Source organism: Anolis sagrei, chromosome 5, assembly GCF_037176765.1.
Source record: "Anolis sagrei isolate rAnoSag1 chromosome 5, rAnoSag1.mat, whole genome shotgun sequence".
NCBI classification, from domain to species: Eukaryota; Metazoa; Chordata; class Lepidosauria; order Squamata; family Dactyloidae; genus Anolis; species Anolis sagrei.
This window is the reverse complement of record NC_090025.1, coordinates 160,049,586-160,108,724: the sequence shown is the minus strand read 5'-3', so window position 1 is coordinate 160,108,724 and position 59,139 is coordinate 160,049,586. Positions and strand designations below refer to the sequence as shown.

Here is a 59,139-nt window from a genome sequence, read left to right as displayed (position 1 = left end):
GATTAGCATTTAATGGTCTTGTAGCTTCGAAGTCTGGCTGATTGCCTTTGTTGGGAGGTGTTAGCTGGCCCTGATTGATTCTTGACAAAATACAAGTTGCAAACTGTTATCCAAACAGAACTGTGTTAACATAAACCGTGTAAATACACTGCGTATAAACCACACAAAGAAATTGCAAATCTGAGTGCTACTTGGTTATCTCGTAGTCCTTGAGAACTGTCTTCAAAATACAATCCAAATAAAGTCTCCATTTGGATAACAGTTTGCAACTTGTGTTTTGTCATTGTTATAGATATCTATGTTTCTTTGACCCGATTGGGTTGTAGGTTTTTTCGGGCTATATGGCCATTTTCTAGAGGCATTCTCTCCTGATGTTTCGCCTGCATCTATGGCAAGCATCCTCAGAGGTAAACGTCAGGAGAGAATGCCTCTAGACCATGGCCATATAGCCCGAAAAAACCTACAAGAACCCAGTGATTCCGGCCATGAAAGCCTTCGACAATACTTTGACCTGACTGATTCTTGTCTGGAATTCCCCTGCTTTTTGAGTATTATTCTTTGCTTAATGTCCTTTTAGATATTTGTTTTAAAAAAACCAAAACCTGGTAGCCAGATATATAAACCTCATTTGCCTAGTTTCCAACAGACCTCACAACCTCTGGGGATGCCTGCAATAGATGAGGTCAAAACATCAGGAGAGAATACTTCTCAAACATGGCCATACAGCCGGAAAACTCACAGCAGCAACCCAGTGATTCAGGCCATGGAAATCTCCGACAACACAATGTATGTGTCACTTTGCCTGCAGAAAAATCACGTGGAAACACTTTGCTGTCCAGGTTTTGTCAAGGTTGGTGTGGCAAGGTGAAAACAGGTAGATCTTGCCAAGCACAGCTCGGTTTTGTGTGCTTTTATTCGTTTTTTAAATGAACAAAAAAAGAAATTTATGTATCCATAAGGATAGTTATTCATACCTTTCTAACATCAACGCAATTTATCTTCTTTTCATAATCGAACCTTTCCAATGATCAAAATTACATATTGACAAGACATTAGCTGGTTCATTCTTTAAGAAATATCACCAATGACTTTAATCAACCACGGCATGCCTATTGTTGCTAAATTGGTCAAGTTCACCAACCATCTTTGTGCATTTATATTGTTTTTTAATCTTATGTATTTTATGGTTTGTAGTTTATGTTCATGTTTAGACTTTGTTGTACCCTGCTTTGAGCCATCAGGAGAAGCGGGTAATAAAATTTATTTACTTAACACTCTTGTTGCTGTTATTACACACAGGTTGACCCCCCCCCCCTATCAGAAATGCTTTTGGATTTTTAGTCCTTTCAGGTTTTGGAATACCTGTATTTGCATATAGATATATAATGAGATATATGGGAGATGTGATCTGAATCTAAACATGAAATTAATTTCTTTCATCTGCACTTCATCACCTTATAGCCTGAAGGTTATTTTATAAGATACTAGCCGTCCCCTACCACGCGTTGCTGTGGCCCACATGGGCGTTCTGTGTGGGAGGTTTGGCCCAATTCTATCGTTGGTGGGGTTCAGAATGCTCTGTGATTGTAGGTGAACTACAAATCCCAGCAACTACAACTCCCAAATGTCAAGATTCTATTTTCCCCAAACTCCACCAGTGTTCCCATTTGGGCATATTGAGTATTTGTGTAGAGTTTTGTCCAGATCCATCATTGTTTGAGTCCACAATGATCTCTGGATGTAGGTGAACTACAACTCCCAAACCAAATGACACTGCCCACCAAACCCTTCCAGGATTTTCTGTTGGTCATGGGAGAACTGTGTGCCAAGTTTGGTTCAATTCCATCGTTGGTGGGGTTCAGAATGTTCTTTGATTGTAGGTGAACTATAAATCCCAGCAACTACAACTCCCAAATGACAAAATCATATTTTTTAAGTGAAGGACATACATTGGGTTGTTAGGTGTCTTGTGTCCAAATTTGGTGTCAATTCGTCCAGTGGTTTTTGAGTTCTGTTAATCCCACAAACGAACATTACATTTTTATTTATATACGATTGTCTCTCCAATCTCTGAAAAGGTGCAGCTTTAGAGACACGGCCAGCAAAGTAATCAGGCGTTTCTGGCTCTCAGAAAGTTTCATTCTGAAAAACTCAGAAGATGTAGGGAAAAAAATACAGAAAACTGAAACTCCAGTGGAGCCACCAAAATGGACAAACCCTGAGCAGTGACAGTACATTTGCTTTCATAGTTTCACAGTGCTGTGCCACCTTCTTGGTGCCACTCAATCATTGTCAGGCTCACTTCCTTAAGGGACAATCAGGCAATTTCACACCATGCTTCATGTTCCAACCCTCTCTTTCTCCAGTTTTTATCGATAGGAACCCTTTGTCCCATCCTACTATGAACAAGGCAAGTGCTAATCCAAATGGGCAGGCTAGGGTCTGGTAAGCCTCCGCCTTATCAATAATAATATATCAATACTTTATTTATAACCCACCTTATCTCCCTAAGGGGATTCAGGGTGGTTTCCAGCAAAATAACACAGTGCCAATAACAACTAATAGCAAGTAAACTACTGGGTAAAACAATCTCAATAAAAATTATACAAATAACAACTTAAACAAACAACATAATATATCACAAACAAGTTCTTAAAAACTTAAAATTAGATGAAAAATATTTAAACTAAGATGGTATACAGCTTCGGAGGGGTTTTGTATGTGTGTGTGTCAGGAGCGACTTGAGAAACTGCAAGTCGCTTCTGGTGTGGGAGAATTGGCCATCTGCAAGGATGTTACTCAGGAGACACCTGGGTGTTTTATCATCTTTGTGGGAGGCTTCTCTCATGTCCCTGCATGGGGAGCTGGAGTTGACAGAGGGAGCTCATCTCCCCAGATTTGAATCTGCAACCTGTTGGTCTTCAGTCCTGCCGACACAAGGGTTTAACCCATTGCACCACCAGGGGTTCCTAGGTGAGGGTTTATATAAAGATTTGTTAGTCCTCCTCCTCTCTATAAGCTAGAGACCATAGGTGGGTTTTTAAAGCTTTTTAAAGGAAAATAGAGGGGGTCATTTTTAGTTAAGGAGGGAGTTCCAGAGGCAGGGGAAGTCCCCCTTTATCGTTCCCACCAACCATGTTTGAGACAGGGATGGGACAGAGAGCAGGGACTCTTCTGCAGACCGCAGACCACAGTGCTCGTGCTGTATTCAAAGATGCAGATTTTCAAAGTCAGAGCCTGAACATTAATTAATTAATTATTGACTCTTGTAGGATCAATAAACACAAGCGCATGAGACAGCCAAAAAGTAAATATCAGTAAGTTTTAATCTTCTTGCTCCATCTCCCTGCTCAGGACATTCAGCTGGGTCACCGGAGGCCAGGGTCTGCCCAAAACCTGGTCAAACAGACTCAGTTTCAAGGGTCCACTTGGAGTCAGGTGGATTGTCACCAGTGCAAGTAGGAATGCGTGGGGCCACTTAAGGGAAGTCTTCTGAGTGATGTTCATTAAATTCAGTTTGATGGACTGATTCATCCGTTTTACCATCCCACTGGCCTGAGGATGATATGGAGAATGGAGCTTCCAGTTGATGCCTGAGACTGTAAGTACCTTCTGGAGAATCTTTGAAGTAAAGTGGGGTCCTTGGTCACTGTCTAGTCCACGCGGGAGCCCCCATCGGGGAAGGATCTATTCTAATAATGCCTTTGCCGATTCTCGGGTCTTGTTGGCACCACAGGGAAAGGCTTCTAGCCTTCCTGAGAATTTACAGACCAGAACTAGGAGGTATTGGTGTGCTGTGAAACTCAATAAATTAAATTTGCCATTCAGTCCCAAGAAAGAATGTATCTGTTTTGGGGCAGTCACAGTTGGGAGGTGGGTAAATGCTTTTACCCTCTTGGCAGCCAGGATACAGATCCCATTTTTTGGGTCATGTCCCGGGAATTGGATCTTTGTGGATGCCAGCTGTGCCTTCTTTTGGGATACTTAGTATCTTCACTTAATGAGGAAGTTGAGGAGATCCACTGTTGCTTTAATGCATGTTGGTGATATACTTTTTTTGGCATGCATCATTTCATTATACAGTCACTGAGTTTACTAGCAAACCAGAAGTTAAACCAACTCCTTATGAGACATATGGACAAATACATGTATTTTAGTAATGAAATGTATGGGGACACAACATTTTGTCAGGAAAACCTTTCATTTATAATTTTAAAATATATATGATTTGTAAGTTAATAACACACATTTTTAAGATTTCTGTAATTTCTTACATTTGCGTAGCACACCAACATACTGCAGCCAGCATATTAAAGTGTCATGATGCAGAGTTTGGAAAGCTCTGCTCTAGTCTGTAAACTATGTGGGAGGTATCACTCAGTGCTACAATGTACCTCTTGATGCCACGACAATGTTAAAATTAGTAAGCTTTCAATTCTCCACTAGTTTTTACTTCGTGATCACTGTTATTGATGTGAAAAACAGAGAGTGCAATCAAGCAGCTTCAACAAAAAGAATAAATACCAAACATATGATTGAAATAAATTAATGGAGCTGTTGAAAAATAATTAATTAAACTAGCCTGGTATTGTTGACCAAATGCTATCAATAGCACTCCAAGATTTCTGGTAGAATATCCAGCTGTGTTGATTTTGTGTCAAAGCTAGATCTCTATATACAATTTTGGACCTTACTGCATGAGGCTCTCACTGTCTTGAAGTGGGTTCCAGAAGTGTATAAATTCTGGTTTTATATTGCTTATTTTCAGTGACTACGTTATGATTTCTTGTTTTGAATCCTTTTACTTTATTATGAGTCATCCTGCACGCAAAAATGTCTTTTTAAAAGGTAAGTATCCCCTACAATTATGCAAGAGATCACTGTCATTTTAAAGAATTGAGAAGTTGCCAAGCGGGTGAGGTTTGGAATCTAATTCTCAAGACAAGAATCACAGGTCTATGCATATTTATTTCTAAATAAATATAGTTCTATTCAGCACTAATTTGAGGTCAGTGTGACTTTGGTTATTTATTACTCAAGGGGTTTGGAAAGATCCTGCTGGGACAGACAATACAGTACTAATGAGAGACTTGTCTAATTGTCTGCATTATTCCATGACTATGATGATGCTATCAAGTTAAAAACAAACACTGAGTAGGCATCAAAGTAACTTTTTGCAAGCAATTATTCTAATTATATTTTAAACTATGGTAACATAAATATCTAGTTGGAAATCCTGTATTGCATGCAAACATTTTATTTAAATAAACAGGGCTGAAAAATATCAATTATCAATTTTTGAGAAGTAAGATTTAGAAGTTTTATAATGGTCACTCCCATCCTTTCCCTCCAGGCTGCTGTGGTAGTTTAAGGCCAACAAGTCCAGCCACTTGTTCAGCCGTCCGATCTCCTTTTCCATGATATTCTTTGTGTAGTGTTAAGTGCTCCCTGACACTACGGAGAAGACAGAGATAGGTGGCAGCCTGGAAATGGAGGTCGTGCTGGGCTCGGCACAATTTTTCACTGGTTACCTAGAAGTAAAAGCAGAATACAAGCATAAGAGACTGGGCAGATGTTCAGTGAAAGATCACCATCAAGTCATGTCAGATTGTATAGCAGGCAATGGCAAAATATGGCCCTCCAAACTTCAACCTGGAGGGCCGTAGTTTCCCCATACCTGTTGTATAAGCACATTCTACCTTATGATGAAGGGGCTGCAGAGATCTGTCAGAGCAACCATCATCTACACACAGCCATAAAATATTCTGGTCCTGAATGTTAAAATTTGGGTCTTTGAAATCTGTAATGGTTTATGCCAGTGGTTCCAACTGTTGGTCCTCCATGTGTTTTGGACTTCAGCCCCCAGAAATCTTAGCCATCTTTCTAGTTAGGAATTGTGAGTGCTGGAGTCCAAAACACCTGGAGGATCAACGGTTGGGAATCAGTGGTCTAAACACTCGAGTCACAGCAAATTTCTACATTTCAAAAACCAATTTTGACTGTGGTCTGAAAATGGACTAAAACCAGTGCCTTGGGCAAAGGCACGGGTATAATATGATCATAGTTTGAAATCTGAATGTTGCATCCCATGTTTTTATTGTTGGAATTCAACCCCACACTAGGCAAGTGAGGTTTATAATGGCCTTGCAGCTTCGAAGCCTGCTGATTGCTGCCTGGAGGAATCCTTTGTTGGCCCTGATTGATTCTTGTCTGGAACTCCACTGCTTTTTCAGTGTTGCTCTTTGTTTACTGTCCTGATTTTACAGGTTTTAGTATTCCAGGATTTCTGGTAGAATATCCTAGCTGTGTTAATTTTGTGTCAAAGTTAGATCTCTATATACAATTTTGGATCTTACTGCATGAGGCTCTAAAAACAAGCATATTTATAATAATAATATTATAATAATTTTATTTTTATACCCTGCCAACCATCTCCCCTAGGAGACATTTCACTGTCTTGAAGCGTGCTCCAGATGTGTATAAATTTTGGTTTTATAGTGCCTATTTTCAGAGGCTACTTTATGATTTCTTGCTTTTGATCCTTTTACTTTATTATGAGTCATCCTCCATGCAAAAACATCTTTTTGAAAGTTAAGTATCCGCTACAATTATGCAAGAGATCACTAGAATTTTAAAGAATTGAGAAGCTGCCAAGTGGGTGAGGTTTGGAATCGAATTCTCAAGACAAACATGAACCACAACTCAATGCATATTTATTTCCCGGGTCATAGATTGAGGACCCCTGCTCTACTGTGTGTGTTTGAAGGCTTTTCCTCTTGTTTTGGAACTTAGAAGTTATAGAGTCAGAGAGAAGCTTAAACCCAATTCTTTCGTTATTTTGTAGTTCTTCTTTTGTAAATAAACCTTTTTGGTAACTTTAAAGATTGAACTCTGCATTTTTGCCTGCTGAGCTCAAAAATTCTTTTGCAGCCACACAACACTTCACCTTTCTACTTGAAGTGAGCTGACTGATCAATGAAGTATCCTGTTGGTATTTTTGGATGTTCTGCTATTTTGGGAGAATTCCCTAAAATGTGTTACGTTTATAAGAAGATATAACTGTAAAACCCATCCTCCCCACTTCCCCCTCGCCTGTAGCTCCCAGACAATACAAAGGAAATAAACACAAAACATGAGCAGTACCCGGTGGGCGCGGAAGGCCTCCCTCAAATACCGATACGCAGCGGCGTCCCGGAAGGAGAGCCCGGGCCCTCCTTGCGCCAACCGGAACTCGCGCGCCAGGCCACAGAAAGTGCGGAGCGGAGATCCCAGCGCCGCCATCCGCCTTCGCCCGCTTCGAGCTTCCGGGACTTCTGGTGCAGCAGCGCCTGCCAATAAGAACGCAGTTCTTTCCCGTAACGGCCAATAAGCAACCACCGTTTCTACCCACCTCTCTTTGCTCGCGCCCAACCTTCAGAACACCAGCCAATAAGAACGCAGCTCTTTCTCGTAACGGCCAATAAGCAACGGCCCTCTCTTTGCTCGCTCCCAACCTTCAGAACGGCAGCCGCAGCAGCGCCAGCCAATAGGAACACAGCTCTTTCCCATAACGGCCAATAAAAAACGGCTTTTTCCACCTGCCTCTCTGTCTTTGCTCGCGCCCAACCTTCAGAACGCCAGCCGCAGCAGCGCCAGCCAATAGAAACACAGCTCTTTCTCATGATGGCCAATAAGAACGGCCTTTTCTTCCTGCTTCTCTCTTTGCTCGCACCCCTTCAGAACGCCAGCCGCAGCAGCGCCAGCCAATAGAAACACAGCTCTTTCTCATGATGGCCAATAAGAACGGCCTTTTCTTCCTGCTTCTCTCTTTGCTCGCACCCCTTCAGAACGCCAGCCGCAGCAGCGCCAGCCAATAAGAACTCAGCTCTTTCCCGTAACGGCCAATAAACAACCGCCCTTTCAATAAACAACGGCGCTCTGCTTGCTCGCTCTCACACTTTCCGAACGCCAGCCTCAAACAGCGCCAGCCAATAAGAACGCGGCTCTTTCCCGTAACGGCCAATAAGCAACGGCCCTTTCGATCCGCCTGTTCGCTTCCAGCCCTCGGAATCTCGGCCGCAGCAGCGTCAACCAATAGGAACTCGGCTTTTCCCTTAACGACCAATAAGCAACGGCTCTTACTCCCAGATCTGCAGAGCTGGAATCAGACTTGGTCTCGCGCCTAATTTCAGGGCGATCTACGGAGTACCGAAGCATAATTTTTCAGGAGCGATCGAGCGAATCGATTGAAAGGTCGGCATTGCCCAGTTCGATCAAGCAACAAAAGTAACAATTCCATAAAAGGGTGACCTTCTTTGTTGACCAGCCAGGGGGTGCATCTAACACTGTAGAATTAATACAGTTTGAAACCGCTTCAGTGGCTTATGGCTCAATGCTGTGGAGTCATGCATGGGAGTTTAGTGTGGTGAGGCACTGGCCCCTTTTGGGCAGGGAAGGCTAAAGATCTTGTTTGTGATCCCAACCGGCATGAAATCTGCAGTGTAGGGTGGCCTCTTAAGGGTTCGCTGCATCCTTAATTATTTTGTTTACAGGAAAGCACGATGCTTTTGACTCCGAAAGCGGTGGGAAAATCGTGCAGTAATAGTACAGCAAAATGTGCTTTGAAGCCGGAAGGAAAAGAAAAGGAAGGCCACCCCAGATGGGACTCGAACCCACAATCCCTGGCTTAGGAGGCCAATGCCTTATCCATTAGGCCACTGGGGCTTCTCGGCTTTTCCTTCTAGCCAATGTTTTACTTGTAGGTTAGCATCACACGCTTTCGTCATCTGACCCAACCCCTTTCAAGTATTTTATCCATCACGTTACTCAGTAATGCTGTGACGTTTCTTTAAGCGGAAGTGACATCACGGTCACGTAGGCCAATCACAGCACCCTACACAAACAAGAAGCGTCGGCTCTGTTCGAGGTGGAGGCGGCCTTCGGGGTGGTTGGGGTTCATGAGAGATAGCAAAGACTGTCTGCCATGATAGGGTCTCCCTGGAAACACGTGGAAATAAAAACCACTTGTCCTTTGCTACAAGGAGCTAGCAGGCCACCTCTTTGAAAACTGCCATGTTTTGGGTTTCACAAATTGCCTCCTTGGACCCAGAGCTGGCAAAACATGGTGGAAATGTATTTTTCTCAGCCCTGCTTTAAAGAGAACAATATCAAGCAAGGAGTGTGTGTGTGTGTATCTATATATTCTTCTTTATATTGTCTCTTCTGTGAAGAGAGAACTATTTAGCTTCCCACTCATACTATATTTTTAAAGTCCCTAACTTGTAAAGTTATATCCATGTTTTTGACTATTCTACACATCCTTACAAGTGTTACTCATTTTTAAAAAATCTGATCTACCCTTAAATTCAGTCTCCTAAATAGGATATCGTTTTGTGATGCTACAAGTTTCATTTTAACCACAGAGCTGCTGAACTTGCTGACCGAAAAGTCGGCAGTGGGTGAGCTCCTACTGTTAGCCCCAGCTTCTGCCAACCTAGCAGTTTGAAAACATGCAAATGTGTGTAGATCAATAGCTACTGCTTCTGTGGGAAAGTAACGCACTCATGCCGGACACATTATCTTGGAGGAGTCTATGGACATCACCGGCTCTTTGGCTTAGAAATGGAGATGAGCACCATCCCCGAGAATCGGACATTAGAAGAAGAAGAAGAAGGGCTTTATTTTTCTACTCTGCCTCCATCTCCCCAAAGGGACCCGGGGCGGCTTACATGGGGCCAAGCACTGGCAAAGTACAATTAAAAACAAAAGCAAAAACAATAATTTGAAACAGCAGACATTAATTAACAAGTATCAAGCAATAACAGGCTAATTATTTGGGGGGGGGGAGAAGGCCACTGTGCGAACTAATTCAAAGATAAGTGATTCAATAAGGTGGATAGGAACATATAATAGGAAATAACATTACTAGACTGAATATCTGGGGAAACCTTTATCTTTACTAGATCAACATGATTTGTAACCCCCATTAAATTGGGTTTTTAATCTCTGCTTAGATTTGTTAGCAAGCTGGTGAATTCAATAAAGTGTGTGTGTGTGGGGGGGGGGAGGTAGTATCAATTTTAATGAAGTACACAAATGCATTGGTTTATATGTACATTCCTCTTTATTTAATACAACACAGACACATGACACATACAAAATAAAAACACTCATGAAGGCCCTGTCATGCTTTTGGACAGGTACATTTACACTTAGTTGAACAAGGCTCCCACTTTTGACCTGCTAGATATCTACAGATGGATTTTCAAAGGAAGTCTGTTGCCCCCCAAAACACCACAACTGCACCGTTTGGAGGAGCAAAATTAGGAGGCAGGAATTATTGAATAATGAAGTTACTTCACTATCTTCCTGACCTGTCAAGCAAGGAGTTTTGGAAACAAATTCATGTTATTTACTCTTCATGTCCAAACTGTGATAGGATATCTTAGAAGGTAAAGTATTTGCCTCCCAGTGAAACTGTATTTTAAAAAACACCTGAAAATACGTTTAGACCTGGTGCAGGCTTTTGTGGCAGCAACTTTTCCTTTTCTGCGCATCCAGTTTTATATGGAAAGTTAGCAGGCACCAGCTCTTGTGGTGAGGAGCCTCACAAACTCTAAAAAGAAATACAAAAAGGAGGGCGACAGGGATATTTACAAAATTCATGGCTGGTACAGTACATCATTTAAGACACACTATGCTACAATCTTTCAGGTCCTGAGATTATTACAAAAAAGTTAATTCAAATATTGTGTTCAGATTCAGTTTGAGAGAGGAAGAGATCATATCCTTTCTTTAAAATCTAGCATCCCTTCATATCAGTAGAACACATCTCCCTAAAAATGAAAAGCAGTTGGCACCAGTCACTAAGTAGCTCTGTGCTTGACTATTCAGGCCCCCCTCACTAGGAGAAGTCATCTGAGTTTGTTAATAATTCAAATTGAAGATCTCTGAGGAGAGAACTCGTCCACCCGTGAAGCCATATGTTGGCTGACACCAGGTTCTGGAAATACTTGGGTATCAGTAAGAAAGGTATCGAGCTGAATATAGAAGAAAATTACTGCTTCAGATGTGTTTGCCAAAGAGCATCCCTACTCTCACTAATGGAGACACAAAAAATCTCCAGTATTCATGTTTCAATTCTGTGCAACTAACCTTGTAGAATCTCCTTGATCTTTCTATTGAATATTAAATAAGGAGAGAGTAACTACAAGTACTGTATTCAGAATGATGACTTGTACAACAAATAAAAAGGGGAGCTTTTAAAACATGGAAGCTCTACTGTTGACAGAATTCCTTAGGAGAAATATCTTATTCTTGTGTTCTGAAATTTTTTTAAAAAATTCAATACTCCTCACTTTAACCACACAATTGCCCAACTATAGCAAGCGTCTATTCTCTAGATTATAAAATATTAACACTTAATATTTTAATCATGGCATGTATCAAGTACCAGATGTGGTTAAAAAGAAGAGAGTGAGTGAGCTCATTGATAATGCTAACAATACTGCCCAGCAGTTTGAGGAGGTGAAGATTAAGCTTATGTCATGATTAATGTAATTACCTCTTAGCTACTTAGCAGTCCAAATACTTTAAAACAATTTATACTTCTATCCCCAACACAGAGAACATGTGCAAAAAAATTACAGCCATTGCCATATCAGTCTTCTAGATTCTCCAATTCACAAAAGGTCCAACACCAAAGTGCAAGATGAGAACAGAAAGATGTGTTGATACCAACTTGGCTTACATTTAAAGAAGGTTCTGCTTAGAGAGAAACCAAAGTGTCTGACATATCCTTGCATAAAGTAAAGGTATGCATTCTCTTTCAAATTTAGTAATTTAAATCTGTGATGGTAATAGCCCAGTGTTTAATTTCCACAGTTACCAATTTCATATCAGTATTTGATTATGAGAATGAAGGCATAACACCTTCAGATTTTAAGAAACCTTCTTAGAGCCATTATTATCTTTCAGGATAATAATGTGGAACTAGTTAACATGTTTCTGCTTTTAATGTAGTTTTATCTAGAGTTTGATTTCCATGTTACAAAAATATTTCTATAGTGTACACACTTCAAAAGCGATAGCATGTTTCTTTGGGTAGATGTTATATTAGCAAGGGAAAATATACATTGTACTGAATGTGAATTCTGGCTATATGCATAGTTTATTTTGCTACAAAATTAAACTAAGGCATTACAGGGAAGAAAAGCAATGAGAATACAACTCCCCCTAATGCTGAACACTAATTGCTTATGAGTTTTGCGTGCTAATCCCCATACCACACCACTTATAAATTTCCTAGTTTCACCCAGCTGATTTTTATGTTGAGAAAGAACACATCCACTTTTTTTTTTTTACTGTTAAACATCAGCACACAAAACAAAGTAAAAGAAAGTCTTGGTACTGAGTAAAGTGACCAAATACAGTAACATTTTGTATACTGTGTCAGTAGCAACTGATAGATTAACGGATTAAAATGACAACGGAAAGTGTCTGAGGTGCTATTTTATATGGAACAAAGACATTCTCTGTTCTACAAAGAGTGCTTTCATGATATAAAAATCTGTTGTAAGATGAACCTAGAAAGCCCTGATTTATTGCTACAGCAAAAGAACACACAATTCAGCCGGGGGAAACAACAGCCATAGCAAAGGTGGGCAAAACACAGGGCACAGGCACTCCTGATTAGCCATTTAAAAGCTATGGAGGAGTTTTAAGCCTGCAGTTGGCTTTAAAAGCCTATTCGAGATCCAAGAGCAGCCTTTACATTTCTAATTATTCCCAGCACAATCTTCAGCGTTGCACAAATTATCTTTTTTTTTTTGCATGAAAATCTTTTAAATATGGAAGGACTCAGTATGTGTGGTCTGCTAAAATGTGAAAATAGTCCACAAAACCTCTGAACTTTCCAACACTTTGTTTAAACATATGGTTGGATCCTGATTTTGACAACTGCCTCAGGACTGGGGGAAACAAACTTCTGCTCATGAAAGACCCCTGCTCTAGGTTTTAGTTCTGAAACTTTTCATGCCATAGCCAACCACATTCAACACAGTCATTTTATCTGTTTCTGTGGAGGATCTTATGGGTGGATAGAACATGAAAGTTTGTTTCTGCCAATTCCACTGCATGCTTTAATCTGGATAAAATTCACCGATTTTCAATTTTCTAAAACAGGTTGGTTCAACTGGTTCCTTTGCTAAGTTTCAACAACCTTAACTTTTCTTAATTACCAAACATTGATAGGTGCTACAAAGGAATAAATGGAGCAACAGTGTTCCGAGAAGTAGATACAACAAGGCAATAGTATTATGAACAATTCTACTGATTCCATTTTACCTCCACCCACAGGAAAAGGGGCATTTGCTAATCTCTTTCAATGGATGAAGCTGTGTTTAAAGCAAAAGGAATGCTTGTCTTTGACATTATTACACTTCAATGTTAAATCATGCCAGTGGCTTCCAACTAGACACTGCAAGACAAGTAATTTCTTCTCAACTAATATGAATGCAGTTATACTTAATGAGGGACAAACAGTCTTGGGTGGAAATAAAGCAGTTCCCTTGCTTATTTGTACTGGAATTATACACATCTCTCCCAGGTATGTTGAGCCATATTTCTCTGAACAGATGGTTGTTTAAGATACAGCAGTATTCAGTGGGCCTAACCATCTATTCAGAATTGATTTCAAGCAGAATGCAACCTAGCTTTGTTTTCAAGATAAAAACCTGTTAAATTGCCTATAACATTAAAGATAATCTAGATGAGTGTAACCCAAGTATTTAACAATCTTCAAAATGACAGTTACTTATTCTGCTTGGAGGCTGGGTTCTTTATCTCACAGTTTGTTAATTTATAGTAGCAGGTGTGAAAAATATTGCAATTAAATGACTTTTAAGATTTTTTGTATGAAACTGTTTTGCTAATTTTCAGTTCAACAACTTTGCCAAAGTATAACAAGATTTTTCAGTGACTAATGTCAATACAGATTTTACCATGTGTATCTGAGCAATAGAAGGAAGCACTCACTGTGTTTGGTGCATGAAAAATTAAAACTTTCATTTGTTTAAAAGATTTAGTCATTGTTATTATGGTTACTGTCATCAGAGAGCTACTTAGTGATCTAAAACAGATATTCCAGGCAGAGATAGTGACACAGGGAAAAATTTTTTAGCATGACCAATGCAAACTATCATTTGTTAACTTATTTGTCTGATGTTAATTCTTCAGATTTTCATACAAAATTTTCCTCTAATCTTGGTAAATTTTATTCCAAATTACATTATCTTTTGTAAGGAATATGCCAAATTTTAAGAGTATCCACTAGCACCATTTTATAAATTTACACCCTCAAATTCCAGTGGCAATGGCTCTGTTGGTTTCTTGCTAAACACTTCCTTAGAGTTGCTCTGAAACACCGAGTTACTATACCCCATGTCAAAGTTCACCTTCATAAGTAAACATAAATGCTTTAGGAAACAAATGGAACATCAGGGCTCTTGGGAATACTGCTGCACTTGAAAGCAAACAATGAAGAATGAACGTACAGCAGCTATAACATTACACACGTTCAACACTAATCACAGAGGGGGGAAATCATTTTAACAGCATAAAGTCATATTGGCAAGTTCAAGGTTCTTCCAAATACCTCCTAGCACTTTAGGACCTCTGAGTATATTCTATGGGGAAACAAGGGAACAAAAAGAAAAGGCACTTAACCAAAGGACAAAGGCCTGAATCAAGTAAGTTAGAGGGGTAATACCATCCAGGGTTGGAATCAAATTATATAAAACAATTTAAACATTGCCATAAAATTATAATTGCATAAAACATTGGCTGACCAATTGTTTGCCTATTCTATTTACCTCTGTGTTAGGTTTTAGAAAACAGAAAAGAGCAACTCTACAGTGACCTCCAACACAGGAAGAGACTGGAGTGAAAACTTTTCAAAGCTTAGCAGATTTTATTTTCTTCCTGCAATACTTTAATAAAAAGATGAATAACGGGGTTTTTTGCCAATGCACTCTAAAAAAAACCCACCAAAATATCTTATCTTACTGTGAGCAAACAACTTTAAAATCAACCTGTAAACTAGCTTTAAATTTACTTATAAATATAGCCAAAAGTTATTTTCATGTATGTAGCAGCAAACATGATAAAACGGGAGTCCTAAGAAAGTAATCCAGCAGATGGTTATGGTTCAGTATAACTGATGGTAGCTTGGGAGTTGCAGAATGTTTACTTTCAATCGCTTTGGATCAATTTGAGAGGCAATGTGGAGACTGAAGGAGTCAGATCAGAACTGCAGGGAGGATATGTTGGTTGTCTGCTCCACTCACAGCCTATAGGATACAGTAAAAGCCACATCTACTTTCATAGAAACAGGTGTCAAACCCACAGCACTTCACCTAGGATTTTGATTCTTATCACTCTTCTTGGAGAGAAGGACAGTATAAAAAGGCTGAGCAAAAAAAGGAATGATTTAAACCATCAACTATTATCTTTGAGTAGAGAAAAGCAACATTTCGCTCGGACATCTCAAGCTTTGTATCATATAGTAGTTCAATGTCTTGATCCTTTCTCCACAAATCCTAGATAAACTTGCAATGGCTACTGTGACTCCATAGTGATACACACACATAACAGAAGGCATAATTTTAAGAAATTGCAAAACCACAATTTGAAAATTATTGCTTGTATTTGAGGCTCAGAACAGGTTTGCCCTTTCAGGTTAAAATCCTCCAAATCAGCTCAATTGCCCAGAATGACAGCATTGACTGTTATTGCTTGTGAATACCGAGGGTTGGCTGAGGGCTAATACAAAAACATTTTAAAATAAAAATTGGCTTAAAAAATTATTCTGCAAAAATGCAACACATTAAAAACTGTTTATTGGAATGCTAATACTGTCTCTAGTCTCTTCATCCATTTTGACCAGCTCATGAGTCTATGATCTTTTTAAAAGTACTGAAAATAATGTTCAATCTTGGCCTAGATTTCTTATTTTAATGAGTAAGTAGGGAACAATTAGCATTCATTGCTGCCTCACTGGTTCTACAATGTCACCAGACATTTCTAGTTGGCCAACTGTAAACACTGATCGGATTTCTCATATGTTCAGTTAATTGTGCTTTGGAAGACCCCCCCCCCCCCCCCCCCCCCAGAATTGTCATCTTGTCTGACTCATCAATTTATTAATCATTCTAAACCTCTAGAATACACACGAGATATACTGGAGGACAGTGTTATTCTGTTATTAATACATTAATTCTAGAAGAAAAAGTGAAGGTTCTACCAATAATGGTCTGGCTGCATCTCCAGATCTATCATACTTTCTTCTAGTTTATATTATAAGAAAATGGAAGGAGGGGAATTATTATTTCCCCCTTAAGAATTAGTTTTTACACTATAATCTGGAAGGCAAGGCTCCATGAACCAAATTCCATATTTAAATAGAAGTAAGCTCTTTTTTACAGGGTCTTTTTCCAATGAGATTTTGCACACACATCCCTTTACTTCAAGCCTTGACTTTTATGTCATAGTAAACATTATCCCTTTTACTACAGCCATAATTTTAAAAGATATACTGGTATGCAATTTGCAGCAGATCCTCTTGGTTGTCAGAATAGGGCAATTAACACTGCAGATGAAAACCCTCAATAAACAGAATATTTTGTCTGGTTATGCATGGAAAACAGACATGTTGTGTGAATGGGGAAGTTCTTACCTTTTTCTCAGAGTGACAAACTGGATAAGAAAGGGAAATAAACCAAGTAATATTTTGGGAGACGCTAAGGCTTTTGAGAATATATCAGCTAAAACAATTTTTAACTAAGTACGATTAAATTAACTTTGTGGCTTGTTGTACCAAACCCTCAGGAAGGCTTGTACTGAAGTAAAATGCAAGAGTTAATTGAGCTTAATTTTTTTATTTCACAATTCTGTGCAAAGTTCTTTACTACGGGGCTCAACCCAACATTCAGTTACTGTATTTAAGTATATATTATTTAAATATACGTATCTTTTTACATAAACAATTAAAGAGAAGTCTAAATGAATATGATAAGCTATTTGGCTTTCTAAACAAAAGGAGAAAAACCTCTGTAAACCTAGTGACTAAAAACGCATCTAGTAGAAAACAGCAGATGTATTCACTCTGTACAACGAGAGTATATGCATAATTGAGGTAGAAACAAAGCTGCATATTTCTATGAAACTTGTATGCAGCTACTCTCACTGCTTCATAGACAAGATGCCTGTCTGCTGTAAATCTGACTTCCTTCTTCAGCAGTGCAAATTGTTGCAGCTGATGTTTCATAGAAATCACAAGCTATTATATGCTGTCCTGTATGTACATACCCCACAGAAACTTTGAAAAAATGCCCAATTCTATATTAAGCCTGAAAACCTGAGGACATATCAGATTTAAATGAAAAAAATACTTTAAATTAGAGTCTACAGTGTCTAGAGTAGATCACAGAAGCTTTTATAGCATAATACGTTATGCTATTATATTTGTTTTCAATATTATTTTACCAAAATACTCCTCCTTGTACAAACTATGAGTGTAACACAAGACAGTATTTTAAACTTGTTTCCCAAAAACCTAATATATTGCTATCAAAATGAAAATCAGCCTAGAAGTTGTAACAATGGTTCAAAATGTTGGATCTTCCAGCTATGTATGTCTTAAGAATGCTGGAGATATGAACTTCAGACTTAGATAGAAGGCACCTTAACCGCTCTTTGGAGAAAGCTTTAAACAGTACTGATAAAAGCAAATCTTGCACAAAAGCAAACTACATGTAATTTTTATTTGGTGGGGATCAATACAGTGTACGACTTTTCAGAGCTACAAGAAGAGCCATAGACAAGAATATATTAACAGAGGATGAATACTAGAGATTTATGGATGGGTGTGTGTGTGTATATACACACACACGCACATATATATATATATATTTGAAAAATAAGGCAACTCTGAACTATTACAGCAAGCCTAAGGGCAAAAAAGTCTTCCTTTAGAAGATACTGAAAACTAATTTAGTTCTTTATATTTGAACACTGGGAACAAAATAATATAAATCCTTGACCTTTCCTCCCTAGGGGGCTTTTGAATTTCTGAATGTTCAGTGATGTTTCCTATGGTGAATATTACCAAAGCAAAATATCTGTAACATTTAGGCTCTTCAAACAGAAATGGTGGGCAAGCAGCCTTGGCTTTTTTTGAGAAAATGATACTTTCAATTTTGTTTCTACACAAATCACTACTTCTGTTCTATACTTCACACTATCCAAACCTGTACAGAATATTCCTAGGTGTTCGATACCGTAGACTTCTCCGGAACCTGCAGTTTGTCAAAATGATATATGGTACCCCTTGGATTATGGATGGTTTCCTTTCACATATCCTCTATCAAATATCAGCCCAAAAAAGGTTTATGCTGCTGTAGGTTTGACAACTGAACCTATGTGCCTAGCCCTTTCTGAGACACTCAGAATGGATAAAAGAATTCGGGAGTTCCTTAGAAGAGAGCAAACTATGAATTGGTTTTACAAGAACACTTTCCTCCTTTGTCTTCTCTCTTTGATCAAGTATTGTTTTCTTCTTCTTCTTCTTCTTCTCTTCCTCCTCACCACAGTGCTTGGGATCAGAATATGTAAACACTGACAGAAACAGCAGCTCTGTTTCTGCGTAATCACGTTCCCAACTGGTCAGTCTCCATCAGCAAAACAGAACCACTTTAGCTCCCTTGCTGAATAGGATATCACTGGGTTTTCCTCTGTAATTTAGTGTCCCCTTTACTTTGGCCTCCATCTGGATTTAAAGATGAAAAGAAAGAGAAAATCAAATAAGCTAAAACCATCTTGTAATTATGAAAAAGCTACAATCAAAAACTGCACATTATAAAATGGCAAGCTAATTCTCACTACTTTGTTCTGAAACCAAACATTTGATTTCATAAAATGAATTTGTGAGTTCATTGGCACATCATACGATCAACTTCCAATAATACAATTGAATTGAAAAATGGTATAATTAGATTTCAGAGTAAAGTCAGTATATGTAGGAAATATCATGAAGGCAGGCCACTGGTTATATGTTTTTAATGGGTTTTTTTTGTAAGGATTTTCATATTGTGCAAAATGCTTTTGAATTGTATTTTATGACTGTTGTGGCATCAAATTGCTGCCAATTTGTAAGCTGCCTTGAGTCGCCTTCGGGCTGAGAAAGGCGGGTTAGAAATACAATAAATAAATAAATAAATAAATAAATAAATAAATAAATGTTATTTATTTACTATATTTGTTTACCGCCTTTCTAAGCCCAAAGGGACTCAAGGCAATTTACAGTTGGCAACAATTCAATGCCCCAATACCATAAAATACAGTTAAAAACATTCGCATATAATATAAAACTATAACGAGATCATTAAAAAAAATTAGCATCTCCTTGTTAAAACATTGTCCAGTCACATCGTCTAGTTGTTCCGTTGCCCTATGTTCGCCTGTTACACTGTATTTGCGAATGCTTGCTCAAAAAGGGAGGTGGGCCGATCTGATATCCCTAGGGAGGGCATTCCACAGCCGAGGGGCCACCACTGAGAAGGCCCTGTCTCTCATGTATGTATCTGCGACGCAGGCGGGATTGAGAACAGGGCCTCCCCAGACGATCTTAAAGTCCTAGAATATTAGTATCAGAACCATAAACATGGGAAATAACTGGCCTGTTTCACTGATGCTTCCCCTCCAATTATTTGGGAGGAATTATCACCAGTGATATAGCCCTGTCCATATCATGTTTTCTCTTTGTATTGATAGGGAGATAAAGAGGAGGCTTCTGAAAATTCAAGATTTACTAAATTGAGAATTGTTTCTGAATGGAGCTGCTCAAACACTGTGGAGTAATTTCAATGTCACGTGTTTTCTAAAGTGCAGTTAGCAGCAATCATGGCTAACAGGTTAAGATATTTCACATCTTTTTCACTAGCATAGACTTGTGCTATAATGAGAAAACAGACTTTTCACTTTTTAATAGGATAATTGGAAAGCAATTATATGCCTACCTGTATAGGCTTGCTGCATGTGAGCAGGCAGAGTTGTGTGAGACAGTGCTGCATGTTGAACTCCTGGTTGTAAACCTTTTAGTAAATCTGCAGTGGCATAAATAAGGAAGAGTAAAAACAAATTCAACCACATTATCTATAGTTGATGCATGCCAAAAAATCTGGTCTGCATGATTTGTATCAATAGTCACCAGTTTCACATGGTTTAAAAAAATAAATACAAGCTGCATGCCTATCACTTCAAATCACCCTACCAAACTTAAGAAAATAATTCTTTGGTACACGTTCAGACAATAATAGTCACTGAATAACAGAGCAAAAAAAAAAACCCCACCTCAATATATTATTCAACAGAGGATAATAATCACTTGTAGCAAAGAACAATCTATTCAAGGAGCAGTAATAAAGAAAAAAAATAAAATGATTTGTAGAATCAGCATTTAGTTTTTGGAAAGATTCATTCTCCCACAAAACTCAATTGTATCAAAATAATAGTAATAATAATAATAATAATAATAATAATAATAATAATCTTTATTTATACCCCGCCATCATCTCCCCAAAGGGGACTCGGGACGGCTTACATGAGGCCAAGTCCGATAATACAATTACAATAAAATGAATACAAAACAGCAAAAGTAACAACACAATAAAATATTGCAAAAATGTAAATGAACATAAGAACAAAACAGAGCATTTAAAGATACAGTAACAAACACACACAATGGGTGGGCCAAATGTGCACATAAAGTGATAAAACCCTGGATGAGATGACAATGAAAAAGATGTATTTGTAAGGGAGGAGCGTGTGGAGGATGGAACAGTGGAGCCAGGCCTTAAAAAAAGGTGAGGGGAAGGACAATATGGAACAACTTGAGGGAGAAGACAACAGGAAAGAAATATGTGGTCACTCTCCAAAGGCACACTGGAAGAGCCAAGTTTTTAGATTCCGCTCTGTGTAAATGTGCCTTCAAGTTGCCTGTTGACTTATGGCAATCCCAAAAGACCTCAAAGGGTTTTCTTAAGAAATAAAAATTTGGAGGTGTTTTTGCCAGTTCCTTTCTCTACAACTAAGCTTCTTAAATTTTTTCCACTCACAACCCCTTTCCAATCATTGTGAAACAATACCAGGTACACAGGTATATCAAATCGATATAAAAACTAAACATTTACTGATAATAAATCAGCAGTTGCAAGGCATGCTAAACAGGCTGAATACAGATGAAGCATTTTTTCAAAGTTCACTGTAAACACTACACCTTGTTCCTAACTGATTTGGGTGAATGGGTAGAGTTTAGAAAGCTTTCATTGGTGCCAAACTTTTTATGACCCCAACATTGAGCCAAGGGGTCCCTCTTTTGGGGTCAGAACCCACAGTTTAACAAGTAGTGCTCTAAAGCACTAAGTATTCCAGCTACTAACCAGGGCAGACCCTGCATGGCTTCCAAGATCATATGGGGCCTGGTACCTTTACAATACTGAGGCCTCAAACTGCTGCCGCTATTCATACAAAGATACATAGACCTGTCATATACATTGAGAGAAATTTTGTACATTTTCAGCAAAAAGTATACCTGACAACATGAGTTTTATGTTAGTATTATAACAACTTGTGTTTATAAAGTACTTTAAATTCTTTGATGTAATACATCAGTTGTCAGTGAATATGAAAAACAGTTTTTTTGTGTTCAGATTAGCATAGAGCACACCATGCTAAAAAGCACCTCTATATTTAAAAATAGGAAGTTCAAAGAAAACAAAATAAACCTATCTATGAATTGTGAAGCATTTTAATATACACCTTCTGCTTTCCTTCTAAATACAATACTTATGCAGACAAATATGGTACCTTTTAAAAAAAGATAGATAGTACCAAAAGTTATCTAGTTTCACTTACTTTGAGCTAAGCTGTGGTGGAAAGCCGCTGAGGTAGTTCCCGAGGTGGTTGTCACTCCAGCTGTGTCTGTTCCAAAGCCAAGTAACTCCAATGGAAACTGACAGGGCACAACAAGGCTACCCAGCATCCCAAAATTAGCCAATGGAGCCGATGTCACATTCTGACTGGTCACAGACAGGGGTGATGTCATGAGAGTCAAAGGTGAAGCATTTGCCAGTAATGACGTACCTGTTGTTGACTGTATGGAAATAGGTGTTATTTGTAAATCTGTTTTGCAGTGTTTGGGGCACATGATAAAGACTGGCCATTACATTTTAACTGGCCTGTCTGCTTCCTCCACCCCGTAATATTTCTCTAGTTAGGTCTATGTTTTAACTTAATGATTTTATAAACATGGTTTCTTGATACCATTATGATAATCTAGCACAGGTTTACCTGGGAGGGTATCAGAGTAGTGTTCAACTGGGCTTACCCAAAATAATGGTACCTAAGGTTGCAGCTCCAGTACATGGAACAAAACAGCCATAACTAAGAAACTAAAGTACAAATTGTTTCCACACTGTGGATGGCTTTGAACACATTCAAACTGGGCTGTTGGAAGCATAATTCCTCAAAAACAACCCTACAGCGACCCCCAAAATCCTATATTGGGATTGGGAGAACCTGCCAAGCAGCAGGCTGTGATAATATAGTGAAAACATTTGAGATTTCACAAGAATCTTCCATGAGCAATTTCCACCTCTGTTCACAGACAATGCTTCTACTAATTTTTCAGGGATCTCCTTTCAATCTAGATCATGGTCTTCCTGGTTCAACAAGACCCTTCATTTTCCATATAGACTTTAAGGGTATGAAGGGGTTGTTATCATGGGGATGCTTAAACCTATATCCAATTTTGGAAAGTGCAATTAACACACACATACACAGACACACACACACATATATCCAAACTTGCATGTATATTTTAATCTTGAACATGAAGAGTCAAATGCAATGGCTAATCATTCTGTGAGTCGGATTTGAATCAACCCAGAAAATTCTGTAATAGCCAATACATACAGCCAATATATTCAATGCCAGAGAAAATTTTGGTTCAATTGACTTGATTATAATATTTTACTGTACAAAACTGAAATGTAAGAAATTGTTAAAAGCAACCAAACCACATAAACATGTAGCTTAAGAGCCAAACAGAGTGCTACAGAACATGTGCGACATAACCTAGGCTAGACATTTACTAAAGTATTCCTCATGTTTCACCGGCTTCAATGCAAGCAAAATCTCTTTTAGATCAATCTGATTCATATCTGTTACTAGTACTTGTCCAGTTAAAATAATGCATTGTTATTGTAATTTTTTTACCATTAATACTATCCATCACGCAATGAATGCTGACTCTATTGTCACTATTTTCTCCATGCAATCAGTAGGACAGTTTTGTGACTCACTGAGAAGGAACAACTGATTTGGTAGAACAAAGAAATTTTCTGAAGAGCATGTCGTAATAATTTTAGACTTTTTCCAACAATAAAACAAAAAAAGCATTACACCATAGAAAAATGCTTCTATTACTATTACAATCAATATATTCATCTCTATTCACAGATGTCCCAATAACTTCATAATCGTACTAGTAACCTAAATATGACTATCAAGCACTATTGAATGCCAATTTAAAATTATTTCCTTAACTTCCTGTTTTAAGATGGACGCATTCTCAGTTCTCTGTAGTGTCCGAAAAACTTTGTTATTCTATTTGCCCTTCAGTAAACATACACTATTTATTCAGTATAACAATATGAAAAATATATATCAATATCTGGCTAGTTTCTTCTCTGTATTTTAGCTATTTAAATAAATGAATATTGAAAAACACATTGTTTTTAATCTTTCAGTTTGTGAAATAATTAGCTACATTTCAATTCCAATTCCAAATAAAAACAAAGGACATAATTCAATTGGTAATCCCAACTGTAGTAAACCCATGAATCAGTTACTGAATCCATAAGTTACATGGATTCAGTGTTTTACTCATCAAGACAAGCAACTGGATTTAGGCCAAAGTTTTGTGGAAAAAGTCATAAACATTATGCAATAAAGTTCTGAACATTGGATGTTGAAAAAGACTTATGAATTATTGTGGTTAATTCATAACCATGAGAAAAAGTCAGGGGGGTTACATAAATTATGTATTTTGATGCACAGCTTGTGCTTTTAATGTTCTAATATTTTCACTCACTCTTCAAGGAGTCTAAATTGTTCTATAGTCTTGGTCTCAATGCAGAAATTTAATAATGGTACTGTCAATCAAAAATATTTTACAGAATACCATTATTTGTAATATCATGTGTTTTTGGCCAAAACTGATAATAAATCACAACAATTCCAATTCATCAAGCAAGATTGCAGAATAGTATGAGGCTGTAAAAATAACCCTTTCTGAGGAAAAAATATTATTGGTTTTGTGTGGGGCAGCAGTTGGAAGCGGCATAGTGCAAGGAGGCCTAAGGGTGGCCACATCTGTCCTTCAGATTGTATTATGTCCTTTTTGATATATGTGGGGACATGTGGACTCAGGCTTTGCAAGCTCCAAGATTATCAACAAATTCTTTAGTTGGTTCACATCAATTCCCACAGGGCAAAGGCAGAAAAGTATTTTTCCTTGACTATATTCAGCTCTGGGCCCATCCACTACTGCTTTGCAACCCCCAATCACACCAAGATAATGCCACTCTTTACTTTAAAAGGGTTTATAATCCCTTTCTTACAACCCCAAAGATGTATTACAAAATACATTAAAATGATAACATGGGTAGTTTTCTATCAAGAGACAATTTTCACATGTTCACCACTTCTTTCAGAAATAATAATTACCCTACTTTTTCCTATAACAAATCACTCACTCTACATGGTGATATTATTACTCATTTCCCCATCCCAGATAACCATATGTCACAAGAGAGGCAGAAAAAAAGAACAGTTACATTATAATATGAAGTAACTGATACTTTATAATACAATGAAGTGCCATTTTCAGTGTATATGATGTTGAACTCAATTCCACCCATATATTTTGTCTAAATAAAAGTCCATTATATTCTCCATAATACAACAATCTTTACATGCAGTAGGCTGCAATCAAAAATACACTTACCTAGGAGTTAAGTCCCACTTAATGCAACAAGGCTTACCTCTGAATAGTCACATAGGATTGTATCATTAGTCAAAATGTGTTTTAGAAGGAAGGATAAACATACAAAATCTTAAATCTTAATGTATTGTGGTTATAATTAAATTTCTCATTCAAAACATACCTGCACACTGGCTGGTATAACTGCAGACCCTGAGGCAGAAGATGGTCTGTGCGGAATTGATAATTGTTTAGTAGCACCCTGTGTTCCACTTCCTGCTGCTCCAGTGAGACTAGTCCTATTAGATCCACTTGAATTAAGGTGGCTGCCCCTGTTGATAGGTACATTCATTCCAGCTCCACTCAAGTTACTTTTGCTGACAGTTCCGGAGGCAGAAGTGTTGGATAATTTTGAAGGGGCCTGAGGGTTCTTTGCTGGTTGAAGGCCTGAGGTGCGGTTAGAGGGCAGTAAATTAATTGTAGGAGACTGCCTGGTGACATTTACTCCACTAGGCTGTTTATGAAGGGAATTGTTACTGCTGGAGTGACTACTCTGGGATACTAGTGCACTTGAACTGGAAGAACTAGAAGAAGGGGGAGGTTTGGGTGATGAGGTGGACTTTGATGAGGACAGTTTGGGCGATGTAGTAGGCTTGGGTGTTACAGGCTTGGGTGCCATGGGTTTGGGAGAGACAGCCGGTTTGGGTGAGGGAACCATGGAAAAGGGAGGCTTGAAACCCTGGGCTGAAACTTGTGATACCATGGCCTTAGCTAAATAGTTACTGGAGGTAGAGGTGCTAGATGTTGTCCGAGACACAAGTGGATGAATCATTTGAGAACTACTCACAGAGGTCGTATTAGACAAAGGAAGGCGGTATACTACTGATTTATCTGAAGTCTTGGGAACCGGGGAAGAACAGGAGAGTTTGGGATTGCTGCTGAGTTTTACCACAGGGTTGGTCTGAGATTTACTAATAGTTGCTTGTAGAGGTGACACGTATTTTTGTTGAGCAGAGTGCTGATGAACCCTTGTTACTTGTAATGTTGTAGATCCACAACTCTGAGCTTCTGACGGGGTTACAAGTACAGCTGTATCCTTTGACCTCTGTGAAGCAGGAGCTGTGGCTTGGGCTTTACAAGAAGAAATATGGGTCTGGGAAGAGGATGCAGCCTGAATTTGGCTTGACCTCTGTAATCCTTGTTGCAGAAGCTTGGCAGGTAAGGGCTCCAAGGAAACCTTAAGGTTTTGAATTGAAGATCCAGCAATAAGGCCTGAAGATATACCAGTCTGAAGTAAATCCTGGGATTTCTTTGGTACTGGTCCTGTGTGCCCAGCTATAAGGCTTGATGAATGTGATGTCTGAGCAGGCTCTACCTTTTTTGAGGACGACAGAGGCAACTTACTCATTATACTCGCTAACTTCTCTTCTCGCAGCCCAGACCGAGGTCTTGAAGCTGAGGTCTCTACAGAAGACCTAACAGGAGAACTCTTAGCTCCATTATTAATAACGGCCAGAGCATCAGAAATAGAATCCAAAGTAGGTGGGTTGAAGGAGAGATCTTCATCCAGTGAGTCATCTAAACAGATTGTTTCTGGAGCTGAGACACAGCTAGAACTGGCCAGAGCTGTGATAGGAGTGCTTGTACTTGAAGCAGGAACACAAGAAGAAGTAAAAGGAGCGCAGATTCTTTGTTCCTTCTTTGGACTAGTGTCCTAGTGTAAAAAAGATGAGAATCCTTAAATATGTCTGCTCCAAAGGAAAAAGATAGAAGATTCAAGCAATGTTTGCACTGTGTGTATTCCAATTTTCTTTTAAGGCAATTTCACTGTGATTTGAGACAAAGCTGCAAATATGTTTGCTTATACAGTATATAATCAAGTTTTTGAAAGCACAAAAGGATGTATATTTTATTTAAAAGAAAAACAAATTCTGATTATAAATTTTAAAAAGCAACAAAACACAAGAACTAATTGATTTAAAAATGACATTTTTCATTATATTCTGTTGGAGATGCCCTCTTTAAAAATTGGGAAGGCTTCAAGGAATTCTGTTACTGAATGGATTTGTTGGGAAATAAAAGACAGTTGAAACAAATTTCCCAATGAGACTTGCAAGAACCTTATCCTGTGTCATTGCAGAATAGATTATTTTTAAAACCAGACCTTTGACTCAGAAACATAAGTCACTTTCTTTTCAGTGTTACAGGTACATATTGCTATCATTTATCAAATGATAACTTAGCATTTGAGAAAATAATATGCATTGATCTTCCATTACAGAAGAGGGATAGGGCCAAACCCTGAAGCCCAGATGACACAGAATAGCAGTAAATGCAAAGATTTGCCCAATCACAATTAATATAAATTAACAGAAAGAGATATGACTTTTTCCTGTGGTTCCATTGCTTACCTTTGCTTTGGGCTTAGGTGCCAGAATCACCTTTTTCTTTGCTCTGAAAAAGATAGCACAGACATAGTAAGTTTGCCCTCTATCATTTCTGCTAGAAAAATTTGGACATCACTGAAGACCTCGAAATCAATTAAACAAACACTGACTATAAGGAAAAGGCTGATTCACTAGAAAGCATAAGTCAAAGAGATGTGTAAACTCTAAGTAGAATAGTAGACCCAAAAAGTGGGCAATCCTGCCTCTATGTATCCCTCAAACCCACTTCAGAGGGTTGGGGACCTTTCCAAAGCTGGTTTTCAGGCAGCTGCCAGGATTGCAAGTGGTGAGGGGAATAATCACAAACGTAAATCCCACTGCCTCAGCGATAATATAAACCCACTGCCTTCTAAAATGCAATGCTTTCTGTGTTTGGGAAGTGTCTAGCACTTTGGAGAGGTGTTTTTGTGTGTGTGTGTGGGTGTGTTTAAAAGTAAATTCTGATATATAGACTCTGGTATTCAACTAGATCTACAATGCCTACACAACAGTAATTTCGGTCACTTTTTTATTGGGTAAGTTCCAATAACTTCTCAACCTTTTTGCTAAGGTTAAGTATATTCCAAGAAATAAAGTGGGAATAAAAATATTACCTTACATAAATATTCAACACTAGCCATCCCCTGCCATGCGTTGCTGTGCCCCACTTTGGTGGTCATGGGGGTTCTGTGTGGGAGGTTTGGCCCAATTCTATTGTTGGTGGGGTTCAGAATGCTCTGTGATTCTAGGTGAACTATAAATCCCAGGAACTGCAACTCCCAAATGTCAAGATTCTATTTTCCCCAAACTCCACCAGTGTTCACATTTGGGCATATTGAGTATTTGTGTAGAGTTTGATCCAAATCCATCATTGTTTGTGTCCACAGTGGATCTAGGTGAACTACAACTCCCAAACTCAACATCAATGCCCACCAAACTCTTCTAGTGTTTTCTGTTAGTCATGGGAGTCCTGTGTGCCAAGTTTGATTCAGTTCCATCACTGGTTGAGTTCAGAATGCTCTTTGATTGTAGGTGAACTATAAATCCCAGCAACTACAACTCTCAAATGACAAAATCAATTTTCTTGAGTGAAGGACATAGATTGGGTTGTTAGGTGTCTTGTGTCCAAATTTGGTGTCAATTTGTCCAGTGGTTTTTGAGTTCTGTTAATCCTACAAACGAACATTACATTTTTATTTATATAGATAACTTACATTGGGAAACATTGTCAAAGCTCAATTAATGTGTAATGTATTCATGCCTTAATTCTAAAGTTAGTATTGCTAATATTTTAGAATGGCTAATTCTTAACATAACAAATCTGTTGAATACTATTTTCAAATATAACAAGTAACAAAAATATTAAGGGATACTAAATCTGGAAAATCTGGATATTCTTTTAAAGTTAATACAGTTTTTATCATCAGACAAAACACAGAAATCTATGTATCTGTCAAAATCTGCTGAGACTACAGGAACTGTCATTTTTAAAAATGAGAAATCAGCAGGTAATGCACACATAAGAATTCATTCCAAATTAAGTTTTTGACACACAGTTTCCACATTCCATATACATCTGCAAATGGAATTATCAAGCAAGATTTTTTCACATCATTATAAGAAAAACATTCAGGTCAGTGGTGGGAAATGTTTGTAACCCATTTTCACATACACCCACATTGCAGCAAGCTGGATCCTTACACATTTTATCCAGAAGTGACTACATGTTTACTTCATTTTTTAAAAAAATATCTAGGATAACTTCCAAAATAATTTTGCACCTATATTTTTAGCCAAGCATAAAGCTGAATCATACATATCTGGAGCTATTTTTAGAATGATCTAGAAGCCAGAAGCTAAATTTGCCACATAAGCTGACCCTTTTCCAAGAACTTAATGCTAAAGACACTGAAAAAGTTTATTTTTTCATATTAATAAAATTAATGATTGCTTACATAATCAAAAGACATGCAGATACTGAAGTGCGGTTTATTTAGTTAATAAATAAACCTTCTCATGGAGGGAAAATATGTAATCCTTTTTTGCTATATGTTGATTAACATTTTATAGAGCTGAAAGGAACTAGATAAAATTGCTTCAGGACCTGGTCAAACAACCAGCTAGTTATCCCTGACTAAGAATCCAGAATCTGAAACTCTCTCTTCCTTGCATATCCTACCATATAATACCCACTTAACCCTACTATGTGATAAATGTGTCCCTTGTAAATTGGGGTCTAGGATTAGGTCAACAAGGTCTGTAAAAATCCCGTCCCCTTGCACACTGAAGTACAATGACTTATAATGTATTACATTCAAGGAAACCAATGTCAGATATATTGTCGAAGGCTTTCATGGCCGGAATCACTGTAGGTTTTTTTTTTTTTGGACTATATGGCTATATGGTCTAGAGGCATTCTCTCCTGACATTTCGCCTGCATCTATGGCAAGCATCCTCAGAGGTAGTGAGGTCTGTTGGAACTAGGAAAATGGGTTTATATATCTTTGAAATGACCAGGGTGGGACAAAGGACTCTTGTCTGCTGGAGCTAGGTGTGACTGTTTCAACTGACCACCTGTGGGACCCCACAATCGAATTGCCATGGGGTCGAGCAGGACTCCCTCTGGCTGCGATCCATGAGAAAGGACTGTAACTACTGCAAAACAGTGCCTCTCAGCTCCATACCTGATAGTTGCTCCAAAAGAATACCATGGTCAATGGTATTGAAGGCTGGTGAGAAGTCAAGGAGAACCAAATAGGTCACACTCCTCTTACCAAGTTCTCAATTTAGATCATCCACCAAGGGGACCAAAGCATTTCTGTTCCATGGCCCAGTGTGAAGCTAGATAGAAATGGGTCAAGAAAATCCACTTCATCCAAGAACCCCTGAAGTTGTCTGGCCACCACCCATTCCAGAATTTTGCTAATAAATGGCAAATTTGACACTGGTCTATAGTTTTCAAGGATGGTAAGATTGAGGGATGGTTTATTCAATGTAGGTCACACCACTGCTTCTTTAAGTACTACAGGGACCTTGCCTTGGTGGAGTGAGGCATTGATAAGCTCCCTTATCCAAGGCATACACCCCCTGGCTTGTTTAACATAGGTCCAGAATACAAGTGGTGGCCCTGACCTCTCCAAGAATCTTGTCTGCATTCCCGGGTAACATCAATCGAATCAAAAATGATTAATAAATACAAGACCAGATAGTGCTTTGATCATATCACAGGAACTGTAGCCACTGTGGTGTCTAACTCAGAAACAAACAGTGACAACTATGGTAAAAATTCAAATTACATTATTGCAATATTGTCATATTATAAGACATGCACTCCAAGGAGAGCAGAGATGAATCAAAAGAAAAACATGTACTGATATTTATACTCACGGAGCAGATGTGAGGTGATTATGAACACTTCGGCTTTCTTTAAAAAGCATCCTGTAAAGAATAAAGGAAAATTCTGAAAAGGGGAAACCCCTCTGTGATTTCTCTAGAAATACATTAGATAATTAAACGAACTATCATACAGACTCACTAGCATATCTGAATTATTATTTGACAGCATTACTAAGAAAACTGAAGTCATTTTAATGCAATAACTGGTGTAGTACAATATGTCTTAAACATTCTTTTTAACAGAAACAAAACATGTGGAGTGTCTTGCTGAAACTAAACATAGCTAGTCCTTAAACCTTTTGAAGAACACACTGTAAATCACAGCTTGCAATTAGCTCCAGAACACAGTATCTGAAAAGTTCCTACAGAAAAGTAAAAAAAGTAGAAACACAGTAAAGTATTACATAACATCGTGATTATTATACACCCTACTGTATTTTATAGTGAACTTAACATTCTAATTGCTCCATTACAAGAACAAATTACAAGATTTCCATTCTAGCATCAAGTACCAATGATATGAAATATCTTTGGTACTTCTCACAGAGTTCTTTTTAGGGAGGTCCATGTTAAGGATCTGGGAGAGTGAGTTATATCCAGTCACCAACCAGGAGAGACACGAACATGCAATGTCATATAAATGGAAGAAGATGCTATTGGGTTCTATTTCCAGTTCCAGCCATAGCCAGGTAGGTCTAGATCACATTATGACAGAACCTAGGCAAGAGGACAACATGGAACAGGAGAAGGCAAAAGAAGGACATTCAAATGGTCTGCAACTCCAGGAAACATGAAGGCCAGTGCAATCACAGCAAAAAGGTGAAAGAGGACACGGGGCTTCCATTAGCTCCCTCACACAGACCTCCACAGAAGGAATCCAATATATCCTTCCCTGGGATATCCTCTACGGAGCATTTGGGACATGCACAAATTGTAAGTGTAGGTCTGTGGCTAATGTTTAGCAATTGCTAACAACTGTCTGAGGCTGCTACTGCAGATACACATAGGTCATGTTTGGATAAACAAATATTAGATCTAGCTCACACAGACCACCTGTTTTCTGCCAGTACATAGCACTGGTGGAAAAGGGTGATTACATACTGCACCCTAGTGGAATCTGCTGTAGAGTTTTGAGGTTGAAACAGGTCAGCTGAGCGATACACTTGAATCATGCAAACCTTGATTCAACCTGCTAACATGAATCTGGATATCTTTTTCCTAGATCAAGTGTAGTCAATTGAAATTAGATTTGAAATCTGCCTAAAATATTTGATTTCTGCAGATACATTTTGACTGCCATGTGCATAACTACTTCTCGGGAGGATGGGAAATGTTAGGCCAAATCAATAGTAGAATTGATACCCTTAGGACTGGGTATTATATTTTAATAGTTTATGATATTTATATGTTTTAACAGTTTATTGCATCGATGTATTGTATTTTATATTACTGAATGCAGCATTGAATATTGCTATTATGTACACTGCTTTGAGTCCCCTTTAAGGGAGGAAAGAGCGGGATAGAAATAGAGTAAATAAATTAATAAATAGAATTGATTCTGAGGATTTCAACCAAATCATGAGAGGTACAGATCCTTCTGAGGTGGTACAGCAGGTCTTTTTCTTTTTTTGATCTTTTATTTTGTTTAGTGACAAGATGAATATGTTTTAGCATGTGCCGAAGTCTCCTTCTCTGGAGGTTTTAAAAACAGTGTTGGATGGACATCTACTGGAAGTGATTTGATTGTGTATTCTTGTATGGCAGGGAATTGAACTGGATGGTCCCTGCAGTTTTGTCCAACTCTATGATTCTAAGAGAAATAAATCACTGGAAAAATGAATTGTTATGAAAATAAACAGATAATTTGGAGGAACATTCAGAGATCCAAGGATATTACTGGTCAACTATGGTACAGGATTAGAAGGCTTTCCCCATGTTAGGATTGGAGCAGTCTTTAATTATTCTGAATAAATTCCATCAGGAGGTTAAGGGAAGGAAGATCCCGAAATGGTCATGAGCAACACTTTGAGTCCTCCCAGGGGTGAGAAAAGCAGTATATAAATACTATAAATAAATAAATGAGTCTCAACAATCGACTCCAGGAAGAATGCATTTTCTGGAATCCAAAAGCCGAGAAAGTACTTTCTTTGCAGCTTGCTTTCTATTTTTTGAGCTCCTATGTGGTCCTCCTGCACAATAATGTTAGGCTACACATGTTGCCATCAAAGCCAGGAACTACTGTCACCATAAAGCTTTGTTTGTTTGTACAACTGCAATCTCAGCTGTCTGGCCTTTCAACTGTTTAAGAGTGCTGATCTCTGCACAATGAATACTGGCAAGTCAAATCAAAGGCAGTGCGAGAGGTGGATTGTGTTCAAAAAGGCAGACCATTCAGCTTTCTGTTTAATTACTGAGACTTCTGCCTCTATGATACTCTTAGTCTTTTGTTTTTTGTCAAATGTCATGACAAAATAGGAAGTTTTCTCCCTTCTTTTCTGAAACTAAGAACATGGCAGAATTTTGAAAACAGGTGGATGTTGCGATAAAGCAGTGGGCTGCATGAGCCAAACCTTAGATCAGGGGTCCTGAAACTTTTTATACTGAGGTCTAGGTCACAGTCCCTCAAACTGTTGGAGGGCTGGATTATAATTTGGAAAAAAATGAATGAATTCCTATGCACACTGCACATATATTATTTGTAGTGCAAAAAAAAAAAAAACACTTAAAAACAATACAATAATTAAAATGAAGAACAATTTTAACAAATATAAACTTATTAGTATTCCAATGGAAAGTGTGGGCCTGCTTTTGGCTGATGAGATAGGATTGTTGTTGTGTGCTTTCAGGTTGCTTCAGACTTACATTGACCCTGAGTGGGGGCCGGATAAATGACCTTGGAGGGCTGTATCCGGCCCATGGGCCTTAGTTTGAGGACACCTGCCTTAGATGAATAAGGATTCCTGAGCAATGTAAGAGAGTATCTGGGAGTTGAACTAGAAGGCAGCTTCACTTATTGGTGTGCTAAGTCCTTCCCTTTCTTGATTGGTGATTAGAAAACAATTCACTTTACTGAATGTCTTTTGATGAGACTTCATCTCCCAGGACTGAAGATAAAAAGTACCAAGCTTTCTAAGCACCGATCTTGCACTTTAGAACTTTGCAACTTTGAAACATGGAAACCAGGAATGCATCATGGAACAGCACCCAACTTTTACTAGCAGTACTGACAGCCCTTGAGTTACAAACATCTGATTTACAAATGACTCATAGTTAAGAATGGGCATGAGATAACAGAAAGTGAGAGAAAGCTATCCCTCAGAAGAGAAATTCACTCCTGAAAGAGTTATCATGGGGAAAAAGGTGTCTCCAATGAAGCATTATCCCCAATCTTTGTTTCCACAACAAGCATTTTTTTCCAAAATACAATTATCACAGGAACAGAAAAAGAAGTGAAATCTTCTGAACAGGGACACAAACAGCAAAATAAACACCACAGGGGTACAAACCCTTCTCTATGACATCCAAAGCGGGAAAAAAGATTTATTTTTGGCTGGAGTTACACTTTAAAAATGTACCTGTTCCAACTTACAAACAAATTCAACTTAAGAACAAACCTACAGAACCCATCTTGTTCACAACTTGGGGACTGCTTGTACTGATCAACAACACACAGTTGTGGAGCATCGTCAAAACAACCCCAATTTCTTGAAGTTTCAGGCATTTAATCTTACAAGAAATAATTTGGATGCAAAGAAAGCATCTTGGAGTGCTTCCGTGAGCCGCCCTGAGTCCCTTGATGATGATGATTTTATGTAACAGCTTAATCTATCTTCTTGCCTTAGTTCTATTCTGATACTTCCAAGTCCATTTATAGTCATTTTCTTGACGCATATTAATCCCATAATCAGAGCTTGAATATTTAATTGAATAGAAATCGTACTGCAGTCTGAAAAAGCACCAAGTACCATACCTAGCTTGCATCCAGCCTTTTGGCCAAAGTGGCTTCACCTCTGTCTCCATAAAGGTCTTGAGGTAATCTTCTGGAGTCTGGCTTTTATTTGGCTCCAGTTCATAACAGCCAAGCTTTATTTTTACAAGATTACATAGCAAAGCCCTTTGGGGAAAAAAAACAGAGTGGATTAACAAAACGGTAATTACTGTGTCCGAAGTTATGCATGTTCATTTTCAAGCTTTCTCATCAGATATGATTTCCTATGGTTCTTCTCAAGTTTTTATGTGATCAACTTGGTTACACCTATTCTACATTATATAAGTACAGTTCTGTTTTCCATCTGATGACTGTAACTCTGGAATGTTTTTAGGTCATCCAATAACTTTAAATAGATTTGTATTTCATGCAATTGGCTTCAGGATTAGAATGCTGCAAAAATGAGTACATTGTTCAGTAGAAAGAGAAGATAATTATACAATAAGTCACTTCACAGCATCTAGTTTGCAGTTTACCAGTGGCTGGAGAGAGGTGAAACTGGTTCCTTGTTGCTACTGTTACATTTAGATCATACTGCAATAATCTAAAAAGTTTTCTAGTGGACGGTAGTATCACACCTCACTGTCTCATCCCAGCGGAACTTCTTTCTTGGTCCTGCAATTCTTTTTCCTGGTTTTTCATCATCATCTTCCTCAGAGCCATTCTTGTCCCTCTCATCTTCTGCTTGCATTCTAGAACACAAATAACCATTTTATTGACAAGAATACAGATGTACTTACTTCCTTGTTGTTAGTTTCCCACAAGAAAGATAATATGCAGATTTGTTTTTTGAAATTGATATTATGTGGCTGTGTAGTATTAAATATGTGAAATGCAAACTCCTGACACATTGTAAAGTTCTACCTGGAGAGTTAATGCTGGTAACCCCAATTTTTTTTCAAAAGGAGACTCTGCATCTATGTAACCTTTGCACATACATTCATATAGAAGAAATTTTAGTCAAAAAATCCCAATCCAGACCCCTGAGTTGTCTTATCTGCGGGTCAGTGACATACTGTATCTTAACTCATATTAAAAAAGAACTATTCCCTAGTCTAAATAGAACCATTCCCTTCTCTGAACAGGAGCCTTAGTTTGTCCTGAAAAAAACATAAAAGCAGCACCAATTTTCTCAACTATCTCTGCTATGGCACTGCTTCTGCTTGATTTGATTGCTTGGGAAGGAAAATGGCAGCAACTGCCAGGGGCAGCTCTTCTCACAGAATGACCCTTGACTTATTCATTGGTCATATAAAAATCCATAACTTTAACCCCCAAACCTACCCTTGAGTGGGTAAGAGGCCAACGTACAACTATGAAAGTTACAAACAAGAACTTGGGTTATGGGACAGCATGGATGATTACTTGCTAAATAAGGTCTCTTCTTTCTTTCCCAACTCTGGGTGCAGTCCTACCCACACTGCTTAACCAACAACCTGTAAGTTGTTGCTGTGTCTGAAGAAGGAAGTGGAGCAGCAGCAGCTGCTCAGATGAAAGCTGCACCTGGCCACCACATTTCACAAATATGGAAAACATCAACTAAGTATCAGTTTTAGACATTACAGTAACATAAATATCTCCTGTAAACAGAGGAGGCTGCAATATTCCTAATGGAACAGCCCAACACCATATAGAATGGAGCACCTATTTTGTTAGGTTATAAAATTAATTCATGGAGCTGGCAAAATATATGTCCACCAAAAATCCCACTTTGTCTTAGCCTTCCTGCAACTGAGGCACTCATTAAGTTGTAACATGCCTTGGAGTTTGCTCAATGGAAGAGCCTGAAAAACGTTAAGCAACAGCCATGCTTATCTGTAGTATGGATTTTACTATACAATTGAAGCAGTTTTTAAAACACAGCAGCACTGTCGTAAGACTTCAGGAAACCACGGAGAAAGAACACAAGCCAGGTGAGACAACACCCGAGAAGGCTAAAAACAAATAAAAATTAGATAGTTAGCCTGCCATTAAGAAAATTCCCTGAACTGCCACTATGTAATTATAACAGCCAGAAACTGATGCTAGAAGTAGTCAATTCACAAATAACAGGTGTTCCATGCCTCCACATGTTTTCCACGTAAAGTAGGCAATTTCTCCAAACTGTTTCACTTTCTGACCTTAAGGTTTCTTATGTTGAGAATCTTTTTAAAATGAAGGGGCAATATTAGACTTCGATGACAGAAAACCAAAGAATAAAGAGTTATTGCACATCCAAAATATCTGGCGCTAGAAATCTCAATTATTACAAATATGGTATAAACTCGTAACAAAACTTGTAACTTTAAGCAAGAATAGGAGAATAGGAAAATCTAGTCACAAGCTGCTAGAAAGGAAACAAAGCTTTGAGAAACTAAGCTATAGAGGCTGTGGTCACGTTCTAGTTCTACAAAGTTATTGCTTACCCTCATGACATGCAAACAACTCTGACATTTTTTTCTGAAATTTTCAGTGCTTCTGCCCAAACAACATATTGTTATGTCATATTTTTAAAGCTCATATACAAAATGACTAAATCAACAACAGAACAATTCAAGCCAAAGAATATGGACACATTTGTCTGTTTCTCTACCACTTTTTGAAGACCTTCAATGGTCTTCTCTGTTACGGTCTCTTAACTGTTTTAACAGAAGCCAATTATTGTACTCTTAATATTTTCATAGCTTCACTTGGCTTTATGAAGTCTTTACATTAGCCAAACACGCCCCACTTGGCCTATGTACATACTTGGCATTCTTGGCTTGACTATGTGCCTGGCAGTCTTCCTGGTATTTAAATAATTGTTCAGGCATGACACAACTGATGGCCAATTTCAGTTTTTGCAATGGTTCCTTCAAGCGATCATCCTGAAAAGACACAACCATTAAAACATTGATGTAAACTGTATAGATTTACAAACTTCTCAGGGATGCCCAGACTTTCCTCTCACTAAAAAGCCTTAAATACAGTAAATTGTAGCTTCTGAAACAACCTGGTTTTGGTATCATGTAAAGCAGTCTATCAGTAAAGCCTCTAATTGTTTTCCTCTACCAAATCTACAATTCTGAGGGTTCGTTTGGCATAGTAATCTATGTATGATATAGCCCATCTTTTCAAGCAACTAAAAAGCCACCCAAATTAAAAACCATGTAAGAAAACCAGCGTAGTGTAGCAGCTTGAATGCTGGACTAGGACTTGCAGATACAAGGGCTTGAATCCCCTTGCTCAGCCATGGACAGCTACTGGGTAACTTGGACAAGTCACATTGTCTCAGCTTTAGAGGAAGACAATGGGGGGAAAGGTTTTGATTAATCTTGCCACAAAACCCCATTATCAGTTCACTTTAGGATCACCATAAACTGGAAACAACTTGAGGGCACACAGCAACAACAGCAGCAACAACAAGAAGGAATAAACAAACTGTTCAAAGGGGATAATAAAGATGATCAGAACAACACTAAGCCTGCAAATATTTATTCAAGCAACTATGCCAGACATTACACTAGGAAAGCATAACTTGTATAATTTGGTTTGTATTGGAGAGGTAAAATGAAAGCTAGCCACCTTTCAGAAACTGAAGGACTGTAATGTAGAAGATGCAGCAAACCTGTTTTTTGGGGTTCAAACTTCAAGAAAGGACATTCTGACAAAACACTAGGATGCACTTTTTATGATAAAAGAAAAAGACCACTCTGGAAAATGATGGACTCTCCATAGCAAAGGTTAGATGGACTGCCAGACTTCTGACTGGGGTGGATTGTAGGGAACATACTACCCCTTTTCTAAAACAGCTCCATTGGTTGCCTATCTGCTATTGGGCCCAATTCAAAGTGCAGGTTATTACCTACAAAGTCCTGTACAGTTCAGGTCCTGCCTATTTACATAACCACATCTCCCCTTATGAACCTGTCTGGGTTCTAAGATCAGCTGGGGAGGCCCTCCTCTCGGTCCCCCCTCCCTCACAAGCGACATTGGTGGGAACGAGGAAGAGGGCCTTCTCGATAGTGGCCCAACTTTGGAATGCTCTCCCCAAGGAAATTAGACAAGCACCCACCCTTATAACATTTAAGAAGGAGCTGAAAACTTGGCTGTTTAGGTAGGCTTTTAACAATGGCTAAATCTAACAATCATCCTACTGGACAGGATTTTAATGGTTTGTTGTTGTTCATTCGTTCAGTCGTCTCCGACTCTTCGTGACCTCATGGTTATTATAACCATAATTATAATCAAGATACCATAACTATATTTTGGCTGGTTTTAAATGGCATAATATATAGCTTTTATAGGGTTTATAGTGTTTTAAAATTGTTTTTTAATGTTTATATTGATGTGCTATTTTGCTTTTATGTTATCACTTTTTGTGTATATAATTTATTGTACCTGTTTGTTTGGTTGCAAGCTGCCCCGAGTCCCTCCGGGGAGATGGGGTGGGATATAAATAAAGTTTATTATTGTTTATTGGATACTTATCAGGGATGCTCTAGTTGTGCATCATAGCACTGTCAAGGGACTGGACTAGATGACCTTTTTGTAATTTCTTCCAAATTAATGATTCCAAGATGGTCCGATTTCTATTTGAAGTAGTATGATACCGAAACTATTCTCATGTATGTCCTTGTTATAGGAGCAGTAGCATAGCACCAGCAGAGATTTGAAAAAAAAATCAAGTTTTGGGGCTTGAGGGCTTAATTCCACATGGAACTTGCTTTGATCCATCTTTCAATATGCATCTGCTGCAGGCACTTTTACCTGTACATTGAGGTGCAGTTTCTTCAAACGCTTTATCAGCGTATCCTTATTGCATGGCACAAAAGCCTCAAGGTGGGAGTATACTCCATTGCGGATTGTAGGATTCAGTTCCTGCAACTGTAACTCAATACTGACAAATAGAAAACACATTCAAAATGAATGAGAAACAGCTAAACAAGATGTCTGCTTACTGTCCATCTAATATGTACTGATAATAGTGCAGGATTTTCCTTTTTCTGCACGAGAAATCTAACTGTATCCAGAAACAGTACTGGCTGCAATCATCTCTCAGTCTCTAGCAGTTTGGTCAAAACAGATGAATATGCTTAGGGTTGATCAGGGAATTACATTGGCATCCCTATACTTCCATATCTTGTTCTTAGATGTTCTATCAAGAAACTAATCCTCAACTGTTCTTCCATGCAAAATGTGCTACCCCTCCCACCTTATTCACTGAGCTTCCTTCCCACTGTGAAAAAAATTAAGGCTGTAGCCTCTATGTGAAGAATGTATTTCCTTATTCTAGTTTAGAAACTAGGGTGCCCCTGGTGACGCAACAGGTTAAACCGTTGAGCTGCTGAACTTGCTGACCGAGAGATTGGCTGTTCGAATCCAGGGAGCGGGATGAGCTCCCACTGTTATCCCCAGCTTTTGCTAACCTAGCAGTTCGATAACATGCCAATGTGAGTAGATCAATAGGTACCACTTCTGCAGGAAGGTAACGGCGCTCCATGCAGTCATGTCAGCCACATGATCATGAAGGCATCTACAGACAACGCCGGCTCTTCAGCTTAGAAATGGAGATAAGCACCACCCCCCAGAGTTGGACATGACAAAACTTAATGCCAAGGGGAAACCTTTACCTTAGTTTAGAAACTATTTATCTAAACACTACAACTAGAACTTTAAAAATAATATTAGATAATATAGAAATATGAGCTATCTTAAGACTCCAGCAGTGGAGCAAAACTATACAACATAGATACTGAAGAACTGTATTCTATTCTTCCTTTTCCATTTTTAGCATCTTCAACAAATGAACACTTCTAATGAACTTTTCTATGGACCACTTAAAGAACATGCCCACTTGGCTGACTGGAAGTGACTGAGGCTAGACATTCTCTCCCCTAAGTTTAAAATATTCCTCCAAAACAAGATGACCACTTACTCAAGCAAGATATTATTCATGTCTTGTGTGAAGAATTTCTTTCTGCCTTCTTCATCGAAGAGCTTGGCAGCCTAGCAACAATAAAAGCCAGATACTTTTAGCACACTTCAGATCTCCAGTGCTGTTGTGATCCATAATTTATAAATCCGCCATTGAGTTACTCTCTCCTGACTGGTAATTGCAAGACATGCCTACAGCAGTGCATAGAAAACACACTAGCATTTATTGTGTGCCAACAGATTGATCCAGAATGCCATCATTCTTACTTTTTCCTCACTCAAAAATAATCTCATTTGATTTACTCAGTGCTGCCCTACTGTATGAGAACTACGATAGAAGGATTACTTGCTTAATGCAATTTGATATAACAGGCCCCTACCAATGCTGGTTTTATTTTATGTTAGTTTAAAACTTTTCTAGGCTTCTCAGCTGTACAACATGGCAATGTGACCTGAATGATTGAAACTTCAGAGAAGCTACAAAACGAAAACAGCTAAGTATATTTCCAAGTGGTATAACCAGGGATCACTGTGGTAGATTAAAGAATGAGCTGGTAAAGGAGTTTGCTGCATACTGAAGCATGATAAGATGCTTCCTGAAACTTATGTGCCACAGATATGGAGCAAAATACAACTTACTCTTGAAACATCTGAGTATCTCAAGGCAACCTAGCATATTTATATTTATCCATAAGAGACAAACAACAGTAACTTTTAGGACCTGCTTTTTGTGAACCTTTGGTTGTAATGTATCCACTGTAATACCTACAAAATAGTTGGTTTCATGTCTAGCAATCAGGATTGCAACAATTCTTCACAACACTCAGCATAAGCACAACACTCATTACACTTACAACTCTAAGGTCTTCAATGCACTTTTCTAGTTTTGCTGGCAATCCATCTGGGAGGGCAGGCACTGGTTTCAGTGCCAGGACCTCAGAAGTGTGGGAGAGCTGCATGGCACTTCCATTCTCCCCCGATGGTTCTGAGACTGGGCTACCATTAGAAGTACCATCAAGCAAGCGATCAAAGTCAATGTCCCCCAGCATTTCAAGGGCACTTTCAGCATCTTGTAGAAGTTCGCGTTCATTTGTGCTGCCAAAAATGGAGAGAACTGGATCTGTGATGTTCAGGTCAGATACATCATTTCCACCTGTGATGGGGGTAGCAGGGAGTTTATTAGGTGTAGAAGTAACAACTGATACTGTGGGATTCGCGTTGTCATCTTTCTTCTTCACTGCTTCTTTTTCCTTCTGAAATTTCCGGATCATAGCAGCCAGAGAATTGGAATCCTTGTAAAGCTTTTTCTTCTTCTTTTCAGATTTGTGTGAATTCAAAGCCATTACCCTGCAAATAAAATATACAAAAGTACCTGGTTGAATTAAATTAAGTATGTGCAACTTGATAAATATTAGAGAAACTGGTGACCAATTTCAGCTTATACTTTCAATGTATAGTAGATAAATATAGTGAATCAATACATTTTTTTTTTAAAGTGAAGAATGTACGTTTTTCTTATCTCATTTTCCCCCCACAAGTTCTTTCAGGTTAATTAGATATGGCTTGTTTGCTTAGGATAAAAAAGGAAACTTCAAGAACTCTTGAGCAAGGAAAACATCATGCACCTATTTCCTTTGTGTCTTATTACATTTGCATAAACTTTGAAACAGCGCTCTTTTAAAAACTAGCTATTTTATTGACAGCTTGATGTAAGATGTAATGTGGGATACATTGTTGCATTCATGAATACGCTAAACCATATATATTTTTAAAAATAAATAGCTCACCATGCACATTCTAACAATAATAATCCAGTACTTGATTGTGACTCATTTACAATAGGATATTCTCTACAAGAAATAAGAATTTAAAAACTTACCCCATCTGCTTGGACACTTTCATTTTCCGAGGCTTTTTCTCCTTCTCTGCTTCTTCATCTTTTCGTTTGCGTTTCTTCATATTGCGATCTTCTCCATCTTTCAGTTTAGCTACCTAATATTTGGGAGGAATGGGTAGAGATAGAAGAAGGTAATAAACTCAGCAACAACATAATATTCAATGACAGAACCAACAGGCATCTTGAAGGATCAGACCATAATTCATTTGATCTGAACAGCCAAATTAATCTGGGAGCTGATTACTCTCCAATCTTTCTTCATTTTTCAGCTATCAGTTGTGAGATAGTCTGTTGACTGAGTATGCTGCAGAATCTGTACCAACTTGTATTCAATTAAGACTGAATGGTAAAGAACAACTGTGCTTTGTATCAAAATTGCTCAGACCCCTATAAAATGCATTAAAAATGTAAAAATGTAATTTTCAAAGATCTGTGTTTTCTTCTGCAGTTACTCTCAAAATAGTGACAGAAGAACCTTAACCGCAGAGAAAAATTGAAAAAATTAACGACTGGCTTCCAAATAGTTATGCACCTCTAGTATGCAGACTGCCGGTTGACACACACATATGTTATATTTTTTGTACTATTTTATGATTTTGTGGGAGTAATGATTTGCTTTATGCCCTTCAAAGTAAACCTGCAATATTAAAACATACTTTAACAGAAACTAGGATTACTACTCACTTTAGGAGGTTTCTGCTTTTTGCTTCCTGCAACATCTTCCTCTTCAGAGTCAGATGCTTGGCGGAACTGCAGAGTTCCAGTGTTTATATAGAAGCCTCCATATTTAGTAGTCAAAGATGCAGGAACCAATTCATCATACTGAAAAGAGAAATCAAAGATTCAGGCTAAGAAAGAGTTATCATTTTATTAATATCAAATAATGCATTTACTATCCAGCAGTGCAATAAACCAGATATGAAGCTAACCAAAAATGTTTTGCACAAAAAACATAAACCAATCTAAAAAACAATAAATGGACGAATACAAAACTGAGATACTATAGGGCTGATTATACTGCAAGTGCTCAGAAATAGAATTCTTACACTATGCAGCCCATTAATAGTAACAAGGCAGAAGGATACAATAATGGGAAGCTATTAAGACACTTTTAGCTTATTGCAATGTGTTGTTTTGTTATTGTGTTTTATATTTGTTATATTTTGTAAGGGACTTTAATCAGTTCTTTTTTGTGGGAGCAAGATTTTAAAAAATCCTGCAATAATCATAGCAATTTAAAAAGTATTGGAAAGTATGCTGAAGAACAAAATTACAAGATTCATTAAATGTTTACATTCCATCTTGATCAATACTCTTCTGATAAATGTCAGTATTAACGGATATAAGATCTCTTCAAGGTTTATTTATTATTTTATTTATTGCAGTTACTTATACCCCGCCCTTCTCACCCCCGAGGGGGGACTCAGGGCAGCTTACAAACAAAGGCACAAATTCGATGCCTGTCAAAATATACAGCATATATAAAACAGTATAAACATTTAGCAGCATTAAAACACATCACTACATAATATAATATATAGTACTAAGACTGACGGTAACTTACAATGACACATTATTTTGTCACTAGTTATAAAAAGTAAAGCTTTCTGATTCCACCTGTGTATACAGGTATATATGTGATAAAACTTGTAACACATTCTAAAAACTAGTTCTAAACATCCTTACTATATAATACATTTGGAATTTATTCCGAGTAAATATGCACTAATTATGCTTGTTAACTGCTGTTTTAGATTACCTTTTGAATCCACAAAAAATAAACAGAAAATTCTAGAGCATTATATGATATTTCTTTCCCAACAATGACAGACCCTCCTCCTAATAACCAGCATATTGGCATTTTGCAGAAAGGATTCAAGCAGACTTGTTCTGATTATTGTTACTAGTGTATGGTTTGACAAAAGGAATTCTTTCTTTCCTGGGATGGGTATTTTAAAATAACACTGTGAACATATTTGATGTAGTTCCATCTCTAACATGAAAACATCTGTACTAGAAAGCATTTGGAAAGAAGCCAAATGAGAGCTCTCAAAAGAGAGTGGGATCCAAGTATAACAAATAAGATTTACTCACAGCCTCTGAATTATCAATAAAAGGATCTGTTTCATCATAGCCATAGCCTATATCTATTAGATCCTGAAGACGATCCTTTCGATGCTTGTGCGACTTTCCACCCTAGAACAAAGGATTTGTTATTTAGAACACTGCTGAGTTATCACTATAAAGCATAGTGATATATGTCAAAAACATGCACTACAGAGCAAAAGAAAAAGGACAAAGCTTTTTATTTGCCTTAAAAATTATGATGAGAAAATAGCATGTATCTGAACACAATTTAGCTAGTTCCTCAAAGTTGACAGTTACTTTGAAAATCTAAAAGTATGGTGATTTGGGAATCATTTTAGAGAGGCAAGTCAGGAGAAAACATTTGAGCTTTCGGTTAATCCATATTTCTTATTACCAGATTTCTGGCTTTTTTGTAAATGTGGTCATTGTGTTAGCCAGTAACTGAATTAAAGGAAATGTGAAGACAGCCGAGTTTGCTGAATGTGCTGGGAGTAAAATCTATGAAATATCAAGACCAACAGTAAAACAAGCATATACTCCAATTGTCTTGATTCAGAATGGACAGTCCCAATTAATCCTTCATCATTCTATTTTTGAGCTGTTTCTAAATGTTTCAGTTTCCCCCTCTTTGACAGCTTACTTGTTGCAAACTGAGTTCAAAATACAAAAATAGCTTAGATTTTATTAACTCAGCAGGTGGGCAGAAAAGGTAGCTGAATCTGTCCTTTCCAGTAGGTCCAGGCAAAACCAAACTGTTGCAATCCTGACTTTCCTTCTCCATTTGTCATTTTGACCACACTGTGACGCTGTCCGACCACTGGTTTTCACCTATGAAAGGTTGGGGGGAGGTATTCAGTAGATTGCTTTACTCACATATTTTGTTTCAAATTTCTTAGCCAGCATTTCCACTTCATGTCTCTCCCGCTCTTCATCATTAAAAGGGTCTTCAGTGACAGGAGACTTTTTCTTTAGGAGAAAAATAACCAAAAATAATTTTCAATAGTCAGATATGTGCAAGAGAAATAGCGAAATAAATCATAGTACCATTACACTGAAAAGCAAGTAGAGAGAACCAAACTCAATAATTTTTATACATTTGTTTTAATGTCGAATATACCAAAACACCTTACTTTAAAGTAAATCCCAATGGTATCTTTCAAATGTGTTCTTCTACTCTTTCTGGTGAAGACAGTAACACAATGAAATGCCCTTCCCAATTTAGAATTCATGGCATATTGAGTGATGAAAAAGCCAGTAATTTTATGAGCAGCTAAGGAAATGATCAAGTCAATAAAATCATTTCTGAGACAACTTCACAACTGCCTTACATTGTTATAAATAACACCTTACCTCTCCATTCGATAGAGAAGCTTTCTTGTCAAAGTAGCCTTACTCAGGCAATAATTCAAAAATTTCACTTGCAATATAAACCAGTTTATTTTTATTACTAGGGATAAACTACCCTAGTGGTAAAGTGCTCCCCAATAAGCGAAGCCTGTCTCAGTTGTAACTTCGTGACAAAAAACACACAAAATTGTTGGGTTTATTCCATGGTGACATAATTAATATGCTACTTTGGTGATGTGACAATTACCAAAGTTCCATATACTGTATATACTGGAATATAAGCCTAGTTTTTTAGCCCTTTTTTTAGGCTGAAAAGGTTCCCCTCGGCTTATACTTGAATCAATGTTATTTATTATTTTACTGTGTTATTATTGTTATTATTACATTTATTATTTTATTCTATTATTACGGTTATTATTACATTTCCATTATTTTACTCTATTATTATTATTATTATTATTATTATTATTACATTTATTATTCCACACTCTTATGGGAAGGATACATCAGTACATTGACATTGAAGAAGGTGAGAATAATGGTTTAATCAGAGTTGGACAGTCTTATCTTAAATTACAGTTTTATATAAAAATTCAAAAACATTGAACTTACTGATATAATTGTAATTTTATTGGTCTCTATTTTTATTTTGAAATTGACCCATAGCTGCTGCATTTCCCACCCTCGGCTTATACTCGAGTCAATACGTTTTCCTAGTTTTTTTGTGGTAAAATTAGGTGTCTCGGCTTATATTTGGGTCGGCTTATACTTGAGTATAAATGACAAATGGTCATAGAGTTACAGGCCAATCATATGGTCATTCAGATTACAAACAAGAGCATATCTCAGGTCATCAGAGCCCTCATTAAACCAACATTGTTTATACGGGAGATGATTATGATCAAAGCTACTTGCTTAGATGGTTCACCTTCACTCTGAACCCTGAAACACTGACCTGGGGCGGATTACTATATCTCAGCTTGAAAAGCTAAAATACAAGCCTTCTGTCGTCATATGTAGGCCCTTCACTGCCTAAATTATCATACAGGCAGTTTTCATTTAACAAATTTCCCGTTTCATGGAAAGCGAGAAGCTATGGTTATATATGAGCCAAATACTGGTTTCAAGATGCTCAGCTTTTAAACAAGTTAATTCAAATGATGGTTTATAGTAAACTGGTTTGTTTAACAAACATTTGTTTTGAGCCATGGTTTCTAGTTCTCCTCCCGAGTCAAGAGAAAAGGAAGATTAGCTGAAGATGGTCTTGCTCAAACATGTAGAGCTAAACCAGGAGTACGCGGATTTGTTTGGTCCTGTATTTGTTTTTACTTTTTCTGGTAGCCCAAATGCATAAACAGGAGTAAGGTGTAGACATATACATTTGGAATTAAAACACGGGTCGCTATAAAGTGAACTCTGAGCCAAATAATTTCTTTTTAAGAACTGTGTTTAAGAATTAGAATTGAAGTACCGTAAGTTAAGCATCCTTATCCAATCTGCTTGGAAGCAGAATTGTTTTTAATTACCCAAGACCAGTATTTACATACTGTGTGTGTGTATATATATATATACACGCATACATACATACACATACATAATAAGATATCTTGGAAATGGGATCCAAGTCTAAATGAAACTCATGTATGTTTCATATACACAGTATAAATATAGCCTGAAGGAAATTTCAGACAATATTTTCTATAATTTTATGCATGGAACAATGTTTGTGGATATTCAATCATGAGAAAGCCAAGGTGTCACTATCTCAGCTACTCATGTGGACAATTCTGAAGTATTGGGAATTCCAGATAAAGGATGTCCAGCCTGTACCAACACATTGTATTTCAAGGAAAAAAATCTGGCAGTCATTTTATTATGCAATTAAACTAAAATTTCAAAGAAACTAAATTAGAAATCAATAATATGAACATATACAGCCTCCAGGTAATACCTATGGGGCTGGTAATATGCTGCAGGCAACCATTCTTCACTTTTTATGGCAAGAAACATGTGTCAATGCTCCAAAACAAAGACAAATAGAAGAGGCTGAACTAGCCAACAAATGCCTGCAACACATGGTCAATCACATTTAGCTCGGATGCTACTCACAAAGATATCAGGTGGGCTGGGATCATAGTTGACCTTACTAACATGAGCATTACATATAAAGCACTGACAAATTACTGTGAAATTTCTTTATGCTGGATGTAATTGTTTTCATATCAATATTTTTGAACAGTACTTGCTTTTTGGTGAAAGGCATTGTATAAATAAAAATAAGCATTTTCTCTGCAACAGAGGTGCCACATTGGCAAAAGTTATCTGATCACTATATCAAGGCCTTAGTCCCCCACAAAAAATTAACAAGAATTTTAAATTTGCTGCATGCACAGATACTCGAGTACACATACAGACACCAGAGAATTGTGCAGAGCCTGTAAATATGCATGCTGGCTACCTACATAACATTTCTAAACACTGCAAATAATATTGGCAGGAAACAAATAGAAAGAATGCACCTCCTTGCTCACCGTCCATAGCACCATTACAGAAGCTGTGTCCGTACCCTCATTCTTCACCAAAAAGCAACGAGATTTACTTTCTGACTAATGCTTAATATAACTTAAGTTATATAAAGTTCCATTACTGACTGCAAGATGGAAAGTTGCATTCTATAAATTACAAAACACCATATTGCTAGAACAGCTGTTATAAGGAAACTCTTCATATGCATAGGAACAAAATTATGCAAAGTCTAATTTGCATTTTTGTATTAAGCCAGAGGTGCCAAGGCAAACAATATAAAAAGAATAATCTGTAATTACAGACTATTTTAAAGATAAAAAGTATGTTGCAGAGCAATGGTTTCTATAGTTGTAGAGGTATAGTGAATAGTATCTGCCTTACATCAGGATCTATACAGATTAGAGACTTCCAATGTAGACACTATTTTTGCAATATGCACAGGATAATACGCGTACCTGAACTAGAGAGAAACCGCAAGCACCCAAGATATAAGTCTTATGGTATGATAATAGTTTAGAAAGACAGGTCAGCAAATTCCACTATGTTCACAAAAGAACAAAGGAAGACTACTCTCCTCTGGTTCATGAGGAAGAAAATACATGTTTAGTAGAACCCAACAGAAGAGAAGCACAGAGGAAGGGGCCAGTATCCATCCATTTTTTTCTTCTTATTAGCATGCCTGCACTTAACACACCATAGGCATATTATGTATGTGAATACACAAAGAGAACACTTCTATGATGTTTCAGATAAGCATATTAGACTTGGTCCGTGAAGGCCTGAGTTCAAATTTCTATAACCTGTTATTATCTGGAGCCAGTCACTTTCTTAGCCTCTATAATAGATCAGTTTATTCAGACGAGAACAGGCCACAACAGGTCTTGACCTCATATGCCTTCATTTTCTTCATCTTTTTGTTGTTTTAATTAACCAGTTTCCACAGGTTGCATTCATTCCCTAAGATTCTGGACAATTTGTAACTGTGATCTACTGAGGTAAGAGAGCTTCATAACCCATGGTTTGAATTTTACTTAATTCAAAAAAATCAGAATCTGCCAACTTCAGCAAAAACAAACTATGATTGCTAAAATGGAAGCAAAGGATTTTCATTTTCTCACAACCATGCTGGGGGAGAAACATCAGAGAATACACACATCCTCAAATTCTCTGTCTCATCTCTATATTTATCATATCTGAAAGAGCAAAGAGCAGCTACGAGGATAAAACTGAATTATCTAGTTTTACATGCATGACAATTATCCAGATGTTATAGATGTAATTGTCTCTTTTTAGAATCACATTGATAGATGGACCACTTTATAATTAATAAAACTATTATGTAACTTCAATTCAGAATGTTACTTTAAAGACTTAGCTACTGCTTACCAATTTCCACATAAAATTACTACGCAAGAGTCTTTTAATAAGAAACACTTTGCTGCAGCAGGTCTGTGAGCACTAATAACGTCAAGTGATATGTAGGACAGTACACTGATTCCGAAGTGTGTTTCTGCTTCACCTTCCAGTATTATGGAAGAGGCATAGCTGACAGATATAATTATTCAGGGATATAAGGCTATATTTATGTAATCTCTTTCAACCTAACTATTTCTTTTTATTTACCATGCACATTGTTTCAAAACAGTCTCAAAATAAACAAAAAACTTATGGTTGTATATGGCCATGATTTTACCCTATTTCATGTTTTAAAATTTCACAACATTTCATAGAATGTATTATCGAAGGCTTTCATGGCTGGAGTCACTAGGTTCTTGTGGGTTTTTTGGGCTATATGGCCATGTTCTATGATTTCATAGAATCATAGAGTTGGAAGAGACCTCATGGGCCATCCAGTCCAACCCTCTGCCAAGAAACAGAAATATTACATTCAAAGCACCCCTGACAGATGGCCATCCAGCCTCTGTTTAAAAGTTTCCAAAGAAGGAGCCTCCACCACACTCCGTAAGGGAGAATATGCAAGTGGGTAAGTGGTTCACTGTAGTGCTGCAGTGTGAGACTAAAGTCGCTATAAATATGAAACTAAAGACTGGTTTGACATACTAGGCTGTGGAAATATCATCCTTGAGACCCATATAAAGAGAGGTAGATTGTAAAAAAGCCACATAGAAAAAGTGGCTTATTTACTTTCTAGTGATGCAAACAATATAGGATAATCTCACTTACAGAGCAGCAGGTTCTATGAACACGCCTTCAGTAGTCTTATAATGTGCAACAATGCCACAGTTCAGACATGTTGCTATACTTCCTGAACACAACCAACCACTAACAATGGAGTGCTTGCTTCATTTACAGAAGTCTATTCATTCAAGCATAGAATAATCTAGTGTTCTCCTTGCCACTGAAGGACCTGTCAGCAGTTCAGAAGATTCTGGACTGTACTTTGTTTGCATGTTGATTTTCCTGTGAGCAAAGTGGCCCAAAGTAATAATTCAATTAGTGGTTATTTTCTCAACAATACAAAAGGAGAATGCAGGCTGGGAATGTCTCACTCCCCAGAAGCCCTTTATATTTGTGGAATAGGCTGTACTATCTTTTCTAAAACTCAATATTCGCTAATATTCCCAAAGGATCATCAAAGGTGGTACTTAAAACATGCCTCTGTAGATCACATAAGCATCTGCAGTATGGACATAAGTTAGCTAAACAACCAAAATTTACATTCCCCACAAAACAGATAAGGAACAAAAATGTAAATTGATACTTTTATCCAGGTAAAATATTGGCAATCTAATCAATTTTACTGTAACTGTTTCCTGTTTAGAAGTTAATGACGTTACTATTTCCCATTATGGAGTAAGCAGCACAGTAGTCTAACTCTAGTTTGATAGAATTGCAATTAAAATAATTTATGGAGTTCATGCATAATGCTAATATTAATAGCAACCTTTCCCACTGCCATCTACTTCGTTTCACTATGATGAAGTACAGCCAGATCAAAAGATCTCTCAGTACCAGACTATTTCACGGAAATTTCAAATATAGAAGCATTTTTATTCCCTTTTACATGAAATGTTGAGAAAATCTACACTTTTTTCCGCAGTTCTACTAATCTTGATTGATATCAAACATTTGCAGAACTACATGATAAAACTTTGTAATTGATTATTGCACTGGATCCTGTAAAAGTGGGATACAAAGGTAAGAAAAACAGAACTTCCTTCCTTTGAAGCTATACTTCAATATGGCATCTCTCTACAACTAAATCTGGCCAACTAGGTTGCCCTGAAGTATCTAAAATACAAGGCAGTTTCCCGGAATCCTGATCAATCTTTGTATGCATCTAATATTGTCTATGAAAGTGTACAGAATCAAACCCAGTTTTGCATTTGATCCCACTCCTACTCAAGCAAACCACACAGAATGCAATGGGAGATACAACACAACTTTCAAAGTGCACTGAATGGAATGGAATAGTACAGATAACATTATGGGAGAGTTTGTGCATAGAAAACTTAACTCACTGACTTCAAGGGGAAGGATATTTCCACAGATATATAAAAGGTAAAGGTTTCCCCTGACATTAAGTCTAGTCATGTCTGACTCTGTGGGGTGGTGCTTATCTCCATTTCTAAGCCAAAAAGCCAGCGCTGTCAGTAGACGCCTTCTCAGTCATGTGGCCAGCATGACTGCATGGAGTGTTGTTACCTTCCCACCAAAGTGGTACCTATTGATCTACTCACATTTGCATGTTTTCAAACTGCAAGGTTGGCAGAAGCTGGGGCTATCAGCAGAAGCTCACCCCGCTCTCCCAATTCGAATTGCTGACCTATTGGTCAGCAAATTCAGCAGCTCAGTGGTTTAACCTGCTGAGCCACTGCTGCATACAGATACATACTCCTCTGAAGTAACCTGGAATCCAAGCAACCAAAACTCTCAAGCGACTAGAAAAAATTGAAGAAATAGTAATTTAAATAAGAATTAAAGGCAAAATATAACCCAGTTTTACTGTATTATACATGTATAATACAGTAAAACTGGGTTATATTTTGCCTTTATTTTCTTTTAATTTCTGTATTTCATTATTACTATCAATTCAACAGAATTTATGGTATGATATAGTATGGAGTATAATATTAGGCTTATTTTTTAAGAATAATTGTCAAGCAACTAGAAACTTGGTTGCTCTGAGTTTTCCGGGCTATATGGCCATGTTCCTGAAGTTTTGCCCACATCTATGCCAGGCATCCTCAGAGGTTGAGGGATCGGCTGGAAACTAGGCAAGTGAGATTTGTGTATCTGTGGAATGTCCAGGATGGGAGAAAGAACTCTATTTGATGCAGGTGTGAATGTCGCAAATGGCTACCTTTATTAGCATTTAATGGCCTTGCCCACCTGACATCCGCAGGGAAGTAGCAGCCAATAGTGAAAGGACCAAGGCAGAGACATCTCCAGCTCATCCCCTGTTTGGGTATCAGCCAGCACGTCAACGACTTAAATCTAGACATAGTTTTTTAAGATCTACAGAGACACTCGCTGGAACACCTCAGCAAGTGAGAGTCCAAAAGTGGTAGGCTCAAACCCAGAACCTCAACCAATGGCTGATACCAAATGAGAGGACCCCCCCCCCCCCCCCCGGGGCACACAGAGGACTGGGCGACTTGGAAGGCGCTGAACAGACTCCGTTCTGGCACCACAAGATTATTATTATATTATTATTATAACTTTATTTGTACCCCACTAGCATCTCCCGAAGGACTCGATGCGGCTTACATAGGCCAAGGCCTCAAAACACAATACAACAATACAATACCTAAAGCAAATTAAAAAAAGTTAAGCAGTATAAACAACAAACAATAACAATACATCAAGACACTATAAAACTAGGCCGGGCCAGAGTAATGGGTACAAGATTAAAAGTGATGATGTGGCAGGAGGTATGTAGGATTATAAAGTAAGTGCAGTGTGCGGTGTGCAGCAATCTCAGTTCTACTAAAGTGCTTCTAGGACTTGGTATTGGAGATTCCTAATCTGGGAAGGCACATCGGAACAGCCAGGTCTCCAAGTTTTTTCTGAAGACTGCCAATATAGGGGCCTGTCTAAGATCTTTTGGGAGGGCGTTCCAGAGTTGGAGGGCCACCACAGAAAGATGCAGAGCCAACCTTCAGAAATGGGGCTACAAAGCGGAATCCTCGACATGCGAGTGTGGAGAAGAGCAAACCACTGACCATCCGCTGCAATGCAACCTGAGCCCTGCTACATGCACAATGGAGGACCTTCTTGCAGCAACACCAGAAGCACTCCAAGTGGCCAGATACTGGTCAAAGGACACTTAATCAACTACCAAACTCACAAATTTTGTATTTTGTCTGTTTGTTTGCTCTGTTCTGTTAGAAATGTAATATAATCGACTGGTTGCCCTGACACGATAAATAAAATATAAATGGCCTTGCAATTTCAAAGCCTGGCTGGTTGCTGCCTGGGGGAAAACTACATTTAATAACTGTGAGTGCACTTTACAGATAAATGTAGTTTTGAGTTGCTTGAGAGTTACACTCTCAGTTATCTGGTGCCATTTAAATTAGTTTCTGGTTGCTTGAGAGTGACTATTAAAAGTAAGCCCAATATTATACTCAGGCTTGTGAATAAAAATATAACTATGGGAGGACACTTGGTTTGTATCAGAAGATCTTCAAATAGCAAAAGGGGGGGAACCGAGTCCCCCAGTTTCACCACAGAATCCTAGTTGGAAGACACCCCAAAGGCCATGCAGTCCAACCCCATTCTGCCATGAAGGAAAACTACAATCGAAGCACCCCCAACAGACACCTGGCTGGATCAGGGTTTGTCTTCTGGCAGAGAAGCGTTTTGATGGCTCGCCTGTTATTATCCCTCTCCTTCCCACAGAAGGCGGCCAACCATATGGAGGAAGGAAGGAAGGAAGGATGGAGAAAGGAGCGGGGCGGCGCGCAGGTCCCGTACCCGGGGCTCGCCGGAGGAGAGCAGCTCGGGGTAGCTGAACTCCACGCAGCTCTCCTCGGTGGGGTCCTTCAGCGCCAACTCCAGGCGGACGGTCTGACGCTGGGGCGGAGGCGTCGTTGTCTCCTGATGGTGGCTTTCCTGCTGCTGCTGCTGCTGAGGAGGCGTCGTGGTACTTGTGGTCTCCAGCCTCGGATGCTGTGGCGGCGGCAAGAGAGGAGGCCGAGGGCAGGGCTCGAAGGAGGGCAGCGGCGGTGGCGGCGGGCCCTCTGCTCGGCCACTGTTGTCGTGGTGCTGAGGCGCCAGCTCTGGCAGTTTCAAGGCCTCGCGCCCCAATGGCTGAAGAGGCTTCTCCGCCACCTCGCGGCCCGCCCCGGACTCAGGCCCCGGAGCCTCGGCGCCCTCTCGGCGCCTCACGGGTGACAGGCTCACGAACGGCACCCGGCGCGGCTCCGCCATCCTCCGGCACCCCCTCCCCGACCCGCAGCCCGGCTCCGCCTCCTCTTCCTCCTCCCCCTCTCTCGGACCGGGCCGGAGCCCCTCCTCCTGCCCACTAGCTGCTCCCGCTGCCAGCGCTGCTTCTCCCCCTCGCCGCTGTCGCCGCCGCCATCTTGGAGTGCCTTGCCCCCTCCTCCCCACGTAAATAGAAGCAGGCCACTAGGGCACGCATGCGCAGAGGGAGGACCGCCACCGACGCGCCGCCTCACGTCACTATTGTTATGGCTCGGGGTTGTCGATACGTCACCGCGAGCGCACGTTGAGCACGTTGGGCACGCTGGACCCCTCCCCCTTCCACGCCCGCAGTTGCCTTGGAAACGGGCACGCCGAACTACGGGAAGGATCCTTAAAGAGGCAGGAAGCGGCCTGCTCCTCTGTTGGAAGCCAACCCCACACTGGCCAAGCCTGCAGTCCTCAATGAGGAACGGTTAGTTAGCTTTACAACAGGCTGAGGGAATAATAATAATGATTTCTTTTTGTCAGCAAGTCGCTTCTGGTGTGAGAGAATTGGCCGTCTGCAAGGACGTTACCCAGGGGACGCCCGGATGATTTGATGTTTTATCATCCTTGTGGAAGGCTTCTCTTATGTCCCCGCATGAGGAGCTGGAGCTGATAGAGGGAGCTCATCCGCCTCTCCCCGGATACGAACCTGCGACCTGTCGGTCCTCAGTCCTGCTGGCACAGGGGTTTAACCCACTGCACCACCGGGGGCTCCTATAATAATGATGATAATAATGATAATAATAACAACTCTGAAAAAGGAGATGGAGGGCCTGATTCTGGCAGCCCAAGAACAAGCCATTACAGTGGTTCTCAACCTGGGGTCCCCAGATGTTTTTGGACTTCAACTCCCAGATATCCTAATAGCTGGTAAACTAGCTGGGATTCCTGGGAGTTGTAGGCCAAAACACCTGGGGACCCACAGGTTGAGAACCATTGCATTAGAACAAATGCCATCAAAGCCAGAACTGAAAAGTCAACAACAAATTAAATGTCGACTCTGCAAGGAAGCAGATGAAACAATTGATCACATCCTGAGCTGCTGCAAGATCACGCAGACAGACTACAAGCAAAGGCATAACACCATTGCTCAGATGATTCATTAGAACTTGTGCCACAAATTTTATTTATTTACCTTACTTATATACCGCTGTTCTCAGCCCGAAGGCGACTCACAGTGGTTCACAACAAATACGAACAGCAAAAATTCAGTGCTACAGTATAGAAACAGTTAACAACCTAACACATTACACAATTAATAAACAGTTACTACAATACCCATTCACTGTCGTCTCGTCATCAAAAACATGTTCCAGATTCGTCGTCCATTGTTCCATTCCAGTGTTCATTAACCAATCATTGCAAAACAAATACCATCTGCCTGCGACAAAGAACTGGTGGGATCACAATCTGGAAAAAGTTACAGAGAATGAACACGCCAAACTCCTCTGGGACTTCCAGATTCAGACAGAGTTTTGGAGCATAATACTCCTGACCTCACAATCGTGTTAAAAAACGAAGTATGGGTCGTTGGTGTCGCAATCCCAGGTGACAGCAGGATTGCAGAGAAACTGGAAAAGCTGACACAATATGAGGATTTAAAAATCAAACTGAAAAGACTCTGGCACAAGCCAGTCAAGGTGGTCCCAGTGGTGATCAGCACACTGGGTGCAGTGCCTAAAGACCTTGGCCTGCACTTAAACACAATCGGCGCTGACAAAATTACCATCTGCCAGCTGCAAAAGGCCACCTTTCTGAGATCTGCACGCATTATTCGTCGATACATCACACAGTCCTAGACACTTGGGAAGTGTCCAATGTGTGATCCAATTCAACAGCCAGCAGAGTGTCTGCTGTGGACTCATCTTGTTGTGTTTCAAATAATAATAATAATAATAATAACTTTATTTGTATACTGTCCTATCTCCCCAAGGGGACTCAGGGTGGTTACCAACATATAAGGCAAAACATTCAATTGCAAGAAAGAAAAAACCATAAAGACAAAATCATAAAATGAAAAAACCTGCTAAAACATATGCAAACAGAGAGTTGGCATCCAACCCTCTGTTGGAAGCCAACCACACTGCCCAAGTCTGCAGTCCTCAATGAGGAATGGTTAGTTAGCTTAGCTAACAGTTAGTTAGTTAACGGTTAGTCCCCCCAAGGGGACTCATGGTAGTTTCCAATATATAAGGCAAAATATACAATTGCCAGAAAGGAAAACTATACAGACAACATCATCTATCATCATCTTCTATATGAATAAAAATGTAATGTTCGTTTGTGGGATTAACATAACTCAAAAACCACTGGACAAATTGACACCAAATTTGGACACAATACATGTATCAGGCCAACGAGTGACTATCACTCATAAAAACACTGAAAAATATAGCAGAAGAGACTTAAAAAGGCAATAAATAAATATATATATTACAATGCATGTGCAAAACCACATATATACATATATACACACACAAAACACATATACACAGAGTGGGCCACAGCAACGCATGGCAGGGAATGGCTAGTCTATATAAATAAATATGAAATGTTCGTTTGTGGGATTAACATAACTCAAAAACCACTGGACGAATTGACACCAAATTTGGACATAATACACCTATCAGGCCATCACTCATAAAAAGACTGAAAAACACAGCGGAAGAGACTTAAAAAGCCAAAATAAATAAATACATACATACATGACAGCGCATACGCAAAACCACATATATAAAAATATATACACACATATATATACGCACACATATACACACATATATATACACACAAAACATATATACATAGACTGAGCCACGGCAACTCATTGCAGGGGACAGCTAGTAAAATGTAAAAACCTGCTAAGACACACTAAAAATTAAATCCCACCTACTCCTGAATGTCAGTTGGAATGTATCTATTTGTTTTGTTGAAGGCTTTCATGCCTGGAATCACTGGGTTGCTGTGAGTTTTCTGGGCTGTATGGCCATGTTCCAGAAGCATTCTCTTCTCTGGCTGGTACCTGCCTGGGGGAATCCTTTATTGGGAGGTGTTAGGAGTAGAGAATCAATCAGGTCCAGTGATCCAAGAAAGGATTCCCGCAGGCAGCAACGAGCCAGGCTTTGAAACTGCAAGCCCATTAAATGCTAATTAAGGTGGCCATTTGCAGCATTCACACTTGCGTCAAGAAGACAAGAGTTCTTTCTCCCACCCTAGACATTCCACAGATATATAAACCTCACTTGCCTAGTTTCCAACAGACCCTTCAACCTCTGAGGATCCCTGCTATATATGTGGATGAAATGTCAGCAGAGAGTGCTTCTGAAACATGGCCATAAAGCCCGGAAAACTCACAGCAATCCACTATTTGTCCCCCCCCCCTCTCTCTCTCTCACACACACACAATTCTTTTACAGCCACGCAACACTTCACCTTTCCGCTTGCTGTGAGCTGACTGCTCAGTTAACTATTCTGTTTGAATTTTTGGATGCTCTACTATTTTGGGAGAATTCCCTTACACTGTCACTATGACCTGGCTCGAGGTGAGAATGCATCCACAAATTATTCCATTTTTTGCCTTTTGATATAGATATATAAACAAATATTTTAAATGCACCAGATCCTGTCTGATCATGGAAGCTAAGCATGGTTAGCTATGGTTAGATGGGAGGCTGCCAACAAATACCAGAAGCTGTAGATTCTATTTCAGAAGGAAGAACTAGCTAAACCATATCTGAGCATTTGTTGCCTAAGAAAACCCTAGGAAATGCATGTGGTTGTCATGTCTGTTGTGGAAACCCCGATGGCACAGTGGGTTAAACCACTGAGCTGCTGAACTTGCTGACCGAAAAGTCAGCAGTTCAAATCAGGGAATGTGGTGAGCTCCCACTGTTAGCCCCAGCTTCTGCCAACCTAGCAGTTTGAAAACATGTAAATGTGAGATCAGTAGGTACTGCTTCTGCAGGAAGGTAACAGCGCTCCATGCAGTCATGCCGGCCACATGACCTTTGAGGTGTCTATGGACAATGCCAGCTCTTCAGCTTAGAAGTGGAGATGAGCACCA

General features: G+C 38.7%; 2 protein-coding genes and 1 non-coding gene across 4 annotated transcripts; all 3 read right to left on the bottom strand.

Annotated features, from left to right (window-relative positions):
* Window positions 1-4,948: 4,948 nt before the first annotated feature.
* Window positions 4,949-7,342, bottom strand: FMC1 (formation of mitochondrial complex V assembly factor 1 homolog). The gene is made up of 2 exons (XM_060777174.2): window positions 7,144-7,342; window positions 4,949-5,531 (listed from the first exon to the last, which is right to left on the bottom strand). Exons 1-2 carry the CDS (start codon window positions 7,279-7,281, stop codon window positions 5,331-5,333), a joined length of 339 nt encoding a protein of 112 aa, XP_060633157.2. The 5' UTR covers window positions 7,282-7,342; the 3' UTR covers window positions 4,949-5,330.
* Window positions 7,343-8,630: 1,288 nt separating this feature from the next.
* On the bottom strand, window positions 8,631-8,703 carry TRNAR-CCU (transfer RNA arginine (anticodon CCU)). Its single transcript has one exon. It is a non-coding gene; the product is annotated as a tRNA-Arg (tRNA).
* Window positions 8,704-17,779: 9,076 nt separating this feature from the next.
* Window positions 17,780-55,220, bottom strand: UBN2 (ubinuclein 2). 2 transcript variants are annotated; one of them, XM_060777175.2, is made up of 17 exons: window positions 54,582-55,220; window positions 45,642-45,734; window positions 44,775-44,876; window positions 43,365-43,502; window positions 42,663-42,775; window positions 41,638-42,130; window positions 40,785-40,855; window positions 39,617-39,746; window positions 37,616-37,734; window positions 35,467-35,580; window positions 34,871-35,014; window positions 30,892-30,942; window positions 27,490-27,532; window positions 25,263-26,792; window positions 21,949-22,186; window positions 20,052-20,138; window positions 17,780-18,802 (listed from the first exon to the last, which is right to left on the bottom strand). In XM_060777175.2, the coding sequence occupies exons 1-17, from the start codon at window positions 55,035-55,037 to the stop codon at window positions 18,753-18,755; spliced, it is 3,972 nt and encodes a 1,323-aa protein (XP_060633158.2). In that variant the 5' UTR covers window positions 55,038-55,220; the 3' UTR covers window positions 17,780-18,752. The 2 variants fall into 2 exon arrangements, with proteins under 2 accessions (XP_060633158.2, XP_060633159.2); XM_060777176.2 differs by lacking the exons at window positions 39,617-39,746; window positions 40,785-40,855.
* Window positions 55,221-59,139: the final 3,919 nt, after the last annotated feature.

What these genes read in the sequence shown, in the direction of transcription:
- FMC1 (XM_060777174.2), bottom strand. Translation starts at nt 7,281, where the DNA reads ATGGCGGCGCTGGGATCTCCGCTCCGCACTTTCTGTGGCCTGGCGCGC. An exon ending in AGGCCTTCCGCGCCCACCGG is followed by an intron (nt 5,532 to 7,143) that starts GTACTGCTCATG and finishes TTTTACTTCTAG; the next exon opens with GTAACCAGTGAAAAATTGTG.
- UBN2 (XM_060777175.2), bottom strand. Translation starts at nt 55,037, where the DNA reads ATGGCGGAGCCGCGCCGGGTGCCGTTCGTGAGCCTGTCACCCGTGAGG. An exon ending in AAAGGCTGGATGCAAGCTAG is followed by an intron (nt 30,943 to 34,870) that starts GTATGGTACTTG and finishes TATTCTTTACAG; the next exon opens with GATGCTTTTTAAAGAAAGCC. An exon ending in CCACCACAGCTTAGCTCAAA is followed by an intron (nt 20,139 to 21,948) that starts GTAAGTGAAACT and finishes ATGCCACTGCAG; the next exon opens with ATTTACTAAAAGGTTTACAA.